Below are 71,186 nucleotides of genomic sequence, written 5' to 3' on the forward strand. Positions count from 1 at the left end.
CAGGAGCCTTTTAATAGACCCACTGTTTCACAGTTTGGATAAAACCAAACATCATACACAAATACACGTTAAGCAAACTTAAAGAGACATGCAGTCAAGCATAGCATATATTCAACTCCTGCAAGCATATTTCCATACACAGGTTAAATGTGAACTATAGCCAAAAATAACAGGTGACATTTTAAGGAAACGCTAACATAAAAAATGACTTTTCTGCAGTTGTTTAAAAGAGAGCTGTTTTAACTGAACTGATTGATGCTGATTTAATAACTGACCTCCTTAGAGAAGCTGTCATGGCTGAAAACAAGGACCTCAGCTTTACCAGGATAAAGACGGAGGAAATCTGAAGACATTTAATTGATAAAAACAGTGACGCCTTTGCTGAGGTAGGAAAGGCTGTTGAGGTTTATTCACAATGTACAAACAGCCAGAAAAGCTCACAGCCTCTCAGCTTGCCATCTTCAGCCTTTGTTAACAGGACGCAGACACAAAATTGACAGACTGTAGATTCTAATGGCTCAGTTTCAAGCAGAGTCAAGCTAGCTTCCATTAACAATCGAAAGATCATTTTGTTTTAACTGATGTCTGTATTTGATTTTCTTTTATGTTTAATGTTCATGTAGGTTATTCTGAAATGTGAAACAGTGTTTAGAGACTGTCCTACCCTCCATACAAAAACATAAAAGAAATAAAAAAGGTAAGTAGTGGGTGAATTATTCAACTCCGGTCTGTTTTACTTGAAACATTTAAAAACACACCTAATGTCACTAATGTTCACATCATTTAAATGTCCTGATTAAAAGCTGTGATGACTTTTATTCTGCTTTATTCAAGTTTTGAAAGGTTTGAACCTCAAATCTTCACCTTCTCATTTGGATGCAGGAACAACATTAGGACAAATGTTTTACAAGACTCATACACAGTCATGATTGTCTGGAAGCTTATCAAGGCTCAGAGTGCAGCCACAGATTTATTTGGAATAAGTTCTACTCTTCCCAAATGTCAACAGCATGAATCAGACGTTAGGTAAAACAAATCAAAGAGCCACTATTCAAAGAAATACAGCATAGATGTTAAAACATGCTGAAGGCTCTTAGGACCCTTTTTCCAAAAGCAAATTCTAAAGTTGATGTGTAAACATTTAAAGGAGGCGAGAATGATGAAAAACCGACTTGGACTTGAACACTAAATAACAACCCCGACACAAAGAGCTGTGTTTTGTTTTTGTCACGGCTGCACAGCAGTCGTGTGGTGAATTGAGAAAAGGATCCAAGATGCAGGCACTGACTGGGGTGCGAGTGAATGTTTATTTGCAGAGGTGATAAGGTGACAACAACAGGAGGAGCAGAGCGGGGAGTAAACCAACCTAAACAGGGGAAAACTAAAGAACTCAACTTAAACCAAACACGCACAGAAGGAGGAACAAAATACACAATGAAAGATGGCGGCAAGACGCAGACTGAACACCGGGTTACACAGAATGCTGCAGACAGACATGGAGTTAAACAGACAACACGGCAGAGAGCACAGGAAAACACAGGGCTTAAATACACGGGGAGTAATCAGGGAATGGGCCACAGGAGGGAGACACATCTGGGAGCAATTAGGCTAACGAGACAGGGGACAGGTAAAACTGAACACACTGACATGAGACAAGAACTTTCAGAATAAAACAGGAAACTAACAGACACAGAGAACCAGACAGGACACTGAACTTGACAGGCAGACTCATGAGCAGACACAATAACACCATGGACAGACAGAGGGCACACAGAGAAGTGGGAGCAGGCAGGCAAAGAACAGAAACCTAACAAATGGCAAAATCACAACAGAATACACACTCGGAATGAACAAAAGCATAAGGAAACACAAAACACTGAGTCCTCAGACTCAGGACCATGACAGTTTTCAGGGCTTATTTGCCAAAGTTAGCAAACAATGCTCAAATGAGCATGCTAACATAACTGTCAAAATAAAATAATCTTAATTCTTAGAGGAGTAAATCAACATGGAGCTCAGTATGTTTGTGACTCTGAGATGGAGGTGAAACATGTGAAGCTGGGCTGTGGTTTACTGCTCTCTTCCTGTCACAGACACTGTTTGACATCTGTTCATCTGTTGGTTTTTGTTCAGGCTGCAGGGATCATTTCTCACTGTGGGGACCAACATGTGCAGTAGTAGGTGGCTGAATGATCGAGTTTAACCTTCTCTATCTTCAATTCAAAGATGTTCTGATTCATCTCAGCAGTGAATTCATTTTTCTGAGGGTGACCATAACCTGAATTAACTCTGCCATCAGCAGTATTAATATGCAGAATAACTTTGAATGTTTCTTTTTCTTTCTTCTGGTACCAGAAAACATAGCTGTTGCTACACTGTTCAGTCCAACAGCTGAAGGAGACTTTTCCTCCAACTCTCTTGGTGAATGTTAAATCGTCCTGAATCACCTTTGCTGCCATGGTAAGCAGTGCTGTAGAGACACAGACAGATAGATTAGATTAGATTAGATTAGATTAGATTAGATTAGATTAGATTAGATTAGATTAGATAGAACTTTATTAATCCCTCGGGTGGGTTCCTCTGGGAAATTCGATTTCCAAAAAGCACAGCAACGACCGAAGTTACAGAGTTACAGAATATTACACACACATATATATAAATACAGAGACAATATAAATAAAATATACGAAGGGGATAAATAGAATAAATAGGAATAAAAAATAAAAAATAAAAAATAAAAAATAAAAATACAAGTGAAGATGAAGGTTAGTGTGACAGTGTTTGTTACAGGTTGACTTTGTTGGCTCCTGATTGGCTGGAAACACTCACCTGAACACAGACAGCACAGAGCAGCAGCTGGGAGGAAAAGCATTTTGTGCAGTGGTGTTTCCTCTGGTGAACCTGGGGAGAAGTGGCGCTCTGATGCAGCTGAGGCCAAACAAGGACGAGCTGTGAGATCAGACGAGGGCCACGTGGTTTCTAACAGGTCCTCAAAGCTCCCATCAGCCCCTGCGGCCCACAGATAAGACTGCTGCTGCTGATTGACAGCTCAGCTGAAGCTGCTGTGGTTTCATCGTCTTCATTTCAATCTGACAGCAGATCCAAAAATCTGGGTCACATGATGCACAAACACTCAGAAACATTCATGTTGCTGTGAATTTACTAACACACACTGTTATCTGTGGTTTAACAGCTGTGATGAAAACACTAAATATAATGAAACTACAAATAAATAGAAAAATCTAAAAATAAATAATATGGTTAAATATTTTAGAAGTTCATAAATTGCACTCAAAGTAGTTAAAACAAAATCATATTTAACAACATTTAGAGTGAAAATCTTATTTGAAACAAACACATGTGGTTCTGTTGTGTGTTTAAATATGTGCACACTGTGGTTCTGTTGTGTGTTTAAATATGTGCACACTGTGGTTCTGTTGTGTGTTTAAATATGTGCACACTGTGGTTCTGTTGTGTGTTTAAATATGTGCACACTGTGGTTGTGTTGTGTGTTTAAATATGTGCACACTGTGGTTCTGTTGTGTGTTTAAATATGTGCACACTGTGGTTCTGTTGTGTGTTTAAATATGTGCACACTGTGGTTCTGTTGTGTGTTTAAATATGTGCACACTGTGGTTCTGTTGTGTGTTTAAATATGTGCACACTGTGGTTCTTTCCCACATCTTCTAATGTGTTTTGTTCCAAGTTGGTTTCAGACTGAAGGATTCATTAAAGCCTTTTTAAGAATCATTCAAATGATGATCATCAATTCTAATATCTATAAACAGTAATAAAAACAGGGCTGTGTTTCACGTCAGCTTCATTTATTTGTAGCCATGGTTAGATTTCATCTGCAGCAGGCAGTCATCCACCTTTACACACACATTTACACAACAGTACAAAAGTACTTTTTGATTCCTGAAAGAGAAATAAGACAAATGTTGCCTTTGTATCATCTCTGATATGGAAGGGATCATTTGAAGATGTGAGTGAAGGACACAAATATTTGGATCTGGTGTTGTTCTACATTTTAGGACTAAAAGACAGAAGGAAGAAAGTGAAAGTGACTGTGCGAGGCGTTGAAGTCATGAAGTCAAGTGGAGGCCGCTGACTGCTGTTACTTTCTGCTGTACAGGTTCAACAGGGACTCACAGTCAGCCTGCTAGAACATTTGGATGAAGAGAAAAAGGAGGAAAAAGACTTTGAGGGACAAATCCAATAAGATCAGCATGTTTTGAATGTGGGAATACAACAGTTTCCTCCACCATGACACACACTGGAGCCTCTTTTTGCTCACAGCTTCACTGTTTGTCTCAAAGTTCAGTTTGGAGGCCAAAATTGTTGCAACACATTTGTAAGTTTGCACTAATTTCACTGTGTGACCCTTAATGGATGTAATGAAAGAATCAGTCAGTGAAATATGAAGCTGTGCTGTAAGTTTGGAGGAGAAAAGTGTCTGAGTGACTTTAATGAGGTGAACACATGAATACAGAGCACTGACTGACACGTACACACTCCTTTAATGAGTCGCACACATTTTTGTGACTTCATGAAATGTCAAAAATGACACAACACACAACAAGCTGCGAGCACATTATTGTGTGTTTGCTGTTTGTGTGCTTTGTTTGCTGTTATGATAGCAGGCATACAGCCATGTTCTCAATGTCTCAGCTATCATTGATTATTGCTGCTCTTCCTCTTCTATTAGGCACTTCAACTCAATGAATGACACACAGAAAGATTTCATGACTGTGTTCTTCACAATAAGGAGAATATGTTATCTGCATCTGAATGACTCATGTTGCCTTGTTTCTACTTTGTTTGCATATTTCTGCTTGTTGGAAAGGATTTTCTGAATCATTCAGTAGTTTTTGTAATAATAACGACATTTAGCAAGACTTCAAAATGATTCTCCAACATTTGCTGTTCAGACTTGATCTGTTCTTACGTGTGTGATATCCAGAATGAAAAACTCAGCTCAGGTAATAAAATGGGAGCTGAGCAGACTGCAGGGGCTTCATGGTCTCTCCTTTGATTCCATTAAAGTTCATTTGTCAGCTGTGAGTTGAGGATTTGAGCTGTTTCTCTCACAGGTGAAGAACACAGATCCTTCCTGGAATCATTCTTGAAGCAGAGTTCCTGCTTGTAACTGTCATTGTGTTATTAAAGTGAAAGCCACAGCTAACGGTGTGGAGGCTGCAGAGCAGAAACCCACACAGCCCGTCTGCTGCAGGAGAGCAAGTTTGGATACAGTCAGTTTGTGCTTCACTCACACGGGTTGTTGTTGATCACACAATGAAAGTAGAATCAAACTCTTCATCTTCAAATCTTTATTGTTCACACAAACACAACTACACTGTTTGACATTTGAAAATCAAACAAAAACTTGTGATAAAAATATTCCTGATGGTTTTTGTTACTACAATAAAAGTCACAATAAGCACAAAAAGAATTCTAACTCAGAGCAACAATACATGTAAAGATGTATTTATTTCAGACGATCTTCTAACTGTTGAAGAAAAAGGCAAAATAAGCTCAACACATCATAACTAACATTTGTGATCAAAGTGATGAATGAGATGAATTGATGAGATGTGATGGTGAGAAAAGGCGAGCAGGAAACAGTCAGTCAGCATGTGTGCAGTTGGTGGACGCTCCCTTGTTTGTGAGCATCATCAGCAGAGAGAGTCCACAGCAGTACACCAGACTCTTCACTATCAGCACTGTGTACAGCAGGCAGAGCAGCTTCACCCTGCACTGAGACTGGAAGGACACTGAAGGACAGACAGACACAAAGAGACAGACAGACAGTCGGGTTATTCCTCTCAGATCAAGGAGAAAAAGTCCAAATAGAAACAGTCACAGCTTCTTCTTCAAGTGGATGAATTGATGTAGTGTTTGTGTCCACTTGGGGGCAGAAGAACTCCACAAGCAGCTAACAAACTGATCTCTGACATATTATGGTCTGTCTGCTGTTTGGTGCTGAGCAGCTAGTGTACAGTGGCTTTATCAGAGCTTGTTGGATGAAGATTTGATCAATTAGTGCAACTTTAAGAGCCTAAACTTGTTCCAGCTGCCTCATTGGACATTGGAGCTGTCCATGCAGAGCAGGTGATCTTACAGTCAGCTGGCTGCAGAGCTGGCAGGTCTGCTGGCTCTCTCTCTGGAGGACAAGAGGCTGCTGGAGCTGGAAGCTCTGAAACAGAAAAGGAGTCAAATGTTTGGAGCTGCAGTGAGAAATGTCAGTCCTCTGCTGCTCTGCTCTCTTTGACAGCATCTCCACATGAAGCTGAATCACTGCTGAACACAGTCACCAAGCCTTCATTACCTTGTTGTGTTCGGGCCTCCACTGTGCCCCCCTCGTGCTTCACCCAGCAGCTGTATTTATATGTGTCAGAATGGCTCCCATCAAGCATCCTGATGGCAATGGTGCGTCCCGCCTCTCTGAGCTCCAGCTGCTCTCCCTCAGCAGGGGGCAGCTCCTCCGCTTCTCCGCCGTTCTTCTTCTGTCTTTTCCAGGAGAACTGGACCAGAGGAGGAAACATGGCTGAGGCCACACACAGCAGGGAGCTGTTCCCCTCCAGGTGGGCTCTGGATGCTGCTGGGTACACGCTCACCACGGGCTTCACTACCTGCTCATCTGAAGTTTGACAGCAGCAACAAGCAGCACAGACACACATTCACACAGTCAGCAGCAGCTTCCAGCACTGCACTGCATTCAGTCTGATCCTGGAAACTACATGGACTCTGATCACTAAACTACTCATCAGCACAAAGTTCACTACATACACTGGATTCAGCTTCATATCAAACACAGTCATCACCTCATGTCATCATGGCTCACATGAGCAACACTCAGCATGATTTTAATATTAAAATTAAATTCAGTTTAATTCGTCATGTGTTTGCTTTTTATTGTTTTATAGAAATTTAGTTCAGTCCAATTTTAAAATATTTACATTTGTCTTTATACAAGTGAAAATGTATTTTTCTTATTAGTCCTTAGACACGAGTTCTAACAGAGATCCTCTTCTGTCCAAAAATAAATTCATCTTTTTTCATATTGTTTTGTACTATTAATAAAATTAAATATCATTTCACAAAATTCAGTTCAGCAGATAAAATTTCCATTCTTCTTGTCTTTGATATATTTTACCATAAAGACCATATTTGTCTTTCAGACTAATTTATTCTTAAATATTTTTGTGTAAAAATTGAAAAAGTAACACAGTGATTATTTTAATTTATGTTTTTATTCAAATAAAAAACTGTAGCAACTATTTTAAAACACTAAAACTGAAATGTTGAATAAAACGTTTTCAATAATATGAGATATACTTCATGATATTTTTAGTCATAAAATACAAATTATTTGACAAAATATATTTAATAAAAATTTGTCTTGAAAAGTATTTTGGAAAGTTTAAGTATTATTAACTTTTCATTGTCACGTACAAATCCACACACACGACTTTATCTCAGAAATAAATATCGGAGTTTAACGATGTCAAATTCATCCTAAATTTATCTGTCATATCATTTCTGAGTTTTCTAATCAGTATCTGTTTTTATACTTCTATTTACCTTTTTGAAGCAGCTACATGAATGTTTGACTATTAAAAATATTTGTTCCTCAACATAAAGCAAATATTTCCTGAAACCATATTTGTTGTTAATCTATATTAATTTAATTTTAACATCAAATATGATCTTGTGTTAAAAACCAGCAGAATCACTGAGAGGATCAAATCCTAAATATTTGTAACATCACTAATATTTGCAGAAATAAAGAATAAGTTTAGTTGTTCAGTGAGATTTCAACATGTTTTCAGAGATTATTGAGCTTTTCTTATGTAACAATGGCTGCAGATGAATTCTCTACTAATGATGAAAAACTAACATGTAAAGCCTGAAGCAGCACAAACTGACTTTAAACACATTTTCAGCTTCTACAATAAAACAACTGAAGGAAAATAAATGTTTGTTCTTACCTGTTACAGACAGTTTAGTTCCAGAGCCAAAGATGAAGTACCACCATCCTGTTCCCCCCACAGTGAGACAGACTGCTACAAAAACCTGTCTGCTGTTGAACGTGTCAGCTGAGGTGAATGAGTCCAAATGAGGAAGCAGGATCATATTTCAGCTCCATGATGTGTTTCTCTAATGTTCATATCAACATGACTGTCTCTTCTTCTCTTTTCTTTTAGCCACACTAGCAGCACGGCTCTGATGTTAATGTCAGTCTGTTGGTCAGTCCACTACTTTAGTCCACATGAAAATAGAAAATCACTATATAAGCACCAGTCCATTTATCCCATCAATGATGCACCACTACAATGAAACATGCTGCTTATAGTATCATGGTTTGGCCCATCTGGCTCACCATCATTAATCACACAATGAGTTTTGAATTCTAGCAGCAAATTGTAAAGAAAACTATCAGAACATCTTTCTGTGAACTGAATCTCAGGAGAAAGTGGGCCATGCAGCACCACAATGACACAAAATTAAAGATCGATGGTGGGTAGGCAGCAGAGGATCAGGGGACCATAACACCATCTTACACAGTTATTAACTAATGAGCTCATTGACTAATCTGAAACATCATTTTCAGTTTTCTGACAGCTTCAATGGAATTTCAGCTCACAGTGGATCTGCAACAATTTGTTCTTGTTCAGCACCACGGACTGCCCATTAAGGGCCTAAAGAACAAAAAGCCCAGAGACAGACAGAGAGGGAGCCAAGTCAGACACTGATACTTAAAAATACACATTGAGTAAAACTTATTCATTATTAATATTATCATCACTCATGATATTTATGCTAAATGACTCACCATTTATTCAGTCACATCAGGCCTGTGTAAAGCTTCAATCTCTCATGCTTGAGTGCTCAGATATCATGACAGGATCAACAGCCTCTCAAAACAGCAACGCTATCAGGGACTAACAGTTTTAGCAGTTTATACAAAATGTCATTCAGACTGTAAGCCTCTCTGTTTTGCCAGCAAGCCACCTTAGTGCAATATTACTTTAGTTCCTGGACATAACATTATGCATTATTTGATGAACTCAGCAAAAAAGAAAAAAAAAGAACAGCAAACAGCACTCATCGAGCTGGGCTTTTATTTTGAAGGGCATCCCATTTTCCTATAAATCTTTGGATCTTGAAGTGAGGGACAGTCATGTTTGCATCTTTCAGAGTTTTATCTTCATTTTCTATCACCAACATTTTGCCCTGCCAGGTTACAGCTGACCAATTAGATTTAAAAATGTTAATGTAAAGTTAGGATTCCAGAATCATGTAATGACAATTCAAGTTGGGTAAGTAATGATCACATTAAGAACTGTATATATATTATTTCAACATTTTTTACTACTATAGAGGGTCCAAGTTAATCAACTCAGAGTTTGTTTAATCTGGTCCCAGAACAGGGCCCTGAACAGCTGTTATGTCAGCATTGTTCCCCATCTTTGTGTTTTTATCTACTGAACTAGACTGAAAGATTCACGAAGCTGCATCAAGACTGAGGTCTCCACAGTTGATGGATCTGCATATCTTTCATTTAGCACAAGTGTTTTCACTCACACGCTCTTGCTCGCCCAATCTGGAGCTTTTGATCGTTAAGTGTCGCCCTTTCTATCTCCCTCGGGAATTCACTGCGGTCATTGCCTGCACTGTTTACATTCCGCCTCACGCGGACTCGGACACTGCCTTATGTGAGCTACATGAGGCTCTCACACATCAACAAACACTTCACCGAGATGCCGCACTCATTGTTATGGGAGATTTTAACAGAGTGAATCTCAAACGGACATTTCACAACCTTCACCAGCACATCAACTGCCCCACCCGGGGCACGAGGACATTAGACCACTGCTACACCCCGTTCAAGAACTGTTACAAGGCTCAGCCCCTGCCGGCATTTGGAAAATCGGACCATTCCGCCATCTTCCTCATGCATGCTTACAAACAAAGGCTAAAGCAGCAACCACCAATCAGGAGGGAGGTCGCTCGCTGGACGGACCAATCGGTGGCCGCGCTGCAGGACGCACTGGATGACGCAGACTGGGACATTTTTCGGCGCAGCTCTGATGACATCAACATGTTTACGGAAGCGGTTGTGGGATTTATCGGGAAACTAGCGGACGACACAGCAGAAAGAACTATCATCCGAACGTTTCCCAACCAGAAGCCGTGGGTGGATAAAAACATCCGCGACGCTCTGAGATCACGCACCGCTGCCTACAATGAAGGGCTTGTCTCCGGTAATATGGACCTATACAAGGCTGCGTCCTACAACGTGCGCAGCGCGGTCTGAAAGGCAAAGCGGAGCTACGGGGAAAAACTAGAGTCACAGCTACGACAGTGCGACTCTAGGAGCCTGTGGAAAGGACTGCGGACTATAACGGACTATAAACGACCAGCTTCTTCAATGATGAATGCCGATGCTTCACTGGCTGATGAGCTGAACACGTTTTATGCTCGCTTCGACGCCGCAGCAATTAAAACAACAAACGGCTGCGCGCGCTCGGAGTGCACCAGTGAAAAAAATGCATTCGTCATCACAGAGCATGCCGTGAGGAACACCTTCAGGAGGGTGAACACCAGGAAGGCAGCAGGACCAGATGCAATCCCTGGCCGGGTCCTTAGAGCCTGCGCTGACCAGCTAGCACCGGTGTTCACGGAGATCTTCAACCTCTCCCTGGCCCAAGCTGTGGTTCCCACGTGCTTCAAACGGTCCATTATTGTCCCTGTTCCAAAGAAACAACAGCCCGCTTGCCACAATGACTACCGTCCAGTAGCACTGACTTCAATTGTGATGAAGTGTTTTGAAAGACTGATGAGAGATCACATCACTTCTTCACTTCCTGCCACCATCGACTCACTTCAGTTTGCTTCGTTCCACAGACGATGCCATATCTCACCTGCTCCACACATCCCTGAGTCACCTGGACACTGGCAGAGGGAATTATGTTAGGATGCTGTTCGTGGACTACAGTTCAGCATTCAACACAATAATTCCCTCTAAGCTTTTCACCAAGTTGACGGATCTAGGACTCAGCTCATCACTGTGTCAGTGGATCCTCAACTTCCTCACAGACAGACCCCAATCAGTGAGGGTGGGAAAACAAGTCTCCCCCTCCATCTCACTCAGCACTGGAGTGCCTCAGGGCTGTGTTTTAAGCCCCCTGCTGTACTCACTGTACACTTATGACTGTGTAGCCACATCAGACACCACCTCCATTGTCAAGTTTGCTGACGACACTGCTGTTTTGGGCCTGATCTCCGACAACATCGAGACGGCCTACCTGGAGGAGATTAGGAACCTGGAGACCTGGTGCCAGGAGAATAACCTCCTCCTAAACATCAGCAAGACTAAGGAGCTGATCGTGGACTTCACTACAAAGCAGGCGAGGAATTACAAACCCCTCATCATCAGTGGCACGCCAGTGGAGAGAGTGGACAGTTTCCGATACCTGGGTGTCCACATCACTCAGGACCTGTCATGGTCCTGTCACATCAACACCCTGGTTAAGAAAGCCCGTCAGCGTCTCTTCTTCCTCAGAAGACTTAGAGACTTCCATCTGCCACTGAAGGTGCTCACGAACTTCTACTCCTGCACCATCGAGAGCGTCCTGACGGCAAACATCTGCACCTGGTTTGGGAACAGCACCAAGCAGGACAGACGAGATCTGCAAAGGGTGGTGCGCTCGGCAGAACGCATCATTCAATCAGAGCTCCCTGACCTGCTGTCCATCTACACCAAGCGGTGCAAGTCCAAAGCTAGGAAGATTATGATGGACCTCTCCCATCCCAACAATGGACTCTTCTCACTGTTGAGGTCTGGGAAGCGCTTCCGCTCCCTTAAGGCCAAAACAGAGAGAATGAGGAGGAGCTTCTTCCCCCAGGCTATTCGGGGCCTGAACCAGGTGTAGGACTGGACTCTCACACACGTCACCACACATTTCCTATAATCCTATAATTCCTATAATTTATAATCCTTATCTTTATAATCTCTTCTGCTATTTGCACATTCTTTACTGTAAATTCCTAAGTTAATTTGTAAATTTTGTAGTAAAGTGTAAATTGTAAATATTGTAAAACTTTCTTCTGTCATTTAATGGTCGGGCATTGTACAGCTACAAGCATTTCACCCCCATGTCATACTAAGATAAGATAAGATAAGATAGAACTTTATTAATCCCTCGGGTGGGTTCCTCTGGGAAATTCGATTTCCAAAAAAGCACAGCACCGACAGAAGTTACAGAGTTATACACACACACATATATATAAATACAGAGACAATATAAATAAAATATACGAAGGGGATAAATAGAATAAATAGGAATAAAAATAAAAATACAAGTGAATTGCACATTTCAAGTATTGAGTCTATTGCACCGTTGACTATTTACAAAAGTATTGCACAAGGTATTGTACAGTGAGGTGAAGAGGCACTACAGCTTAGTTGTTCCCCCCTCCTTTGTCCTCCTGTTTCCCCTCCCTCTCCCCTCCAGAGAGGAGTTAAACAGTCTGATGGCGTGTGGGACAAAGGAGTTTTTAAGTCTGTTAGTTCTTGTCTTTGGGAGAAGCAACCTGTCACTGAACAGACTCTTCTGATTGTTTATGGCCGTGTGCAGAGGATGCCTGGCATTGTCCATAATGTCCATCAGTTTCTTTAATGTCCTTTTCTCTGCCACTGTCACCAGAGTGTCCAGCTTCATGCCGACCACAGAGCTAGCCCTCCTAATCAGTTTCTCCAGCCTGGATGAGTCCTTCTTTGCTGTGCTGCTCCCCCAGCACACCACAGCATAGAAAAGTACTCCAGCAACCACCGACTGGTAAAACATCCTCAGGAGCTTCCTGCAGATGTTAAAAGACCTCAGCCTCCTGAGGAAGTACAGTCGGCTTTGGGCTTTTTTATACAGGTGCTCTGTGTTGCATGACCAGTCCAGTTTATTGTCCACCCACAGCCCGAGGTACTTGTACTTGTTGACCACCTCCACCTCCTCCCCCTCTATCTGAACCGGCAGTGGACCTGCTCTAGACCTCCCGAAGTCCACAACCAGTTCTTTAGTCTTTGAGGTGTTGAGTTGCAGGTGGTTTGTGTGACTCCATGCGACAAAGTTCCTCACCAGACTTCTGTACTCCTCTTCCTGATCATCCCAGATACACCCCATGATGGCTGTGTCGTCTGCAAACTTCTGAATGTGGCATAATTCAGAGTTGTAGCAGAAGTCAGAGGTGTACAGGGTGAAGAGAAGAGGGGACAGCACAGTTCCCTGTGGTGCTCCTGTGCTGCTGACCACTGTGTCAGACGTGATGTCCTTCAGCCTGACGTACTGTGGTCTGTCGGTGAGGTAGTCGGAGATCCAGGCCACCAGGCAGGGGTCCACCTCCATCCTGTTCAGTTTTTCCTGAAGCATACAGGGCCGGATGGTATTAAAGGCACTGGAAAAGTCAAGAAACAGGATCCTGACCGTGCCTTTTCCCCCATCCAGGTGTGAGTGGGCTCTGTGTAGGAGGTACAGGATGGCATCCTCCACTCCGACACCCGCCTTGTATGCAAACTGTAGTGGGTCCTGGGCATGTTGTACCTGTGGTCGGAGGAGGTTGAGGAAGAGCCGCTCTAGAGTCTTCATAAGATGTGACGTCAGTGCCACCGGTCGGAAGTCATTCAGCTCATTGGGCCGGTTCTTTTTGGGGACCGGGACGATGCAGGATGTCTTCCATAGGGCGGGCACTCTCCCCAGTCGCAGACTGAGGTTGAAGACTCGTTGTAGCGGCTCCCCAAGTTCAGCAGCACACGCCTTTAGCATCCTAGGACACACCTTGTCTGGGCCTGCTGCCTTTCTGGGGCGAAGCTTCCTCAGTTGTCTCCTGACCTGATCCACTGTGACACTGGGAGATGTTTGGGAAGAGGGGAGGGGGGGAGATGTCTTGCTGCTGAGAGAGGGATTGGAGGAGGGGGGTGTCATGGTGTCAGGAAGGGGGGGAAGCGAGGGAGGTAGGAGAGTGGGGATTGGACTCTGTAGTGAAGGTGAGGGTGGGGGGGTTGTGGGCTGGTCAAACCTGTTGAAGAAGTTGTTGAGTTCGTTTGCCTTCTCCACAGTCCCCCCCACTGTGCTTTTCTTGGTGTTGTGGCCTGTGATGGTTTTCACACCATTCCAGACCTCCCTCATATTGTTCCTCTCCAACTTCTGCTCCACCTTCCTCCTGTAGGTGTCCTTTGCTTCCCTCAGGCAGCGTTTCACCTCCCGCTGTGCTGCCTTCATCTCCTCCTTCACTTTGCTCCTGAAAGCCTTCTTCTTCATGTTGAGGACAGCTTTGACTTCCTGTGTTACCCACGGTTTGTTATTAGGATAACACCGTACCGTACTGTGTATGGTTGTGTGTGTGTGACAAATAAAATTTGAATTTGAATTTGAATTTGTTTTGACACCAGCTGTTAAGGAATTATATAATATTTTTAACCAGTTAATGAATAAGGTTGTCAGGGTTCCTGGGTCGGTGACCAAGTATTTTCAGTTCTTGTTCACTGTTTATCTACTGCCTGTTCCACTTCCTGTTTTATTGTGTTAGCCTTGGTCTGTGTGCGTTATGTTCAGTCCTCTTCCCATTAGTTCATTATGTTCAGCTGTGTACTCACCGGTCTCTCATAATCATTATCACCAGTCTGTGTATTTAAGCCCTCTGTTTCTACCCATTCACTGTCGTGTCATTGATGTACATGTGATGATGTCGTTCAGTTCAGTTGTCCAGCCAGCCATTCATTCATTCAGTTGTTCAGCCAGCCATTTTCTACCTCTGTTCTGTTCATCCACTCCTTATAATAAACCTTCACCAGTCTTCACCTACCTGCGAGTCCTGCGTTTGGGTTCCTTCCTCCTCGCCTCCACACAACGCCTGACAGAATGACACGACCCGTGCCACGAAGACACGTTAGGAACCCAGCGGACTCGGACCTCTATGAGCGGCAGGAGGTAGCGCTCTCCTTGTGGGCGGAAAAACTCAAGGAGAGACAGCGGCTCTTCGCGGAGCAAGAGCACGTCTTCGAGGGCACTCGCTTGGCTCTGGGCGGGCCTCGGAGACGCCGCGTTCCCCCACCTGCTGCCTCACCTGCACCGGAGCATCTGCCGCGGAGAGTGGACGTTTCACGCCGCGCTTCGGCCGCTCCCTCTCTCGCCACTCCGCTCCACGCTCACACATCACCTGCCTCATTCACCGGACCTTCAACCTCGCCACGGCACAGCGGCTCCGTCTTCCACCTCGGCTCAACAGAGGCTCCCGTGCCAGAGGCTCGGACGTGTACCCCGCCCGCTTCCTCCTCCCGGAGAAATCGGCGCACACGCCGCCATAAAACGGACTACTTTCAGCCACTCCCGATGGTGAGCTCCAGTGACTGTTTTTCGCACTCACCATCTGATTATTCACTCAAAACGCACAATAACCCCATCTCTGATTCGTGGGATGTTTCCCTCCTGGAGGATTCTGTGGACTGGGAAGATTTGTTCTGCTCTGCTCTCCCAAAGACTGTAAATAGTGGTGGCAGGAAGACCAGAACAATCCCCAATAAACCTGCTAACATCACACACCCAGTCATTATCTCCACTCCCGTCAGTCAGTCTACCCCCACACCAGTGCCAGCTCCCAGGAGGAGGGCAGCTGCGACCCAGTCTACCGCCACACCCGCTTCGGTTTCTCGAGTGGGGGTGACTGGTGTCCAGCCACCTCCCGTGCCTGTCCCAGCGCCTAGGCTGAGGACGGCCAGGATCCAGCCTGACCCCCCTAGAGACTCAGCTGAGGCTCTCCAGCCAGTGCCCTCACGCTCTGGAGGCACGGAAGAGCTAATCAGTCCACCACTTCATCCACCTCCTGACCCAGCCTTTCACGCACTAGCTTTATCCCTGGTTAGGCTGGCTGAAGTGTCCCCTGCTCAGGCACCGGCCTTACTAGCTCAGGCTGTAGCTTTATCTCCCTCATTAGCTCAGTCTGTAGCCCAGCCATTAGCCACACCAACCTCAGCTCCGTCGTCAGCCTCACCTGCTGTTCAGCTTCCAGCCCCGTCAGTTCACTCACCTGCTCTCCAGTCTGCTCCTGCCCAGTCACCCGTAGCTCAGTCGCCTCCTGTCCAGTCAGTAGTCCAGTCGCCTCCTGTCCACCAACCTGTTCAGTACCCAGAGCCTGCTGTGAGCTACCCTGCTGCCCAGCCAGGGGTTTCCGCACCCGCTGGCCCTGTCCTGTGTGTGCCAGGGGCTCCAGTGCCCACTGGTTCTGAGACCGTTTTCGCTGGAGGGCCCGAGGAGCCCGTCCGGCAACCTTCCTCGTCAGCTGGGGGTTCAGGAGAACCGCACCAGCCTCATGCCTCGTCAGCTGGAGGGCCCGAGGAGCCCGTCCGGCAACCTTCCTCGTCAGCTGGAGGGCCCGAGGAGCCCGTCCAGCCACCACCTGCGGCTGCCTCGCTGTCACCCAGCTCTGCTTCTGCCTCGCCTGGTCCGGCCTCAGGCTCGGCCTCTGCCTCGCCTGGTCCGGCCTCAGGCTCGGCCTCTGCTTCGCCTGGTCCTACAGCTGCTCCTCAGTCTCCGCCGCCGCCTCCCGTGCCGCCTCCCGTGCCGCCTCCCGTGCCGCCTCCTGCAGCTGCTCCTCGGCCGCCCTCTCCTCGTCGCCGGCGTGGTCGACCACCGGACCGCCTTCGCCTGAGTGGCCGCCGTTGCCTTCCGCACGGCCGGCCCCCCGACCGCCTTCGCCTGAGTGGCCGCCGTTGCCTTCCGCACGGCCGGCCCCCCGAACTGTGTCCACGTCGCCGCCGTTGCCGTCCGCATGGTCGGCCCCCTGAACTGTCTCGTCTCGGCCACGTGGCCGCCCACCTGGACTGTCTCTGTGTGGACTCCGTCCCTCCGTCCTGGGCCCCCTCCGCCCGCCCTGTTCTGGTTTTTTTTTTTTTTTTTTTTTTTTCTTTTGGCCGTCGGGTGCCGGCCTTTGTCGGGGGGGGGGGGGGGGGGGGGTACTGTCAGGGTTCCTGGGTCGGTGACCCAGTATTTTCAGTTCTTGTTCACTGTTTATCTACTGCCTGTTCCACTTCCTGTTTTATTGTGTTAGCCTTGGTCTGTGTGCGTTATGTTCAGTCCTCTTCCCATTAGTTCATTATGTTCAGCTGTGTACTCACCGGTCTCTCATAATCATTATCACCAGTCTGTGTATTTAAGCCCTCTGTTTCTACCCATTCACTGTCGTGTCATTGATGTACATGTGATGATGTCGTTCAGTTCAGTTCAGTCGTCCAGCCAGCCAGCCATTTTCTACCTCTGTTCTGTTCATCCACTCCTTATAATAAACCTTCATCAGTCTTCACCTACCTGCGAGTCCTGCGTTTGGGTTCCTTCCTCCTCGCCTCCACACAACGCCTGACAAAGGTTCCAAAACCAAATTTGTGTAAAGTTGCAAATAGAAATTTCCAGTTTACTCTGTCAAACACTTTTTCTGAATCCAGAGATAATATTGTAGTTTCAATGTTTTTACTGTATGAGTAGTCTATTAAATTAAATAATCTATGTGCGTTGATGAGTGCTTACCTTTTATGAAACCCGTTTGGTCAGGATGTATTAAAAAGGGGGGTTATTTTCTCTAACCTCTTTGAGAGAGCAGATTATTTTAAGGTCTACATTTATAAGGGATATTGGACGATAGCTTGAGGGAAATACAGGGTCTTTGCCTGGTTTTATTAGGAGATTAATGTTTGCAGAATTCCTATTTGGTGGAAGTCTGCCATTCTTCCTTCTTTGATTTCCAGCAATGTTTTGTAAAAACTGGTGCTAGAATCGTCCAGAATTCTTTGCAGAATTCTGAAGGGAAGCCATCTGGACCTGGAGCCTTATTATTGAGCATACTTTTCAGGGCTTCCTGGAATTCACCTGATGTCAGTGGCGAATCCAGTGCAATTGCTTGAGTGTCTATGACACGGATTCTGAAAGGGACTCAGGCGCAGCCCAGGGTTTTCCTTTAAGCGAAAGACAGTGCCTTTATTCACAGTGAACACAACACCAGGTGACTTTGTACAATGTGCAGGGAAAAGGGGGTCCAGGTCGCCGGGGTCCGTGGGGGAACGGGGATTAGGGAAAAAGTGCTCCACACTCTCTGTACAGAAGTTCAAAAATCTCCACCTCAGTCACTCCTCTTGTAGTCGGGTTCCAGAAACCATCTATACAAAGAAAGGTCAGGTTAGTGGAATAATCACAAAATGGGTTACAGACTCAGGTTTACAGATTTACTAGTTGACTGACGCTGATAGCTCAACGATCCAGCGAAGACTAGCATAGATCCCCCATCTTAAGTACTACTGCAATCAGCTGGAATCAGCGGTGCGGTGATTAGAGCAGGTATGTGGGCCAGCAGCGGGAGCCCACAATGAGCATCGCCGTGACGAAAGAGAGAGAGCGAGAGAGCAAAACCAAAACAAACATATCGCCTAATAGAGGGTCGGCCAGCGAGGTACAGGGACCATGACAGTCTAGTAATTTTGGAAGAGTTATGTTGTCCAAAAACTGATAATTCTTTTTTTTAGATGGGTTTATTTGTGGTGGATATAAAGGTTTACAGAAATCCCTGAAAATGTGGTTTATTTTCTTTGGATCATATATTGTGTTCCCAGATACATCTTGAACGACACATATAGTTGTTTTTTTCTTTATTTCTTCTTACCTTGTTAACTAGAAATTGACCAGATTTATTACCATGTTCAAAATTTTGTTAGCGTAGTCTTTGTACTAATAATTTATTTTTTTAATAATGATTTCATTTAATTCTAGGGGTTTTTTTGCGTATTTTGTTCAATGTTTCCTGATCTTGGTGTGACACGTAGGCTTCTTCTAGGGATTTGATGGTTTTTTCTGCTTCCTCAATATTTTTGTTTTCTTCTTTCTTTTTATGTGGTGAGAAAGAAATAATTTTACCTCTCATCACAGCTTCACCAGTTTTACTTCATTATATTGCATAAATGTCAGTTACAAGCTTAAATATAAAGTTGAAAAAATGTAATCGCAATTAATTACAGACAATTTTGATATTAGTTAGTTCCATCCATTTTCTTCCAATTATCTGGGGCCGGGTCACGGGGGCAGCAGCCCTCTCCCCAGCAACCTTCTCCAGCTTGTCCAGGGAACACCAAGTTGTTCCCAGGCCAGTCGAGAGAGATAATCTCTCTAGCGTGTCCTGGGACTGCCCTGGGGCCTCTTCCCTTTCTTAAAGATGGGGACCACCATCCCTGGTCTCCCAGTCCAGGGGTACTGCCCCTGATCGCCATGCAACATTGTAGAGACGCGTCAACCAAGACAGCCCTACAACATCCAGAGCCTTCAGGAACTCTGGGCGGACCTCGTCCACCCCAGGGGCTCTGCCACCAAGGTGTTGTTTAACTGTTAGTTAATTTTGTTAACACACACACACACACACACACACACACACACACACACACACACACACACACAGTACCAAACCGGTTTCAAAAGTACCGGTTTGGTACTGGTATCGGATAAAACCTAAACGATACCCATCCCTAATCAAGACAAAGAAGCTCCTGACCATGCATGGAAGGTTTGACCCGAAGTCCAGCACCTTGGGACTGTATGTTAAGCAGAAGGAAGGAGGCCGGGGACTGGTGAGTGTCAGCACCAAAGTTCAGGATGTGGCAACGAACATCCACGAATACATCAGGAAGTGACCACAAGCTCAGTGAATACCTAAGGCAGCAGAAATCAAAGAAAGAGGAGGAGAAGGAGGAACCATCACAGGAGGACAGGCCCCTGCACGGTGTGTATCAGATAGAGGAGATATAGGAGCAGATAGAGGAGGTGGCTGACATCCAGAAATCCTACCAGTGGCTGCACTGAAAGACAGCACAGAGGCACTAATCATGGCAGCACAGGAACAAGCTCTGAGCATAGGATCCATAGAGGCTGGGGTCTATCACACCTGGCAAGACCCCAGGTGCAGGCTGTGTAAAGATGCCCCAGAGACAATCCAGCACATAACAGCAGGGTGCAAGATGCTAGTAGGCAGGGCATACATGGAACGCCATAACCAATTGGCCAGCATAGTGTACAGGATACAGTGGTAATCGGAGCACTAAGTGTGGTGACTCCCAAACTATGTGAGTGGCTTGAGCAGATCCCAACAACAAAATAGGAGATCTCTGTCCAGAAGAGCGCAGTCCTAGGAACAGGTAAGATACTGCGCAGGACCCACAAGCTCCCAGGCCTCTGGTAGAGGACCCGAGAAGGGAATTATTTATATATTTATATAAATATAGAAATGCCCATTCAACTGTAGCTGAATCCTAATTTTATATTTGATATGAAATGTAATAATTCAGCTTTAGCTTGGCAGGACAAAATTTAGGACACGGAAAGTGAAGATCAAAAATCAAGAAACAGATCAGACAGAGTTTACTGATCGACCTGTGAGATAGTAATCCATAGCAACAGACCCGGGGGTGATCCGCCCTAAAAGCTGTTTCTACACCAGTCCATGACTATTTCAATTTCTAATAATTCCAATAATACTACTAATAAATTCCAATATTTCTGCCTTTATTGGCTAAAATGCGTAAAAAGAGAACAAACCTCTGGCACAACCAGGTCAGGGCAGCCATGACCTGCTGTGTTTGGACAATCTGGGAACCCATCGATTAGTCTGCTGACTTAGATTCTGGATACAACGCACAAGTTTTCTGGGCTTCTGGTTTATCCAGCAGATATCTGGGCAAGAAATCAACTTCCTGCAATTGCTCGTTGTCTATGAAAGCACATGTCTAGATTATATTTGATGATGCAATGCATTTTCAGCAGATGAACTCTTTTGCTCTCCTGACAGACTATTGCTTGCATGCTGTTCAAATGTGATTCGTCGGGAAAAATGAACAGAAATCTTATCCTGTGATTCTGGATTCAACATACTCAGATACAAAATCATTTTGTTTAGATAGGAGAGAAAAGATGGTGACAGAAAGATGAGGCACCGTGACTGATTCATCCTCTATAAACATCCACAGGAAACTGATGGAAATGTGTCCAACAAAATCAGCGTCCTAATGAGCCGCTGCTAGAAGGACAAGATCCTGACCTGACATCAGTCCAAGTGTCTGGTTAAATGTACTGAAAGGTGTTAAACAACAAGTGCTGCTGGAAGAGTTTTCATGAAGAGAACATTAACACTGTGAATGAGGGATGGACTTTGACTCAGTTTGACACAATCTGTTTTTCTTTCACTTTGAATAAATGTTTTTGTGGGACTGAGGATACATTTGTTTACATTTGGAAGTTTGATGTCATCTGTTCCTCTTGTTTCTGTCTTAAAACAGGATGAAAAATCTGTTTAAACAGAAATAAATCGAATTGAATTTCTGACAGCAGTAAATAAAAATGGTCCCTGAGCTCAGTATGTTTGTGACTCTGAGATGGAGGTGAAACATGTGAAGCTGGGCTGTGGTTTACTGCTCTCTTCCTGTCACAGACACTGTTTGACATCTGTTCATCTGTTGGTTTTTGTTCAGGCTGCAGGGATCATTTCTCACTGTGGGGAGCAGAAACCCAACAGTAACAGTAGTAGGTGGCTGAATGATCGAGTTTAACTTTCTCTATCTTCAATTCAAAGATGTTCTGATTCATCTCAGCAGAGAAATCATTTTTCTGAGGGTGACCGTAATCTGAATAAACACTGCCATCATTAGTATAAATGCGCAGAATAACTTTGAATGTTTCTTTTTCTTTCTTCTGGTACCAGAGCAGATAGCTGCTGCTACACTGTTCAGTCCCTCCACAGCTGAAGGAGACACTTTGTCCAACTCTCCTGGTCAATGTTAAATCGTCCTGAATCAGCTGTTCTGCTGCCATGGTAACCAGTGCTGTAGAGACACAGACAGATAGATGAAGGTTAGTGTGACAGTGTTTGTTACAGGTTGACTTTGTTGGCTCCTGATTGGCTGGAAACACTCACCTGAACACAGACAGCACAGAGCAGCAGCTGGGAGGAAAAGCATTTTGTGCAGTGGTGTTTCCTCTGGTGAACCTGGGGAGAAGTGGCGCTCTGATGCAGCTGAGGCCAAACAAGGACGAGCTGTGAGATCAGACGAGGGCCACGTGGTTTCTAACAGGTCCTCAAAGCTCCCATCAGCCCCTGCGGCCCACAGATAAGACTGCTGCTGCTGATTGACAGCTCAGCTGAAGCTGCTGTGGTTTCATCGTCTTCATTTCAATCTGACAGCAGATCCAAAAATCTGGGTCACATGATGCACAAACACTCAGAAACATTCATGTTGCTGTGAATTTACTAACACACACTGTTATCTGTGGTTTAACAGCTGTGATGAAAACTCTGAACGTACAAACTAAATATAACGAAACTATAAAGAAAATTACAAACATAAAAAATAATATTCTGTAAAAATCATTTAAAAGTTCATAAATTATAAACAAAGGACTTTAAAAGAATAAAATCTCATGAAACATAATTTATAGTCAAATTCTTTTTTCTTTTTTTTGTTTTTAAGGTTTTAGCTTCTGTGAAGCACTTTGAGATTTTTATCTTGAAAGGTGCTCTATAAATAAAGTTTTACTTACTTACTTACATGTGGTTCGGTTGTGTGTTTAAAATTTGTTTATCTTTGTGAATCAAAATGAATAAATAATATTCACAGCATCTCATTTTTAATTGTTCTGTTTTATCGACGACGGTTTTAAGAATCATTCAAATGATGATCATCAATTCTAATATCTATAAACAGTAATAAAAACAGGGCTGTGTTTCACGTCAGCTTCATTTATTTGTAGCCATGGTTAGATTTCATCTGCAGCAGGCAGTCATCCACCTTTACACACACATTTACACAACAGTACAAAAGCAGGAATATTTGGAAACATCTCTGTGATCTCTATAAGACAAAAGGATGGGAGAGGCTGGTGTGGTCTCAACACTGTTCACAGTGTTTCCTTCAGTGCTGCTGACAGCGTCTCACAGCGTGCTGTGATACCTGATACCTTGTAAATGAGTCATTTACCTCAGAGCCGATTTTTAGGCTCTCGCCTTTAGTTCATGTTTGTTTTCATCACTCGTTGTCGTCACACCGAACCTCCTGTAACAAACTTCACTTAATTCTTCGCCATCGAGCGTCTGAGTTTGTCTGCGCCTGAGTCCACTCCTCCATGACAACATCTGTTTCATATTTGCTCTTTTTCACTTCATAGTAAATCACTTAACTTGTTATAGATTATTTACCCTGACATAAAACACAAATCTGTGGAATAAATCTCATCAGATTTTATATTTGCATCTAAGATTTTAAAAATATTAATTCTTTAAAAGCATCACTAAAGTTCAGCGAATTTATATTTAATATTTAAAAAAAAATACTTTTAAAAAAGCTATCACTGATTTAAATATTAATATTAATATCAACAGAACTTAATAAATATTCATCACTGGTAAAATCATCAAATTAGTAAATGATCTTTGTTTTGAGTTTGTTTCTCTGTGCTGGTCTTGATTATAATAATTATGATTCTGTTTACATTTTTTTAACTCAAATGTAATATTTCTATAAATTGTACTAGTGTGAATAATTAAGCTGATTAATCAATGACACATTTGTTTTAACCTCCTGAGACACGAACTCTTTCATGGCATACATTTTTAATTTCTCTTTGCTCTTTGGGCTGATTGGGACCTGATGAATGTTCTTGTTTCTGAGAAAAATGAGATCCACATATGAGGAAATTCGCTTTAATTTTTTTTAAGTATGATGTCCTCGTAAGTGGATATCAGGCCCTTGTCGAGCAAAATGTAGTAATTTGGTCTAGACAACCCAAAATGTGGTGTCCACATATGTGGACGCCAGGTCCTAGGAAGTTAAATGTTTTACATATTTATGATTATTAGGAAAAGTGAGAAAGATGCTCAACATCCATCTGAACTGATGGTGTTTTGTGAAATTGTTTTTACAAATCTTGTCTTAATTTATTCCCTTTTTCAGTGTTTTTAAATCATAACGGTTCAACTTGAGTTCTGTGGGATTTAATGTTCAGACTTCATCTTGTATTTGTCTTTTGTGATCGTACTAAACATCAACTGTGTAACAGCTCTGAGTTCACACTTTGTTTCTCTCACACACATGCACACAGATGCTTCCTGAACAACTTGAAGCAGAGTTCATGCTTGTAACTGTCGTTGTGTTATTAAAGTGAAAGCCACAGCTAACGGTGTGGAGGCTGCAGAGCAGAAACCCACACAGCCCGTCTGCTGCAGGAGAGCAAGTTTATGATGTGTGAATGCTGCAGTCACACAGGTTATGTATCACAGAAGAAATGAGAAATGCATTCTTAAAATCACAATCTTTATTTTTACTTCAGACAAATAACTACACTGTTATTTTGTTATGGTGGGATCTGAATGCATCAGTTTTTCTGCAGAGATGTACAAAAGAAATCTTCACATAAAGAATCTACACTTTTACAAACACATCAAACATGTTTATCTGTAAATTTATGTTACACAGTTTAAGATGATTAAATGAGAAAAGGTCAAATGCTCAGTAATGAAACATTGAACCAACCAGAAGTTAATTTACATTTCTGACTGCTGACTGGAGGAAATCTGATGGTGAGAAAAGGCGAGCAGGAAACAGTCAGTCAGCATGTGTGCAGTTGGTGGACGCTCCCTTGTTTGTGAGCATCATCAGCAGAGAGAGTCCACAGCAGTACACCAGACTCTTCACTATCAGCACTGTGTACAGCAGGCAGAGCAGCTTCACCTCGTGTATAGAAGGAAGAGAAGGAAGATACAGGACTGGTGGAAGAGCTGGAAGCTCTGAAACAGAAAAGGAGTCAAATGTTTGGAGCTGCAGTGAGAAATGTCAGTCCTCTGCTGCTCTGCTCTCTTTGACAGCATCTCCACATGAAGCTGAATCACTGCTGAACACAGTCACCAAGCCTTCATTACCTTGTTGTGTTCGGGCCTCCACTGTGCCCCCCTCGTGCTTCACCCAGCAGCTGTATTTATATGTGTCAGAATGGCTCCCATCAACCATCCTGATGGCAATGGTGCGTCCCGCCTCTCTGAGCTCCAGCTGCTCTCCCTCAGCAGGGGGCAGCTCCTCCGCTTCTCCGCCGTTCTTCTTCTGTCTTTTCCAGGAGAACTGGACCAGAGGAGGAAACATGGCTGAGGCCACACACAGCAGGGAGCTGTTCCCCTCCAGGTGGGCTCTGGATGCTGCTGGGTACACGCTCACCACGGGCTTCACTACCTGCTCATCTGAAGTTTGACAGCAGCAACAAGCAGCACAGACACACATTCACACAGTCAGCAGCAGCTTCCAGCACTGCACTGCATTCAGTCTGATCCTGGAAACTACATGGACTCTGATCACTAAACTACTCATCAGCACAAAGTTCACTACATACACTGGATTCAGCTTCATATCAAACACAGTCATCACCTCATGTCATCATGGCTCACATGAGGAACACTCAGCATGGTTTTACATCATGAAATAAAATGTATTTCTTCTCTTTTATTTTCTTGATATTATTTCAAAATATGACTCATCACACATGTAAATGTATATAGATATTTGTTTTTATACAATTTAAATTTGATTTCCCATCTAAAAAAAAAAAAATTCTAACAGAAATTAGTTTGTTTCCAAAAATAAATTATTTCTTTCACAACATAATTTCAACAATGAAGTTTACATTTTTGCATCGGAGTTTTTAAACATTTGTTATATAGATTTCACAATTCTTGTATTTTATACTCCAACAATTGCAACAGCAGCACATCTATTGTTCATTTTATTATATGCTTTAAATGTGTGAATGGATTGTTACACACATTTAAATGTAATTAATCAGACACTTGAATGAAAATTAAATACCTTTTTTAAATAATATGAACTAATGATCATACTTTACATCATATATTGTATGTGAGAAACAGTTTGGCAAAATGTTATTTACCTGTACATATTTTTTCAAAGAAGCAGTTACTGGTAACATTTTTCTTGTCTTTTGAAATTTAGTCTCACACATCAAACAAATCTGACTCGTAACAATTTCATTCTAATTTTTGTTATCACATTTTTTAATCACACCATTAACTGCTATCTATTTTCTCTTTAGCATAGCTTATATATACACATTTATTTCTACTTATTTGAACATCAAATATGATCTCGTGTTAAAAACCAGCAGAATCACTGAGAGGATCAAATCCTAAATATTTGTAACATCACTAATATTTGCAGAAATAAAGAATAACTTTAGTTGTTCGGTGAGATTTCAACATGTTTTCAGAGATTATTGAGCTTTTCTTATGTAACAATGGCTGCAGATGAATTCTCTACTAATGATGAAAAACTAACATGTAAAGCCTGAAGCAGCACAAACTGACTTTAAACACATTTTCAGCTTCTACAATAAAACAACTGAAGGAAAATTCTTTGTTCTTACCTGTTACATAGAGTTTAGTTCCAGAGCCAAAGATGTCTCCCACAGTGAGACAGACTGCTACAAAAACCTGTCTGCTGTTGAACGTGTCAGCTGAGGTGAATGAGTCCAAATGAGGAAGCAGGATCATATTTCAGCTCCATGATGTGTTTCTCTAATGTTCATATCAACATGACTGTCTCTTCTTCTCTTTTCTTTAATGCACATGGATTCTTCATTAACTGATTCTGAATTTTTGATCCAGGTCAGCATTTGAGGTCTGGACTGAAACACCTGACATGAATAATGCAACTGTAATTTACAGGCTTCTGTTTAGTCTGCTTAAAATGTAGTTATTCATGGCAGTCAGTCAGCTTTGTGTCAGTATTATATTGCTTGCTGTGTCTACACTCAATACTGGATGACATCATCCTTTTTGCTAAACCATATAGTTATGCTGGATCAGGAGACCCCGACTCCTCCCTTAGTTATGCTGCAGTAGGCTTAGGCTGCTGAGGGATTCCCATGATGCACTGGACGTTTCTCCTTCTCTCATCTCTTCTTCACTCACTATGTTTTATACAGCACTCTGCATTTTATAATAAATCCTTATTGATCTCTTGCTCTCTTCCACAGCGTTTCTTTAGCCTTGTTTACCTCCCTTCACTCCAGCCAGCTGTGACAGATGATGAATCCTCCCTGAGCCTGGTTTTGCTGGACGATTCTTCCTGCTGAAAGAGAGTTTTTCTTTCCCATTTCCCACAAAGTGTTTGCTTGTAGGGTTTTGTGTGCTTAATACGGTTTTCTCTGTATTATTGTAGGGTTTTTAACTTACGGTATAAAACTTCATTGAGCAGACTGTTGTTGGGGTTTGGCGTTATATAAATAATAGGGGTGGGACTCAATTAAAAAAAATCAACTTAATTAGAGGCTTTGTAATTAATTAATCTTGATTAATCACATTTAATCGCACATGAAAATTTGCCCCAAAGCACTTTTTTTTTATTTAAAAGGGTTTTAGTGCACAGCAAATTATAGACACATATAGACACTTTAATAGTGTTGAAATCAAATCCGACAGTGTTAATTTGGACATGCTGGATTTGCTGTGTGGGCGACAGAATGAAATAATAGTCATGCACATGAATATTATAACCCAAGCTCTTTCAATTTATGGGGAAAAAGCATTTAAACTGCATTAAAAAAAATCCCTGACCAAAGTTGGACAGACTTAAAATTCAAGTGTTTTTTGAAGTACTTTATGTGGATTTTCAAATGGTATTGTCTTTAAGTAATAATAATACAAATTTCAGCATAAAGTGCAGTTTTCTGTATAAAAGCAAAAAGGCAGAAGCATAAACGGTTACTTGACCAGCTTCACCTTTAAACTCTGAGTAACCTTTGCCAACATTATTTTGTACATTAGGCTAAAACAGTGTGATCATTGAGCATTTTAGTGCAAAAACTAACAAACACATTGGACTCACAAGACCTCCATGCTTATTTACTCTCTCTCTACTAACATGTTCACATTTTCAGAGCAGCTCTGTTTTGATCCTATGTGACCTGTAAGTGAGAACAGGCTCCTACATGGGGCAGAAGTGGCAGGACAAATCAAATACTTGTGGGCCAGGACACACAGCTGTGGGTGGGTCGCTGCTCGACGGGTCAAACTGCGGTGTGCAGTCTGTCTCGCTGATGGTGGATTCTGCTCTGTACAAACTTACACAGGGCTTCCTCATCTGAATCTGTAGCACATTTTCTAACCCCCCGACCTCCTACCACTGATAGTGGTGTACAGTCCAGAGCAATACATTTTGTGAGAGAATTTGTAAGTTTGTCCGATGCTGACTTACTAATTTTGGTCCTGAAGCCAGTCATTTCATCAAGTTTGGGCTGCCGACATCTTTTTGTTGGTACTCTGACTGGGACTGCTACCACTAACAGCTCCCACAGTTTCTGTGCTCGCTGCAACGTGTTTTGCATTTAGATGGTACCGTATGGTTGAGGTGCTTTGGTGGCATCCAAAGTCCAGTTTGCACAAAACTGCACTTTTAACAAATTTCTTTTGAAATGAAACTTGCATCTTCCATTTTTGTAGTTTGTGCATCAGTGTAATTGGTTTACAGTACCAGAAAAGTGTGCATTGACAAAAGTTCCCCTTTGCTTGGAAAGTGCGATTAAATGCGTGTTTTTTTTTAAACGTGTTATTTTTTCAAATTAATGAATGTCAATTAACGCATTAAAGTCCCATCTCTAATAAAGAACAATAATTGAACCTCTGTGTGCAAACAACAGGAGGGTCCAAAGTTTGTTTGTTTTTTGGATGTTTAATAGCCTGGTCTGTGTTTCCCTAACGAGCGTCAGTAATAAATAATAAATAACATAGATTTATACATCCAACTTTGTTTCTTGATTTTCTATTTTTTTCTGTTGGCAGCAAATAATTTTACCCCAAATTTATTTTCTACAAGCATTAATATCTGATTCTTAAACATGATACTTAAGATAAGAGATAAGATAAGATAAGATAAGATAAGATAAGATAAGACTTTATTGATCCCACAACGGGGAAATTTTTGCGTCACCTCAGCTCAGGTACAGATATATGAAGGAAATACAAAAATACAATTAAGTACAATCAATGAAAAAAAGTAAGATAATACACTATATACAATGGTAGCATACACAGTATGTGATTATGGATATAATTGGAAATATGGAAGACATAAACTATATAGCTTGGAAGGTCATGGAGGGTCCATTATGCATGAAGTGGTGACCGTGGATGTTCACAGTGTCCAGTGACTTATGACATCGTGATTGAGGAGTTATAGAGTCTAACTGCTGTTGGGATGAATGATCTGTGAAAGCGCTCCTTCCTGCATCGAGGGTGTTTCAGTCTCTGACAAAAGGAGCTGCTCAGCCCACTCACAGACTCATGCAGTGGGTGATGTGGGTTGTTCATGATGGATGTCAGCTTTACTAACATCCTCCCCTCACCAACCAACCTCCGCACCAGTTTGTCAATCCTGCTCCTGTCCCTGTCCGTGCATCCACTCCCCCAGCAGGCCACTGCATAGAAAATGGCAGATGCTACCACAGTGTCATAGAATGTCCTTAACAGAGTCCTGCAGACTCCGAAGGACCTCAGTCTCCTCAGCAGGTGGAGTGGACCCTGGCCCTTCTTATACAGGACGTCTGTATTTGTAGTCCAGTCCAGTTTCTTGTTCAATGACAGTGTCATCCACCCCAATTCCAGAATGGTAGGCGAACTGCAGGGGGTCCAACACTGAGCCCACCAGTGGCCGAAAGTGGTGCAGGATGAGCCTTTCCATGGTCTTCATCAGATGAGAAGTCAACAGGCCTGAAGTGGTTGGGCTCCCTGGGGTGTGCGATTTTTGGCACCGGAACCACACAGGAAGACTTCCACAGTTCAGGAACCCTCTCCAGGCTCAGGCTCAGGTTGAAGATGTACAGGGCCACCTGACAGAGCTGGTCTGCACAGTCCCTGAGCAGTCTGGAGCAGATTCCATCCGGACCTGCTGCCTTCCTTGCCTTTGTCCTCTTGAGCTGATTTCTCACCTGATCAGCTGTGAAGTAGATGTGAGGCTGGGCTGGAGTGGGGGGTGGGGCTCGCTTTGTTGTGGATAGATGTGTGGATAGGGGTGAAGCAGGGTTGTGGTGATGCTGCACTGTACTTGCTGACCTCTTGATATGACGTTTGTATGTAGACTGAGACTGAACAAAGTTTTTAAATCTAATTTTTGCTCTCAAGCTCTTTAACAGCACTGAGCCTGCATCTGAAAGAAGAAACAGTGAAAGTTGAGGGGCAGGTTATGTTTCATGATTAAGTTTAAAAGCAGGTGGAGGTGCTAGCATTGATTCTTTTATTTTATGTAAATGGGCAGAAGGGGGAAGTTTTAGTTTCAAGGACATGATGCCAGACTCTTTTACGTAAATATAGAAATGTGTGGTATCCACAAAAACTTCTGAATAAATCTTACAACTCATAGAAACTATTTTTAACCACCAAAAAGCTAAAATTAAAAAGTAAGAACTTTCAGCACTACTTCTTAGCCAACAGGCTTCAGTTTATCTCAGGATGGCTAAAACACACCCTCTTAGATGAACCTTGGCTAGATGTAGAACAAGCACTCTGTAATAATCTAGAGATCTCAGACCTACCATTTATCAGCTCAAACATCCAACGACATGAATGCTTTAAAAGCATCAACATCAGCTCTTCTCTGACAGCATGGTGGGAGTTTCTAAAATTGACGGCGTCTTCATTAATCCCATGCAAACGTACACCTATCTGGAACAACCCTGACATATTACAAAACAATAATATGATAAACTTTTCAGATTGGAGTGATAAAGGAATCAAATATTTAGAACATATACTAGAAGGAACAGAATTTATTTCATTTGACGGACTAGTTACACAATATGGGATCAACAAGAAAAGATTTTTAGAATATCAACAAATTAAATCCATAGTAAAAAAGAAATTTAAACCGGGTCAAGTTGAACTACAAACACCACCAAGTGTGGTTCAATTTCTTACTCTTAAACCCCCCAAATTACTATCCAAAATATACAGAATGCTTTCTAAAACAGATGAATCAATATCACTTCCTATTGCAAAATGGGAAGCGGATTTATCAGTTAACTTAGACCAAAACTTCTGGTCTCAGATTTGCTTAAAAACCTTTCATCTAATTAGAAATCCCAGTCTTCAATTAATTCAATACAAAATATTACATAGAGTGCACTATACAGGTCATCGGATGTTCAAGATGGGCTTTACGTCTACCAACAACTGCTCACACTGCCAAACCAATTCACCGGACAATTATATCCACGCTCTTTGGTTCTGTCCACCAGTTCAGAAGTTTTGGCGCGAGATATGTGAAGACTTATCAAAGTGTCTGAAATGTAACATTCCAACTTCCCCCTTAGTGTGTTTGTTGGGCAGCTTAGATAATGTCACTTCAGAAAAGAATATAGCCCATATGGTTTTCACTGCCCTATGCATAGCCAAGAAAACAGTCCTCATGAACTGGAAAAATAAAAATAATCTTAATTCTAACCAATATAGAAATTATCTATTAGATTACATTAGTCTTGATACAGCCTCTGCCACCACATCAGATCAATTGCTCTGGGCTCCTTTGATCAGCTCCATCACCTAGTGGGGGTGGGGGGTCATAGTTTGGTCCCGCCTTCACTGTTGTGATTGGTGTGGGGGTAGGGACAGGCTTAGGGCGTCGGGGGGTTCCCCGGAGGCATCTTCCTTGGGGGGCTGAACCCGGGGTAGCGGTCATGTCCGGTTAGGGGCTCTGTTGGCTCTCAGGTGACTGTTTCCTCGCGGCTGCGTGCAGCGGGGCTAGGGGAGGGTCTGTGCTGACGGACGTGGGTTACTGACCTGGTAGCCTGGCTGCCCCTGGGTGGGTCCGGGATGGGCGTGAGGTTCTGGGGGCGCTCCGTCTCTGGGCTGGGACCCGGACCGGGCCTCGGGGGCTTGGGTCCTGGTTGGTGTGTTGCCGGGGTTGTGGGCGGGTGGGTGCATGGGGGCCCAGCCCTGGAGCAGGGTGCCGCCGGTGCGTCGAGCCACCTGGGGGGCTCTTCAACTGGTGGGGGAGATTATCACATCTTGCAGGAGCTTTCCTCTCCTCAGGAGCTGCCTCTGCAGGAGGGGGAGATACAGGAGAGGTGGAGGAAGATCTCGGCCTGGGCGTTTATTGTCTTATGTAGTCTGGAAGATGAGTGGATGGTGGGGTGGGTGCAGTTTTCTCTGTGGTGGGGTTGGGTGGACTGTCCCGGGCTCTGTGGGGCCGGGCGGCGCTGCTGCACTGGGCCCCGGTCTGGATGGGCCTGGGCCCCCTTTCCCTGGCGGGTCGCGGAGTGTGGGGGTGCCTACTGGGGTCAGCGGGGGAGCTGGCCCCAGGGAGGGGTCACTTGCCCCTCCCTTCCTTCCCTCCCCATCTCCAGCTGCCTCCCTCTTCCCGCTCCACCACAACCACCCACACATGCAGGGCCTTGGAGTAGGGGTATGTCACCAGGGTGCAGAGGAGGCCACCCCCCCCCCCCCCCCCCTCTGTCCCCTTCTGGCTGCCTCTGCCTCAATTTTATCCCACAACTTAGACATTCACATTACTCACACTCTCATTACACATACATATAGGATCTTGGGGGTGGGCACGATACACGGAGTCCAAAGTACCATCAGGGTGTACACCCCACCCCTGGCATCGTTGCCCACCTCTCAATTTTAAATACACATAGACATTGAGGGCTAGCAGGAGGGACCATGCGCTTACACTGTAAAAAATCAAACTTGCAGTTGTTGAGCTTACAGTCATTTCTTTCACAATTCAACAATAAAAGTTCAGTTGGCCCATAAACTCAAATACATTAAGGGTTTCAACTAATCATTTAACGTTTTGGAGCAAAAGTTGGTCTCAGATGAAATTTATTGCTGGCAAAATGAATGAATTCAAGTTTTACATGAGTTGAAGCTGTTGGCGCCTTTCTGTGCCTGAGTACGCATGCGCATCTCATATTTTTGGATGCTACGGGGTCTACTTTGCGCTTTTGCAAGGACTGAAAGCCACCTGCCCGTCTGCCTTAATGAGAACGTGAGGCTAGGAGCTGGATAGATCGTTCATCTCAAGTTTCTAAAGGCAAGTAATGTTTCTTTTATTATATCAGACAGTATATGTTTGAACAGTCTCAATTTGTCTGTTAGAAATATCACAACTGAAGTTCTTCGTATTTTTCCGAAACTTAGCATAGCATTACTTTCTTGGCTAAGAAGCCTTGTGGCTTATGGGTATGTGTTTACTATATCATTTAAGATTCCATGTCACAAACTACGTGCCATGTCACAAAACAATGAAAATCCGACAAACTTCGCTACTAAAGAGTCGCGCTCATATCTGACAAGCCTCCGCGACACCCCCTATGCGTATTTCATGAAGTGCAGTCTGTGGCCGCCATACCACCGAACGAAACAAAATAGGCTGGCTCACTCATGACCAACGGCAGCAACCCCCCACCGCTATTTAAATAAAATAAAATAAAGTTCGGGGGCGCCTGCTGCCATGTCGTTTAATTTGTTCGAATCACATCTAGCCAATAAAATGTGTGCTTTAGTTTCTGTGTGAACGGGGTGGTGGAGTCCTCATGGCCAGCGAGCTCCACTAAATGAAATATGAGATGTGACAATATAGTTTATATCGATATAGTCTACATTATCATTATACTCGTGGAGCCGCAAGTTTGCCTCTCTTTCGTCCACTTTTGTCTCTACGCTGTGTTACTCCGCCTCTCTCCTTCACTGAACACAACTCCCCCTCCCCCATCGCTTCACCTGCAGGCAACGACAAGATGGACACGGCAGCTATCAAAGAGGAGCTGGTCGGTAAAAAGAAAACATTTGAAGATTACTATTTTAGTACTGTCAGCGTAAAGTTAATGCCATAACTGCATTAACGGGGCAAATCTCCGTTAACTAGTTACCGCGGATCACCCCGTGCGTGGGGCTGGGTGGCGTTAGTGAGCTAACCGGGCTAACGCGTTGACGCACGGCCTAAAATCCTTTCATCTCAAAAATCGACAGTCTGCCTTATGTATGAATTCTGGTTGTGCTTACTGACCTCGAACCAATTTTATGTGGTACACAGCTTAAAAAAATATGTCAAAAAATGTTTTGGTACGACTTTGGTAAGCTATGAAGCTGCACTGCTTGATGGATTGTTGGAGCATTACGGCTACCGAGGAGCCTCGCAGAGTGATACGTACTCTGCTTCAACGTAATATTACCATATTATGCGTGTAAGGACCATAAATGGCGCCTGTAAGAGACACGGTTACAAAGAGGATTTCAAACTCCAGGCTGTCAGTTGCGCAGTAGAACTTGGAAACAGAGCAGCTGCAAAATCTGTCTTTGTTATTATGCTCAGCATCTTTTATTTTACATTTTGACTGCACAATTGTGAGCTTTTTGTTATGCACAAAACAACATTGTTTTGGTTTATTTATGGAGCACCATTAATAAATGCACTGATAATTTAAACAGATGCTTCAGGAGTTTTATCCCACTCATACTCTCAATCCAATGTTTGTCATTCTAAGTTGTAAAACCAATCACACAAAATTATCCTTGGCTTACATAATACATCCCAGTATACTGTTGGTGCATTCCATGTAGAATACAATTTGTTAATAATAAATTAAATAAATTAAACATTTGATGTAATGTATGTTTTGTAAATTATTTGTTTTACTGTGTTTCACATGGCATTTTACAAGGCAGAATCAGCTCACTTTAGTGAGCCAAAAAAATTAGGACAGGAGAAAAAAATTCTTAAGTAATGTCAGGAAGCTGGTATTTTATTTTAAAACTAATTGCTATTTTTATTTATTTAGAGAATTAAAAGCCAACTCCAGACCACTGCTTGTCCTGATTTATGAGGGACTGATGAGGAGTTGGTAAGGAGAGGAATCAGAACAGGAGTGCCTGCCCCCCGCCCCAAACACATTATCAGGTAATGTAACTTTGGTAATTTGAGATTAATTCAGGTTTCTTTTGAATTGTTGACACTGTCCTCTCCTCTCTTCTCATTATAGCTTTTGTATGCAGTGCCAGTTCTGCTCTTTTGTCTGTTCAAGCCAAGAAGTACTCTTAAGACATCACCAGCTACGACATAGAAGAGGATTTCATTTGCCCTGTGTTTACAGTGACTGCGTCTGTTCGTTCAGGACACGAGGGGCATTGAAGTCTCACCTTAGCAGATCACACAACAGGGCTAAGAAAAGGCAGGAGATCTCAACATTTTTTTGTGATTTTTGTGAATTTAAGGAAAACTGCTCACAGCATACATTTATTTCACATATTTTAAGGCACTTAAAAAAAAATCAGACTGTATCCTGTCCTTTCCAAAAATGTGACTATGCTACCAACAATTTAACAACCTTTACGTCACACACAAGCAGAAAGCACAAAAACTCAAAAGATATAAAAAACTGTATTAGACTGATTTCTCATGCAAATGCATGTCCTAGTGAAAGTAGCTCCCCTGATAAATCCTTAAATACCTCTCAGGAGCCAGAGACATTACCAAGTGGTTCAGGTGTAGCATCAAGTGATAAAGAGGACAATGAGTTTGTAGATTACCAATGTCTTGAACATAAAATAGCTAGACTTTTTCTATGCATGCAAACATTGTTACATGTTTCTAAAAGTGCTTTGCAGAGAATTATTGAGGAAATTAGTGACATTTTAAAATTTTCTCAGGTTCATTCATTTCAAAGAATCAAACAGGTGCTTGCTGAACAGAACATTGAGGCAGATGATGATGTAATTAAAAATATAAATGATGCACTTTTCAAAACCAACCCATTAATTATCTCAACAGAACCAAAAGGTGCATTATCTACTGATTACAAGAGAAATATTTATTTCAAGAATAATTTTCATGTAATTGAGCCTACAGAGTACATCTACAAAGCGAGAACTAGAAATACATTTGTTTATGTCTCAGTAAACCAGGTCTTGGAGAACTTATTGAAAGAGAAAAGTTTCTTTGAAAAGTTAGCATTTGATAAAGAAATTAGTGAAGGTTACAGATCATTTAGAGATGGGCAGTATTTCAAAAACAACAAGCTTTTAGGATTGCAAGATACTTGCATTAGTTTAGCTTTGTATATTGACGACTTTGAAATATGCAACCCTTTAGGAACATCTCGAAAAATTCATAAAATAACTGCTGTCTATTGGGTTGTACTCAACTTATCTGCAAGGTTTCGTTCTACATTACACTCAATACAGCTTGCTCTTCTTGGTAAAAGTGTAGACGTTAAACAGTTTGGGTATGATGCTTTTCTTTATCCACTCATTGAGGATTTAAAATGTCTTGAAAGCACAGGGGTGTATGTTGAATCTTTAAATAGTTTTTTAAAGGGAACTGTATTTTGTGTCTGTGCAGATAACCTTGGGGCTCACAGCCTTGCAGGCTTTTTGGAGTCCTTTAATGTCGACAAATTTTGTCGATTTTGTAGTATTGATAAACATCAGATTGCAGCTCTTGATCCTACAGAATTTCCATTAAGAACTGTGGAACAGCATAACATTTTTCTAGAAGAGCTTGAGGATGGTCAAAGACAAAGTGTGTGTGGTGTCAAAGGTTCCTGTGCCTTAAGTGCGTTGTCCTATTTTCATCCAGTCACTGGATTTCCTCCAGATATATTACATGATTTCTTTGAAGGTGTTGTCCCTGTGGAATTGTGTTTGTGTCTTCAAGATTTAATCAGAAAGGGTTTTATTACATTTGAAGGATTAAACAAACGTATAAAATCATTTCCATATAAATTCTCTGATAATCTCAACAAGCCACAACAAATTACAAAAGCCAGTTTTGGAACAGGAAGAGTGAGTGGCAATGGACATGAAAACTGGACACTTTTGCGTTTGCTGCCTTTTATCATTGGGACCCGTATACCAGAACATGAGCCATCATGGGAAGTATTGATGGACCTTAAGGAGCTTGTTGAAATTGTTGTCTCGACAACTCTATCAGAAGAAATATTGTCATACTTGGACACCAAAATATTGGATCATCGACGATTACTGATAGAGACTTTTCCTGATTTTAATTTGAAGCCAAAACACCACTATATTGAACATTATAGTCATCTTGTGCGTTGTTTTGGTCCCTTAGTTGATTTGTGGACTATTCGATTTGAATCTAAGCACAACTTTTTCAAGAAAACTGTGCATGATGTCCAATGTTTTAAGAATATACTACTAACACTTTCTTCAAAGCATCAACAAATGATGGCATACTTGTTAGATGGTCACAGTCTTTTTAAACCAAGTCTGCATGTTGATAATATTGACACAGTTGACATCTGTTTCTTGAATGAAAATCTTCAGAAGTGCTTGAAACTGAAATATCCACAGGTAAAAGCTGTGTCATTTGCTAAATGTGTTTATCTGTATGGGACCCAGTATGTTAAAGGCATGATCATTTCATCAGGACAACTGAGTGGACTACCTGAATTCTACAAGATACTGAACATTTTGGTAGACTCTGGGAAAGTGTCATTTGTTGCTACAAAGCTCTCCTCTTGGTTTATGGAACACTACAGATCATATCGGCTTGACAGCAGCTACAAAGATCTGGAAATACTTGACCCAGAAGATTTGAATGATTACCACCCTTTAGCTGAATACTGCGTAGATGGACAACTGATGGTGACACCTGTTACGTGCCTCCTGCATTGAAAGTGATGGTATGTATTATTCATAAATAGTTTTCAGTTGATTACTTTGAATTTGTCAATTATTTAGAATTGCGCCCTTTTTTTTTGGTTTGTCTTCACAGGCCCTGTTACTGCGAGTCCACGTCAGTCCAAAACTTATCAGAAAAATCCAACTGTCCACTGTTCCAGAATCTGTGAAGCAGCTTCAAGATGAACTACAAGCAAAGCTTGGACTTGAAGGTGACTTTGCAATACAATATGAAGACCCAGATTTTGGGAACGCACTTTGCAACCTGATGGATATTAAGGAGCTACCTGCTGGACGGGCAGTGTTGCACCTCATTTGGGAGGAAAATGCATCAGCCTCGCCACCACAGACTCCATCTGATCATAGCGCTATCTCATCTATTGATACAGCCAGTGTGAGTTCAGCATCTTCTTTCAGCCCATCCTCATCCACAAAGACCTACATGCGTAGCACTTCACAGTGGCCAAATCCATTTCCTATCCCAACCTTTTCCTATGATGTAGCGTTAAAACTTCGCAAGGGCAATGAGGTATATGAGAAAGCAGGGGCAAATTTAAGTGTAACAAGAGACATCAAGATGGAAATTCTAGACAAGTTGGCACAAGAAATGTTTGCAATCAAAGCGTACCCTGACAAGAATGAAATAACATCTGTTGCACAGGAGCTAGTTTCCAAACATCCCTGCCTCAAAGAGCCTGGCAATGGCACAGGATATGATGGTTGGGCAACAAGCATTAAGTTCAAGCTTGGCAACTACCGTTCCAAGCTAAGTAAAGCTGGATGTAGTGAAGTTGCAGTCAATCGAAAAAGAAGAGGGGAAGAAGATGACAGTGGCTCAAATAGATTTTCCTTAAAGAAACCAAAGCGAGGTGAAGTCAACTTTATCCCTGATGGCCCAGAAAACTACAATGATGAGTCTCTTGAAAATGAAAGATGCATTTTGGAAGATGAAATGAAGAAGAGGGATAAGAACATGGCACTCATCACCCAAAAGATGGACATCACATTCTCTCTCAGGAGGAAAGAAGTTGTGGAGATGCAGCCCTTGGTCAAGGAAATGCAGCTCAGATGGCCAGCTCTCTTCTTGAAAGAACAGGTAAGATAATCTCTTAAATATTTAAAGGAAAACTTCCGTTTTTTTTTTTTCTTCTTCCCTTTTTCCCCAGTGTGGTCTTATTTCTAAAATGGAAAACGTTCATTTATTCACCCAGAAAAATTTCAAGGCATTTGGAGTTGTTAGAAAGAAATTTTAATCCCAATGTTACGAGTCAGTCGTTTTGCAAGAGAGAGCTGAGCCACGGTTATGGGGAAAGGATTCACTGAGACAACTAAGAAATGCCTGAATTAAGCCAAAAACCACTCTGGAGGGTTTTTAATCTAAGGAAATAACATTAAAATGTGTTTAAAAGCTCCAAAAAGTTGATTTTACATGATATAGGACCTTTAAAAGCATCTGTTTGTATCACTCCAATATCTTGTAGAAAAGGTTGAAGGCTCGCGATGAGCTAACAATGCTAGTGGTAAAATATAAAAAAAATACTTGGCTCTAAAAATATGAAGCTAATTTTGGTATTACCAACAACTATTGAAGTGAAATCTATTTACTTGTCAACTTGCTGTGTATAATAACGGATTGCTTTTATTTCGCTCTTCTCTGGGCACCCAAAGCGCTTTACAATTCCACTACTCACTCACTCTCACATTCACACATCGGTGCAGGGAAACCACAGTTGTAGCCACAGCTGCCCTGGGGTAGACTGACAGAAGTGACGCTGCCATATCGCGCCTCTGGCCAACACCAGTAAGCGGTAGGGTAAAGGGTCTTGCCCAAGGACACAACGACCAGGACAGAGAGAGCTGGGGATAGAACCAGCATCCTTCCGGTTACAGATGAGCTTCCCAACCCCCTGAACCACGGTCGCCGCAATGACGTGTCTTCACTGGGCATCTAGAATCTTTTGGTGCTGACCCTTAGCAGGCAACAGCCATGAAACTCACAGAACAGGATTGAGAAAGTCACTTACGTGTTATGAAAGTATACAAATTTGACCACAGGATGTTATTCTTACTTCATTCCTACATAACTATAAAATTAATGGAATTTTTTCAATGAATTTAAAATACAATTTATTGATTTATTTCTTTTCTGCAATGAATCCTGTAACAATTGAAACCATTATTTTGTCTTATCAACATTTGATTAGGTATTCTATAGACTTACTGTAAGATCTGCCGATCAGATTTTTCTTGGGTTTTTTTTTTTTGTTTTTTTTAATACGTCAGTTATAATTTGTACCACCACTACCACTAAAGGAAAAAAAAAAAATCCAATCAAGGCCTGACCAATAGATCAACCGAGACTAAATGTTTTGAAATTAAGCTCTTTTAACCAAATTTGAAAACAATGTGATTTTTATATAATGTACCTTTAAAAGTTTTCTTCTATATTTTTTTTGTTGCTTTGTAGATTTGTGCGGAATTCTCACGCATTACCACCAAGGATCTCATGGGGACCTTCTTGACTGCCCTCGACACTTACTCACTTCGGCTGATTAAGCTGTATCGAATTAGAAAAGCTGCTTTCCGCAATGACATGGATTCCCTGTTGCAGAAGTTTGATGAACAGGTAATATATAAAAATGTATTTGTGTCTGGTTTATGAGGAACCTGAAGTTCCCACTGTAACGAAAGATACTTTATTAAATATTTACTAAATTGATGTAAAAATTGTTAGTTTTCAAAAAGTGTGTCCTGAATGGGATTATAAGCTAACAAGCAGCGCTGTGTTTGGCAGATTGCAGGTCATGACAGACAGTTCAACTCTCATCCCACTCATGGCACTTTTTGTTATAAATGTTGTAATAAGTGTGCTACATTTGTTGCACATCAAAATTACTTAAAAAATAAATAAATAAAAAAAATCTGACAAAAACATGACCAATTATCTGTAATAACTCATTTCAACATCTTATTTCTTAAGGCTGTATTTTGAGCAACAACACTTAATGTGTTTTAAAAACAAAATGGTAGGTTTATAAATGAGACTGAGTCTTATTTGATTTCCTTGTTTTAGGTCTCAAACATAGTCCAGCATCGACGAACCATCAGTTTGGAAGGGTTACCGATATTTGTTCGCGACGACGAGACCAAACTCTTCTTAACATGTCTGGTGAGTATGCAAATCTACTCAATCTTCAGTTTTGGTTTTCAGAGACTTATATGTACTGTTGTTTTTTATTTTGCATAGGATACAGATCCAGTTGAGAGGGCAACCCGAGGTGTTACGGTGGGCATCCTCACTGTTCTGGAGGACTACGTGGGACCCAACTCGCAGTCCACAGTGGTCAACACTGCCATTGTTTTGGAAGAGGACATTATTCTTGATGATCTGCCAGACCTTCCCACTGCCTTTGCCTACTTGTTTGGCCTACTTTATGGGCTCAACATGGAGTTTCCCAAAGAACTCAAGTACACATTTGAAGCTGTGCAACACATTTTTATGGAGTTGACATCTACCTGTTCCCAGAGGATAAGAAGCTTCAAAACCAAGCTCTTAACCAAAGTCTAACCTATTTGACAACATGTTCAACTCAAATACAACTTGTGTAAAACAGAATGCAGCAATTTGTTTTGATTTACAGTTTTTGGGTTTTGTGGCAAGTTGCTCTGAAAAAAGTTCATTTCTGTCTTTAAGAAAACTAAGGTGCAGAAAGTTCTGAATCAATGTCTTCTGTTCTAACTTTACTTAATGTGGCTTGCATGACTGATTGCAGATTTCATGTATAACATGTTATTATAAAATGTTGAAAGGTTTTATTCTAACTTGAGCTGTTTTAAAAAAATTTTATAATCTGGTTTTAGGTACATTTGTATTAGTTTTATAACAAATGTGGCGCGATACTGAACTTCACAGGAAATTGGAGTGTTGATTACTATTAAAAGACAAGTGGTGGAAAAATTTGTTTGAAAGTTGTTTGCTGTATGGAAACCAGATAGAAGTTGTTCACATCCTGCCATCTGATGTTTTGAATCCGTTTGTTAGTGACTATCTATCAAGATAGGTTTGATATTCTGTCTGACAACACCACCTTTAAAATTGGATGAGTAACATTTGTTACAAAAATTTGACTTTTTTTGTGTTTTTGGAAGGACTTTATTTGTGGCTGAATGTTGTCAGTATGTTAAAAATGGCTGATCTCAAAAGTCAACATTGTCAGTGGTGCAGTTGTGTTTGAACACAAAGTTATTTGAAAATCAACTGTGTAAACATTCATTGGTACAACAGGGAGCACCTCATGAAAACTATGAAAGATACTTTTTCTAAACTTTAGGAAATTGATTGGCAAAACAAAAAAAAATATGTTGTGTAAACTTTAGGAAATACGTTGCCGAAACTAAAACTAATACCTTTTGTAAACTTTAGGAAATACGTTGCCGAAACTAAAACTAATACCTTTTGTAAACTTTAGGAAATACGTTGCCGAAACTAAAACTAATACCTTTTGTAAACTTTACGAAATACGTTGCCGAAACTAAAACTAATACCTTGTGTAAACTTTAGGAAATACGTTGCCGAAACTAAAACTAATACCTTGTGTAAACTTTAGGAAATACGTTGCAAAAACAATAAAATATGAGTTGAGAAAAAGGACAATTATTAATTTTGTCAACACAAAAACATTAGCTAAAGCAACTTATCTCCTAAACTTGAAATTATAAGTTATCCATCAGAACCTAAAAACGTAAATGCAGTCGGTTGCCTTGAGTTTTTAAGTTTTAGCAACGTTTTTTTTTTTACAGTGTACCTGCTGCTCTCTGGCAGGTAGCTCCAAACCCTCCTGGGTTTTAAATGCACCTTAGAACACACATGCATCAACATTACAATGAACGGGTGGAGGGAGGTTTGGAGTCTTCTCTCACCCCCATTCTCTGCGACCTGCTGGAGCGGGGGGGCTAGGACTAGGAGGAGGAGTTGGCCGTCCGACTGCGGTCTGGAGTGTGGAGCCTTCCTGCTGCTGCGGAGTCGGGGCGGTCTGCCTCCCCCCACCGCAGGGAAAAGGGAAACACCACCTGGGTCTGGGTGCAGTTCCCCCCTCCAGGGGCGGGGGCACCTAGACCCGGTTTGTAGAGTACGCTTGGGGAGTGTGATCGTGTGTACAACGTCTCTTTATGTCTGTCTCCACGTTGGTTGAGTGTGGAGTAAGTGCATATGAGAGCATGAGGGTGGGAATGGATGTTTGTATCTGTGTGTGCCTGTATGTCTGTGTCTATATGTCAGGTTGGGTGTCAGGCGCCACCTCTCTGGGGACATCTCAGGCCCTCCAAGGTTTGGAGGCCTATCTCCCCCTACCACCACTTCCCCTGCCAGTGGCGGACCCCCTCAGACATCGGTGCGTTGGTGGTTCTTTGTGTCCGGGGATGGGCGTCCAGGTACACACCGGCTCACTCCTTGGTGGCCGCTTATCGGGGCCTGGAGCCTGGGGCTCGCTCGGGCCACTTCGGAGGTGGGGTGCCCCCGGCCTCTCGGCCTGGGGCTCGGTCACTCAGGCGCAGCTGGCTGCCGGCGGAGCTCACGGGCGCGTCACTGCAACTCCCCCTGGCTTCTGCTCCGCGGCTGCTGAGTGAGCCCTCATCTGGGACTCTCCTCAGCTCTTTCTGGGACAGTGGCGCAGCTGCCCCTCTGTTGGTCTTCCTTGGTCTCTTGTGTTCTGGGGGCCTCTGGATGTCTGGAGTTTTGATCTCCTCCATACCTGCTTCATGCCCTGGAGGACGGGGCTGTGGCCCCCCCACACCCTCTAGCAGATCATTACATGAAGGAACCTTTTAAAAAACAAAAAACAAGCGCGTCCATGCTCACAGGTGTACACACGGGTGATCACACCCACAAACTACACCCTTTTTGGCTCCTACCTCAAAGCACACTGTGTTCTGTTGATCTTATGTGCTGCACAATAATGTTTAACATTTAGTATTTACTGTCATATTCCCATATATCATTGTGATGTTGTTTATTCTATTACTCTTGTTCTCTTCTGCTTGCTTTCTTTTTTCTTTCTCAGCAGGTGATCCAGGTGATTGATATATGCATTTTTTGTCCTCTGCCCGTTCTGTTGGTTTTTGTCTTTTGCCCTTCTCCCCCGTCCCTCTTCTCAGCTGTTTCTCTTTCCCTCTTTCTTTCTCCCCTTCTTTCCCCCAGTCAAGTCTGTCCCGTATTCAGTAAGTGAAAATAAAATAAACAATAAAAGGTGAATCAAATGGACCATTACGGCAAGGCTGGGATGGTCAGTTTGGTAAAGTAAATCCGTTGGGCATCTTTCTTTGCCTTTAGACAACAATTCTGATGCAAAAGAGCCAAACGGGACAGGCCAAAAAAAAAAAAAAAAAAAAAAAAAAAGTAAGAACAACAAATTAAAAGAGCAGGTCAGTAAATCCCACAAACGATGTAAACACAAAGCACAGAATCCCCTGTTCACCCGACGGCATGTAAACAGACAAACAAGGCCTTTGTTGAAGGCTGACATCTCACAGATTCCAACACTGAGAGCTTCTTCATCCTCTGACAGAAATTCACTGAACCCGCAGAAAAATAAGACCTAAATTATGCTTCATGTCTGAAAACCTCAGCATGAATTCTCTCTCATGTTTGCTCAGGTGAGACTCTTGGTTCCAACTTTTAGGCGACTCACCTCCCAATCATAATGTCATGCATGCAGTGCCTTGTAATTATTATTAATGGAATATGCTGATTGTGAATGCAATCAACCCTTTTCATGTTTGCACATCTCAGCTGAATTAGACAAACATTACAATTCCATGAGTGGAGAATAGATTTGTAGTGGCAGGCATCCTGTTCAGCCGTGGTTGGAGTGATTCCTGATATCATTCATATCAATATTCTCTGTTCACAATGTTCACTGGCATTTTTAGAAATGTGCTACTGGAAAGCAATTCATCAATAAAAACATGAAAAACTTTATAAAAATTATTATCACATCTGACCCACGTTAAACTCATGGACTGAACATACACACCCCCACAATGGACAACTGTACCCTCAAACACAATAATAACATGGACTGAACCACCACTCACAACCACTAGCACTTTATATAGCCTCTGTAGAAACTATCTACACCCTCACTTATCTTAACTGCACTACTGTATAGCTCTGTGTAAATAATCATTCTGTACATTCAATAATCTTTAATCCTACAACTGTTTACAACTTGCATAGTTCCCATTTCTGTATAACTGTATATCTCAGATTTCTGTAAAGTTATTTATTTCATATTCTGTATAGTTTTTCATATTTATATCCTGTTCATATCCTGTACATAGCTTGTACTCACTACAGCCTGTACATACTTAGTTATAGAATATTCACAACATACTTCATACCGTGTACATTATAACATACCATAATAGACCCATTTCTGTAATATACTCACATATCTATACTATTGCTAATATATATTGTAATATATCTATATCACTAAAGCACTTCTGGATGGATGCAAACTGCATTTCGTTGCCCTGTACCTGTGCATGTGCAATGACAATAAAGTTGAATTCTATTCTATTCTATTCTATTCCTGTTTTTGTACAACCTCTCTGTCCTCTCTTTCTCCATCCTCCTCACTCAACTACAAACTAGAAAATAACAAATATATAATCTCATCGTAATTATTAGAGCAGCAGGTCGGGGATCCACAACTGATAACAGTACAAAACACTCTTTAGTTATGTGAACTCTTCATAAACTTTATCCTTTTTGGTGAATTTAACCACATGTCCTCTCTTACTTTTTCTTTTTGCTCTCTTTGCTGTCTTCATCCTGCTCTCGCCCTCTCTGTCCTCCTCTCTAAGTCTTTGTGGCAACAAAGTTAAACTTTGCACTGAATAAAGACATAAATCGGAATACAGGCTGCTACTGACAGACAGGTAACTTCACTTTGACTTGCTGTCACTTGTATGCAGCTGTGCTGTAAACAAACACTAAAGCTCAAATTGACCAGAACAGAAGAGAAATCTTTAACAAACTATAATAAAGTACATCAGTTCCTTCACTGGTAACCAGCAGCAGATGTGTGGATCAGAAGGTTAAAACTAGCCACTACTACAATATTTACAGAACAAATAAAAGTAAGCAGACACTTTATAAGTCACAGCAAAGTCCCCACATCATCACAACAGTTTGACCACTTCAGTTAAACTGTGTTTTAAATCAAAATGACTGATTAGTGTCACGAAATTACTGATCTGATTATTCAGTTATTCAGGAAACAGCATCTCCTGAATAACTCCATCTCCCACAATGCATCAGAGCATAAGGCTTTGGAGTTGACGTCATGCCGCAATGCATTGTGGGAGCGCAGCGCCATTTTCGGGGGTCTACGAATCAAAACAAACACACTGTGTTGGAACAACGACTCCAAGAAAGATGCTTAAAAGCAGCTCAAAAGAGAATGGACTGTATAGAGACCGATTGCGTCCAGAGGCGAAGCAGCGGTACTTGCAGAAAATAGCGAGCATTGGAAATGTGGACCCGTATGAAATACGGCCGTTGAGTAGAAACCCTGAAGACCGTAGCCTGACATATTTTCGTGCCTTGTCTGTGGAGTCAGCGCGTACAAGTCGTCATTCAAACAAAGGTAAGTCAGCTCGAGTACTGCGAGTGAAATGCGTTTGATTTCCCTGCAAACATTCAGATTAGTGCAGCATAAATTCATTCATGAGGGGAAATTACAGTGAGAACATGTGGAGGCTGTTAGGTGGATAACATAGTGAGTTCAGTGCATTGATGAGACACCGTCCTAAAGGATTGTTATTCTTTATGGTTAAAGAAATTGCAATGATTTATTCATATTTATTATAAATAATCCTAATTATGCATCTTGCTTCCATGTTTGTATCCTGTGTCACTAAACGGACTATTTTCTTCCCAGTTACACAGACTTGATTGGATGATGGCGAGTGTGATATTGAATTCATTGAATTAAAAACTGACTTGACTGAAATCTGACATAAGACAACATTAAGACAAATGTTTTACAAGACTCATATACAGTCATGATTCTTTGGAGAAATATATTAATAGTAATATAATAAATATAATATTAAAATGTGCTGAGGGCTCTTTTGAATTCTAAAGTTGAACTGTAAACACTTTAAGGAAGCAAGAAAGATTAAATGGGACTTGGACTTGAACACTAAAAAACAAAACTGTCACATGAAGCTGTGTTTTGTTTTCAAGCTTATTGGCCAAAGTTAACAAACAATACTCATTTAAGCATGCTAACATAATTGCTAAAATTAAATAATCTTAATTATTAGAGCAGTAAACCAACATGGAGCTCAGTATGTTTGTGACTCTGAGATGGAGGTGAAACATGTGAAGCTGGGCTGTGGTTTACTGCTCTCTTCCTGTCACAGACACTGTTTGACATCTGTTCATCTGTTGGTTTTTGTTCAGGCTGCAGGGATCATTTCTCACTGTGGGGATCTTCCTTCCAACAAGCACAGTAGTAGGAGGCTGAATGATTTAAATTAATATCCTTAATCGCTAACTCCCAGCCTTTCCCTTTATTTACAACTGCGAAAGTACTGTTCTCAAAAACAGGTGGAACTTCACCACTATCTTTATGAAAAGCAAAAATTAATTTGAATGTTTCGTTTTCTTTCTTCTGGTACCAGAACACATAGGGTGCACGGCTATCACACTGTTCAGTCCCTCCACAGCTGAAGGAGACATTTTCTCCAACTCTCCTGGTCAATGTTAAATCGTCCTGAATCAGCTGTTCTGCTGCCATGGTAACCAGTGCTGTAGAGACACAGACAGATAGATGAAGGTTAGTGTGACAGTGTTTGTTACAGGTTGACTTTGTTGGCTCCTGATTGGCTGGAAACACTCACCTGAACACAGACAGCACAGAGCAGCAGCTGGGAGGAAAAGCATTTTGTGCAGTGGTGTTTCCTCTGGTGAACCTGGGGAGAAGTGGCGCTCTGATGCAGCTGAGGCCAAACAAGGACGAGCTGTGAGATCAGACGAGGGCCACGTGGTTTCTAACAGGTCCTCAAAGCTCCCATCAGCCCCTGCGGCCCACAGATAAGACTGCTGCTGCTGATTGACAGCTCAGCTGAAGCTGCTGTGGTTTCATCGTCTTCATTTCAATCTGACAGCAGATCCAAAAATCTGGGTCACATGATGCACAAACACTCAGAAACATTCATGTTGCTGTGAATTTAGTAACACACACTGTTATCTGTTGTTTAACAGCTGTGATGAAAACACTAAATATAATGAAACTATTAATAAATAGAAAAATCTAAAAAAAAATAATATGGTTAAATATTTTAAAAGTTCATAAATTGCACACAAAGTAGTTAAAAAAACAAAATCATATGTAACAAAATTTAGAGTAAAAATCTTATTTGAAACAAACACATGTGGTTCTGTTGTGTGTTTAAATATGTGCACACTGTGGTTCTGTTGTGTGTTTAAATATGTGCACACATGTGGTTCTGTTGTGTGTTTAAATATGTGCACACTGTGGTTCTGTTGTGTGTTTAAATATGTGCACACTGTGGTTCTGTTGTGTGTTTAAATATGTGCACACTGTGGTTCTGTTGTGTGTTTAAATATGTGCACACTGTGGTTCTTTCCCACATCTTCTAATGTGTTTTGTTCCAAGTTGGTTTCAGACTGAAGGATTCATTAAAGCCTTTTTAAGAATCATTCAAATGATGATCATCAATTCTAATATCTATAAACAGTAATAAAAACAGGGCTGTGTTTCACGTCAGCTTCATTTATTTGTAGCCATGGTTAGATTTCATCTGCAGCAGGCAGTCATCCACCTTTACACACACATTTACACAACAGTACAAAAGTACTTTTTGATTCCTGAAAGAGAAATAAGACAAATGTTGCCTTTGTATCATCTCTGATATGGAAGGGATCATTTGAAGATGTGAGTGAAGGACACAAATATTTGGATCTGGTGTTGTTCTACATTTTAGGACTAAAAGACAGAAGGAAGAAAGTGAAAGTGACTGTGCGAGGCGTTGAAGTCATGAAGTCAAGTGGAGGCCGCTGACTGCTGTTACTTTCTGCTGTACAGGTTCAACAGGGACTCACAGTCAGCCTGCTAGAACATTTGGATGAAGAGAAAAAGGAGGAAAAAGACTTTGAGGGACAAATCCAATAAGATCAGCATGTTTTGAATGTGGGAATACAACAGTTTCCTCCACCATGACACACACTGGAGCCTCTTTTTGCTCACAGCTTCACTGTTTGTCTCAAAGTTCAGTTTGGAGGCCAAAATTGTTGCAACACATTTGTAAGTTTGCACTAATTTCACTGTGTGACCCTTAATGGATGTAATGAAAGAATCAGTCAGTGAAATATGAAGCTGTGCTGTAAGTTTGGAGGAGAAAAGTGTCTGAGTGACTTTAATGAGGTGAACACATGAATACAGAGCACTGACTGACACGTACACACTCCTTTAATGAGTCGCACACATTTTTGTGACTTCATGAAATGTCAAAAATGACACAACACACAACAAGCTGCGAGCACATTATTGTGTGTTTGCTGTTTGTGTGCTTTGTTTGCTGTTATGATAGCAGGCATACAGCCATGTTCTCAATGTCTCAGCTATCATTGATTATTGCTGCTCTTCCTCTTCTATTAGGCACTTCAACTCAATGAATGACACACAGAAAGATTTCATGACTGTGTTCTTCACAATAAGGAGAATATGTTATCTGCATCTGAATGACTCATGTTGCCTTGTTTCTACTTTGTTTGCATATTTCTGCTTGTTGGAAAGGATTTTCTGAATCATTCAGTAGTTTTTGTAATAATAACGACATTTAGCAAGACTTCAAAATGATTCTCCAACATTTGCTGTTCAGACTTGATCTGTTCTTACGTGTGTGATATCCAGAATGAAAAACTCAGCTCAGGTAATAAAATGGGAGCTGAGCAGACTGCAGGGGCTTCATGGTCTCTCCTTTGATTCCATTAAAGTTCATTTGTCAGCTGTGAGTTGAGGATTTGAGCTGTTTCTCTCACAGGTGAAGAACACAGATCCTTCCTGGAATCATTCTTGAAGCAGAGTTCCTGCTTGTAACTGTCATTGTGTTATTAAAGTGAAAGCCACAGCTAACGGTGTGGAGGCTGCAGAGCAGAAACCCACACAGCCCGTCTGCTGCAGGAGAGCAAGTTTGGATACAGTCAGTTTGTGCTTCACTCACACGGGTTGTTGTTGATCACACAATGAAAGTAGAATCAAACTCTTCATCTTCAAATCTTTATTGTTCACACAAACACAACTACACTGTTTGACATTTGAAAATCAAACAAAAACTTGTGATAAAAATATTCCTGATGGTTTTTGTTACTACAATAAAAGTCACAATAAGCACAAAAAGAATTCTAACTCAGAGCAACAATACATGTAAAGATGTATTTATTTCAGACGATCTTCTAACTGTTGAAGAAAAAGGCAAAATAAGCTCAACACATCATAACTAACATTTGTGATCAAAGTGATGAATGAGATGAATTGATGAGATGTGATGGTGAGAAAAGGCGAGCAGGAAACAGTCAGTCAGCATGTGTGCAGTTGGTGGACGCTCCCTTGTTTGTGAGCATCATCAGCAGAGAGAGTCCACAGCAGTACACCAGACTCTTCACTATCAGCACTGTGTACAGCAGGCAGAGCAGCTTCACCCTGCACTGAGACTGGAAGGACACTGAAGGACAGACAGACACAAAGAGACAGACAGACAGTCGGGTTATTCCTCTCAGATCAAGGAGAAAAAGTCCAAATAGAAACAGTCACAGCTTCTTCTTCAAGTGGATGAATTGATGTAGTGTTTGTGTCCACTTGGGGGCAGAAGAACTCCACAAGCAGCTAACAAACTGATCTCTGACATATTATGGTCTGTCTGCTGTTTGGTGCTGAGCAGCTAGTGTACAGTGGCTTTATCAGAGCTTGTTGGATGAAGATTTGATCAATTAGTGCAACTTTAAGAGCCTAAACTTGTTCCAGCTGCCTCATTGGACATTGGAGCTGTCCATGCAGAGCAGGTGATCTTACAGTCAGCTGGCTGCAGAGCTGGCAGGTCTGCTGGCTCTCTCTCTGGAGGACAAGAGGCTGCTGGAGCTGGAAGCTCTGAAACAGAAAAGGAGTCAAATGTTTGGAGCTGCAGTGAGAAATGTCAGTCCTCTGCTGCTCTGCTCTCTTTGACAGCATCTCCACATGAAGCTGAATCACTGCTGAACACAGTCACCAAGCCTTCATTACCTTGTTGTGTTCGGGCCTCCACTGTGCCCCCCTCGTGCTTCACCCAGCAGCTGTATTTATATGTGTCAGAATGGCTCCCATCAAGCATCCTGATGGCAATGGTGCGTCCCGCCTCTCTGAGCTCCAGCTGCTCTCCCTCAGCAGGGGGCAGCTCCTCCGCTTCTCCGCCGTTCTTCTTCTGTCTTTTCCAGGAGAACTGGACCAGAGGAGGAAACATGGCTGAGGCCACACACAGCAGGGAGCTGTTCCCCTCCAGGTGGGCTCTGGATGCTGCTGGGTACACGCTCACCACGGGCTTCACTACCTGCTCATCTGAAGTTTGACAGCAGCAACAAGCAGCACAGACACACATTCACACAGTCAGCAGCAGCTTCCAGCACTGCACTGCATTCAGTCTGATCCTGGAAACTACATGGACTCTGATCACTAAACTACTCATCAGCACAAAGTTCACTACATACACTGGATTCAGCTTCATATCAAACACAGTCATCACCTCATGTCATCATGGCTCACATGAGCAACACTCAGCATGATTTTAATATTAAAATTAAATTCAGTTTAATTCGTCATGTGTTTGCTTTTTATTGTTTTATAGAAATTTAGTTCAGTCCAATTTTAAAATATTTACATTTGTCTTTATACAAGTGAAAATGTATTTTTCTTATTAGTCCTTAGACACGAGTTCTAACAGAGATCCTCTTCTGTCCAAAAATAAATTCATCTTTTTTCATATTGTTTTGTACTATTAATAAAATTAAATATCATTTCACAAAATTCAGTTCAGCAGATAAAATTTCCATTCTTCTTGTCTTTGATATATTTTACCATAAAGACCATATTTGTCTTTCAGACTAATTTATTCTTAAATATTTTTGTGTAAAAATTGGAACAGTAACACAGTGATTATTTTAATTTATGTTTTTATTCAAATAAAAAACTGTAGCAACTATTTTAAAACACTAAAACTGAAATGTTGAATAAAACGTTTTCAATAATATGAGATATACTTCATGATATTTTTAGTCATAAAATACAAATTATTTGACAAAATATATTTAATAAAAATTTGTCTTGAAAAGTATTTTGGAAAGTTTAAGTATTATTAACTTTTCATTGTCACGTACAAATCCACACACACGACTTTATCTCAGAAATAAATATCGGAGTTTAACGATGTCAAATTCATCCTAAATTTATCTGTCATATCATTTCTGAGTTTTCTAATCAGTATCTGTTTTTATACTTCTATTTACCTTTTTGAAGCAGCTACATGAATGTTTGACTATTAAAAATATTTGTTCCTCAACATAAAGCAAATATTTCCTGAAACCATATTTGTTGTTAATCTATATTAATTTAATTTTAACATCAAATATGATCTTGTGTTAAAAACCAGCAGAATCACTGAGAGGATCAAATCCTAAATATTTGTAACATCACTAATATTTGCAGAAATAAAGAATAAGTTTAGTTGTTCAGTGAGATTTCAACATGTTTTCAGAGATTATTGAGCTTTTCTTATGTAACAATGGCTGCAGATGAATTCTCTACTAATGATGAAAAACTAACATGTAAAGCCTGAAGCAGCACAAACTGACTTTAAACACATTTTCAGCTTCTACAATAAAACAACTGAAGGAAAATAAATGTTTGTTCTTACCTGTTACAGACAGTTTAGTTCCAGAGCCAAAGATGAAGTACCACCATCCTGTTCCCCCCACAGTGAGACAGACTGCTACAAAAACCTGTCTGCTGTTGAACGTGTCAGCTGAGGTGAATGAGTCCAAATGAGGAAGCAGGATCATATTTCAGCTCCATGATGTGTTTCTCTAATGTTCATATCAACATGACTGTCTCTTCTTCTCTTTTCTTTTAGCCACACTAGCAGCACGGCTCTGATGTTAATGTCAGTCTGTTGGTCAGTCCACTACTTTAGTCCACATGAAAATAGAAAATCACTATATAAGCACCAGTCCATTTATCCCATCAATGATGCACCACTACAATGAAACATGCTGCTTATAGTATCATGGTTTGGCCCATCTGGCTCACCATCATTAATCACACAATGAGTTTTGAATTCTAGCAGCAAATTGTAAAGAAAACTATCAGAACATCTTTCTGTGAACTGAATCTCAGGAGAAAGTGGGCCATGCAGCACCACAATGACACAAAATTAAAGATCGATGGTGGGTAGGCAGCAGAGGATCAGGGGACCATAACACCATCTTACACAGTTATTAACTAATGAGCTCATTGACTGATCTGAAACATCATTTTCAGTTTTCTGACAGCTTCAATGGAATTTCAGCTCACAGTGGATCTGCAACAATTTGTTCTTGTTCAGCACCACGGACAGCCCATTAAGGGCCTAAAGAACAAAAAGCCCAGAGACAGACAGAGAGGGAGCCAAGTCAGACACTGATACTTAAAAATACACATTGAGTAAAACTTATTCATTATTAATATTATCATCACTCATGATATTTATGCTAAATGACTCACCATTTATTCAGTCACATCAGGCCTGTGTAAAGCTTCAATCTCTCATGCTTGAGTGCTCAGAGATCATGACAGGATCAACAGCCTCTCAAAACAGCAACGCTATCAGGGACTAACAGTTTTAGCAGTTTATACAAAATGTCATTCAGACTGTAAGCTTCTCTGTTTTGCCAGCAAGCCACCTTAGTGCAATATTACTTTAGTTCCTGGACATAACATTATGCATTATTTGATGAACTCAGCAAAAAAGAAAAAAAAAGAACAGCAAACAGCACTCATTGAGCTGGGCTTTTATTTTGAAGGGCATCCCATTTTCCTATAAATCTTTGGATCTTGAAGTGAGGGACAGTCATGTTTGCATCTTTCAGATTTTTATCTTCATTTTCTATCACCAACATTTTGCCCTGCCAGGTTACAGCTGACCAATTAGATTTAAAAATGTTAATGTAAAGTTAGGATTCCAGAATCATGTAATGACAATTCAAGTTGGGTAAGTAATGATCACATTAAGAACTGTATATATATTATTTCAACATTTTTTACTACTATAGAGGGTCCAAGTTAATCAACTCAGAGTTTGTTTAATCTGGTCCCAGAACAGGGCCCTGAACAGCTGTTATGTCAGCATTGTTCCCCATCTTTGTGTTTTTATCTACTGAACTAGACTGAAAGATTCACGAAGCTGCATCAAGACTGAGGTCTCCACAGTTGATGGATCTGCATATCTTTCATTTAGCACAAGTGTTTTCACTCACACGCTCTTGCTCGCCCAATCTGGAGCTTTTGATCGTTAAGTGTCGCCCTTTCTATCTCCCTCGGGAATTCACTGCGGTCATTGCCTGCACTGTTTACATTCCGCCTCACGCGGACTCGGACACTGCCTTATGTGAGCTACATGAGGCTCTCACACATCAACAAACACTTCACCAAGATGCCGCACTCATTGTTATGGGAGATTTTAACAGAGTGAATCTCAAACGGACATTTCACAACCTTCACCAGCACATCAACTGCCCCACCCGGGGCACGAGGACATTAGACCACTGCTACACCCCGTTCAAGAACTGTTACAAGGCTCAGCCCCTGCCGGCATTTGGAAAATCGGACCATTCCGCCATCTTCCTCATGCCTGCTTACAAACAAAGGCTAAAGCAGCAACCACCAATCAGGAGGGAGGTCGCTCGCTGGACGGACCAATCGGTGGCCGCGCTGCAGGACGCACTGGATGACGCAGACTGGGACATGTTTCGGCGCAGCTCTGATGACATCAACATGTTTACGGAAGCGGTTGTGGGATTTATCGGGAAACTAGCGGACGACACAGCAGAAAGAACTATCATCCGAACGTTTCCCAACCAGAAGCCGTGGGTGGATAAAAACATCCGCGACGCTCTGAGATCACGCACCGCTGCCTACAATGAAGGGCTTGTCTCCGGTAATATGGACCTATACAAGGCTGCGTCCTACAACGTGCGCAGCGCGGTCCGAAAGGCAAAGCGGAGCTACGGGGAAAAACTAGAGTCACAGCTACGACAGTGCGACTCTAGGAGCCTGTGGAAAGGACTGCGGACTATAACGGACTATAAACGACCAGCTTCTTCAATGATGAATGCCGATGCTTCACTGGCTGATGAGCTGAACACGTTTTATGCTCGCTTCGACGCCGCAGCAATTAAAACAACAAACGGCTGCGCGCGCTCGGAGTGCACCAGTGAAGAAAATGCATTCGTCATCACAGAGCATGCCGTGAGGAACACCTTCAGGAGGGTGAACACCAGGAAGGCAGCAGGACCAGATGCAATCCCTGGCTGGGTCCTTAGAGCCTGCGCTGACCAGCTAGCACCGGTGTTCACTGAGATCTTCAACCTCTCCCTGGCCCAAGCTGTGGTTCCCACGTGCTTCAAACAGTCCATTATTGTCCCTGTTCCAAAGAAACAACAGCCCGCTTGCCACAATGACTACCGTCCAGTAGCACTGACTTCAATTGTGATGAAGTGTTTTGAAAGACTGATGAGAGATCACATCACTTCTTCACTTCCTCCCACCATCGACTCACTTCAGTTTGCTTACCGGACTAATCGTTCCACAGACGATGCCATATCTCACCTGCTCCACACATCCCTGAGTCACCTGGACACTGGCAGAGGGAATTATGTTAGGATGCTGTTCGTGGACTACAGTTCAGCATTCAACACAATAATTCCCTCTAAGCTTTTCACCAAGTTGACGGATCTAGGACTCAGCTCATCACTGTGTCAGTGGATCCTCAACTTCCTCACAGACAGACCCCAATCAGTGAGGGTGGGAAAACAAGTCTCCCCCTCCATCTCACTCAGCACTGAAGTGCCTCAGGGCTGTGTTTTAAGCCCCCTGCTGTACTCACTGTACACTTATGACTGTGTAGCCACATCAGACACCACCTCCATTGTCAAGTTTGCTGACGACACTGCTGTTGTGGGCCTGATCTCCGACAACATCGAGACGGCCTACCTGGAGGAGATTAGGAACCTGGAGACCTGGTGCCAGGAGAATAACCTCCTCCTAAACATCAGCAAGACTAAGGAGCTGATCGTGGACTTCACTACAAAGCAGGCGAGGAATTACAAACCCCTCATCGTCAGTGGCACGCCAGTGGAGAGAGTGGACAGTTTCCGATACCTGGGTGTCCACATCACTCAGGACCTGTCATGGTCCTGTCACATCAACACCCTGGTTAAGAAAGCCCGTCAGCGTCTCTTCTTCCTCAGAAGACTTAGAGACTTCCATCTGCCACTGAAGGTGCTCAAGAACTTCTACTCCTGCACCATCGAGAGCGTCCTGACGTCAAACATCTGCACCTGGTTTGGGAACAGCACCAAGCAGGACAGACGAGATCTGCAAAGGGTGGTGCGCTCGGCAGAACGCATCATTCAATCAGAGCTCCCTGACCTGCTGTCCATCTACACCAAGCGGTGCAAGTCCAAAGCTAGGAAGATTATGATGGACCTCTCCCATCCCAACAATGGACTCTTCTCACTGTTGAGGTCTGGGAAGCGCTTCCGCTCCCTTAAGGCCAAAACAGAGAGAATGAGGAGGAGCTTCTTCCCCCAGGCTATTCGGGGCCTGAACCAGGTGTAGGACTGGACTCTCCCACACGTCACCACACATTTCCTATAATCCTATAATTCCTATAATTTATAATCCTTATCTTTATAATCTCTTCTGCTATTTTCACATTCTTTACTGTAAATTCCTAAGTTAATTTGTAAATTTTGTAGTAAAGTGTAAATTGTAAATATTGTAAAACTTTCTTCTGTCATTTAATGGTCGGGCATTGTACAGCTACAAGCATTTCACCCCCATGTCATACTGTGTATGGTTGTGTGTGTGTGACAAATAAAATTTGAATTTGAATTTGAATTTGTTTTGACACCAGCTGTTAAGGAATTATATAATATTTTTAACCAGTTAATGAATAAGGTTGTCAGGGTTCCTGGGTTGGTGACCCAGTATTTTCAGTTCTTGTTCACTGTTTATCTACTGCCTGTTCCACTTCCTGTTTTATTGTGTTAGCCTTGGTCTGTGTGCGTTATGTTCAGTCCTCTTCCCATTAGTTCATTATGTTCAGCTGTGTACTCACCGGTCTCTCATAATCATTATCACTAGTCTGTGTATTTAAGCCCTCTGTTTCTACCCATTCACTGTCGTGTCATTGATGTACATGTGATGATGTCGTTCAGTTCATTCAGTCGTCCAGCCAGCCAGCCAGCCAGCCAGCCATTTTCTACCTCTGTTCTGTTCATCCACTCCTTATAATAAACCTTCACCAGTCTTCACCTACCTGCGAGTCCTGCGTTTGGGTTCCTTCCTCCTCGCCTCCACACAACGCCTGACAGAATGACACGACCCGTGCCACGAAGACACGTTAGGAACCCAGCGGACTCGGACCTCTATGAGCGGCAGGAGGTAGCGCTCTCCTTGTGGGCGGAAAAACTCAAGGAGAGACAGCGGCTCTTCGCGGAGCGAGAGCACGTCTTCGAGGGCACTCGCTTGGCTCTTGGCGGGCCTCGGAGACGCCGCGTTCCCCCACCTGCTGCCTCACCTGCACCGGAGCATCTGCCGCGGAGAGTGGACGTTTCACGCCGCGCTTCGGCCGCTCCCTCTCTCGCCACTCCGCTCCACGCTCACACATCACCTGCCTCATTCACCGGACCTTCAACCTCGCCACGGCACAGCGGCTCCGTCTTCCACCTCGGCTCAACAGAGGCTCCCGTGCCAGAGGCTCGGACGTGTACCCCGCCCGCTTCCTCCTCCCGGAGAAATCGGCGCACACGCCGCCATAAAACGGACTACTTTCAGCCACTCCCGATGGTGAGCTCCACTGACTGTTTTTCGCACTCACCATCTGATTATTCACTCAAAACGCACAATAACCCCATCTCTGATTCGTGGGATGTTTCCCTCCTGGAGGATTCTGTGGACTGGGAAGATTTGTTCTGCTCTGCTCTCCCAAAGACTGTAAATAGTGGTGGCAGGAAGACCAGAACAATCCCCAATAAACCTGCTAACATCACACACCCAGTCATTATCTCCACTCCCGTCAGTCAGTCTACCCCCACACCAGTGCCAGCTCCCAGGAGGAGGGCAGCTGCGACCCAGTCTACCGCCACACCCGCTTCGGTTTCTCGAGTGGGGGTGACTGGTGTCCAGCCACCTCCCGTGCCTATCCCAGCGCCTAGGCTGAGGACGGCCAGGATCCAGCCTGACCCCCCTAGAGACTCAGCTGAGGCTCTCCAGCCAGTGCCCTCACGCTCTGGAGGCACGGAAGAGCTAATCAGTCCACCACTTCATCCACCTCCTGACCCAGCCTTTCACGCACTAGCTTTATCCCTGGTTAGGCTGGCTGAAGTGTCCCCTGCTCAGGCACCGGCCTTACTAGCTCAGGCTGTAGCTTTATCTCCCTCATTAGCTCAGTCTGTAGCCCAGCCATTAGCCACACCAACCTCAGCTCCGTCGTCAGCCTCACCTGCTGTTCAGCTTCCACTCCTGTCAGTTCCCTCACCTGCTGTTCAGCTTCCACTCCTGTCAGTTCCCTCGCCTGCTGTTCAGCTTCCACTCCTGTCAGTTCCCTCGCCTGCTGTTCAGCTTCCACTCCTGTCAGTTCCCTCGCCTGCTGTTCAGCTTCCACTCCTGTCAGTTCCCTCGCCTGCTGTTCAGCTTCCACTCCTGTCAGTTCCCTCGCCTGCTGTTCAGCTTCCACTCCTGTCAGTTCCCTCGCCTGCTGTTCAGCTTCCACTCCTGTCAGTTCCCTCGCCTGCTGTTCAGCTTCCACTCCTGTCAGTTCCCTCGCCTGCTGTTCAGCTTCCACTCCTGTCAGTTCCCTCGCCTGCTGTTCAGCTTCCACTCCTGTCAGTTCCCTCGCCTGCTGTTCAGCTTCCACTCCTGTCAGTTCCCTCGCCTGCTGTTCAGCTTCCACTCCTGTCAGTTCCCTCGCCTGCTGTTCAGCTTCCACTCCTGTCAGTTCCCTCGCCTGCTGTTCAGCTTCCACTCCTGTCAGTTCCCTCGCCTGCTCTCCAGCTTCCACTCCTGTCAGTTCCCTCGCCTGCTCTCCAGCTTCCACTCCTGTCAGTTCCCTCGCCTGCTCTCCAGCTTCCACTCCTGTCAGTTCCCTCGCCTGCTCTCCAGCTTCCACTCCTGTCAGTTCCCTCGCCTGCTCTCCAGCTTCCACTCCCGTCAGTTCCCTCGCCTGCTCTCCAGCTTCCACTCCCGTCAGTTCCCTCGCCTGCTCTCCAGCTTCCACTCCCGTCAGTTCCCTCGCCTGCTCTCCAGCTTCCACTCCCGTCAGTTCCCTCGCCTGCTCTCCAGCTTCCACTCCCGTCAGTTCCCTCGCCTGCTCTCCAGCTTCCACTCCCGTCAGTTCCCTCGCCTGCTCTCCAGCTTCCAGCCCCGTCAGTTCCCTCGCCTGCTCTCCAGCTTCCAGCCCCGTCAGTTCCCTCGCCTGCTCTCCAGCTTCCAGCCCCGTCAGTTCACTCGCCTGCTCTCCAGCTTCCAGCCCCGTCAGTTCACTCGCCTGCTCTCCAGCTTCCAGCCCCGTCAGTTCACTCGCCTGCTCTCCAGCTTCCAGCCCCGTCAGTTCACTCGCCTGCTCTCCAGCTTCCAGCCCCGTCAGTTCACTCGCCTGCTCTCCAGCTTCCAGCCCCGTCAGTTCACTCGCCTGCTCTCCAGCTTCCAGCCCCGTCAGTTCACTCGCCTGCTCTCCAGCTTCCAGCCCCGTCAGTTCACTCGCCTGCTCTCCAGCTTCCAGCCCCGTCAGTTCACTCGCCTGCTCTCCAGCTTCCAGCCCCGTCAGTTCACTCGCCTGCTCTCCAGCTTCCAGCCCCGTCAGTTCACTCGCCTGCTCTCCAGCTTCCAGCCCCGTCAGTTCACTCGCCTGCTCTCCAGCTTCCAGCCCCGTCAGTTCACTCGCCTGCTCTCCAGCTTCCAGCCCCGTCAGTTCACTCGCCTGCTCTCCAGCTTCCAGCCCCGTCAGTTCACTCGCCTGCTCTCCAGTCAGTAGTCCAGTCGCCTCCTGTCCACCAACCTGCTGCCCAGCCAGGGGTTTCCGCACCCGCTGGCCCGGCCGCTCCTCAGCCAGGGGTTTCCGCACCCGCTGGCCCTGTCCTGTGTGTGCCAGGGGCTCCAGTGCCCACTGGTTCTGAGACCGTTTTCGCTGGAGGGCCCGAGGAGCCCGTCCGGCAACCTTCCTCGTCAGCTGGGGGTTCAGGAGAACCGCACCAGCCTCATGCCTCGTCAGCTGGAGGGCCCGTGGAGCCCGTCCGGCAACCTTCCTCGTCAGCTGGGGGTTCAGGAGAACCGCACCAGCCTCATGCCTCGTCAGCTGGAGGGCCCGTGGAGCCCGTCCGGCAACCTTCCTCGTCAGCTGGGGGTTCAGGAGAACCGCACCAGCCTCATGCCTCGTCAGCTGGAGGGCCCGTGGAGCCCGTCCGGCAACCTTCCTCGTCAGCTGGAGGGCCCGAGGAGCCCGTCCGGCAACCTTCCTCGTCAGCTGGAGGGCCCGAGGAGCCCGTCCAGCCACCACCTGCGGCTGCCTCGCTGTCACCCAGCTCTGCTTCTGCTTCGCCTGGTCCGGCCTCAGGCTCGGCCTCTGCTTCGCCTGGTCCGGCCTCAGGCTCGGCCTCTGCTTCGCCTGGTCCGGCCTCAGGCTCGGCCTCTGCTTCGCCTGGTCCTACAGCTGCTCCTCAGTCTCCGCCTCTGCTTCGCCTGGTCCTACAGCTGCTCCTCAGTCTCCGCCGCCTCCCGTGCCGCCTCCTGCAGCTGCTCCTCAGCCGCCCTCTCCTCGTCGCCGGCGTGGTCGACCGCCTTCGCCTGAGTGGCCGCCGTTGCCTTCCGCACGGCCGGCCCCCCGACCGCCTTCGCCTGAGTGGCCGCCGTTGCCTTCCGCACGGCCGGCCCCCCGAACTGTGTCCACGTCGCCGCCGTTGCCGTCCGCACGGCCGGCCCCCCGAACTGTGTCCACGTCGCCGCCGTTGCCGTCCGCACGGTCGGCCCCCTGAACTGTCTCGTCTCGGCCACGTGGCCGCCCACCTGGACTGTCTGTGTGGACTCCGTCCCTCTGTCCTGGGCCCCCTCCGCCCGCCCTGTTCTGGGTTTTTTTTTTTTTTTTTTTTTTCTTTTGGCCGTCGGGTGCCGGCCTTTGTCGGGGGGGGGGGGGTACTGTCAGGGTTCCTGGGTCGGTGACCCAGTATTTTCAGTTCTTGTTCACTGTTTATCTACTGCCTGTTCCACTTCCTGTTTTATTGTGTTAGCCTTGGTCTGTGTGCGTTATGTTCAGTCCTCTTCCCATTAGTTCATTATGTTCAGCTGTGTACTCACCGGTCTCTCATAATCATTATCACCAGTCTGTGTATTTAAGCCCTCTGTTTCTACCCATTCACTGTCGTGTCATTGATGTACATGTGATGATGTCGTTCAGTTCAGTTCAGTCGTCCAGCCAGCCATTCATTCATTCAGTCGTTCAGCCAGCCAGCCATTTTCTACCTCTGTTCTGTTCATCCACTCCTTATAATAAACCTTCATCAGTCTTCACCTACCTGCGAGTCCTGCGTTTGGGTTCCTTCCTCCTCGCCTCCACACAACGCCTGACAAAGGTTCCAAAACCAAATTTGTGTAAAGTTGCAAATAGAAATTTCCAGTTTACTCTGTCAAACACTTTTTCTGAATCCAGAGATAATATTGTAGTTTCAATGTTTTTACTGTATGAGTAGTCTATTAAATTAAATAATCTATGTGCGTTGATGAGTGCTTACCTTTTATGAAACCCGTTTGGTCAGGATGTATTAAAAAGGGGGGTTATTTTCTCTAACCTCTTTGAGAGAGCAGATTATTTTAAGGTCTACATTTATAAGGGATATTGGACGATAGCTTGAGGGAAATACAGGGTCTTTGCCTGGTTTTATTAGGAGATTAATGTTTGCAGAATTCCTATTTGGTGGAAGTCTGCCATTCTTCCTCCTTTGATTTCCAGCAATGTTTTGTAAAAACTGGTGCTAGAATCGTCCAGAATTCTTTGCAGAATTCTGAAGGGAAGCCATCTGGACCTGGAGCCTTATTATTGAGCATACTTTTCAGGGCTTCCTGGAATTCACCTGATGTCAGTGGCGAATCCAGTGCAATTGCTAGAGCTTCTATGACACGGATTCTGAAAGGGACTCAGGCGCAGCCCAGGGTTTTCCTTTAAGCGAAAGACAGTGCCTTTATTCACAGTGAACACAACACCAGGTGACTTTGTACAATGTTCAGGGAAAAGGGGGTCCAGGTCGCCGGGGTCCGTGGGGGAACGGGGATTAGGGAAAAAGTGCTCCACACTCTCTGTACAGAAGTTCGAAAATCTCCACCTCAGTCACTCCTCTTGTAGTCGGGTTCCAGAAACCATCTATACAAAGAAAGGTCAGGTTAGTGGAATAATCACAAAATGGGTTACAGACTCAGGTTTACAGATTTACTAGTTGACTGACGCTGATAGCTCAACGATCCAGCGAAGACTAGCATAGATCCCCCATCTTAAGTACTACTGCAATCAGCTGGAATCAGCGGTGCGGTGATTAGAGCAGGTATGTGGGCCAGCAGCGGGAGCCCACAATGAGCATCGCCGTGACGAAAGAGAGAGAGCGAGAGAGCAAAACCAAAACAAACATATCGCCTAATAGAGGGTCGGCCAGCGAGGTACAGGGACCATGACAGTCTAGTAATTTTGGAAGAGTTATGTTGTCCAAAAACTGATAATTCTTTTTTTTTAGATGGGTTTATTTGTGGTGGATATAAAGGTTTACAGAAATCCCTGAAAATGTGGTTTATTTTCTTTGGATCATATATTGTGTTCCCAGATACATCTTGAACGACACATATAGTTGTTTTTTTCTTTATTTCTTCTTACCTTGTTAACTAGAAATTGACCAGATTTATTACCATGTTCAAAATTTTGTTAGCGTAGTCTTTGTACTAATAATTTATTTTTTAAATAATGATTTCATTTAATTCTAGGGGTTTTTTTGCGTATTTTGTTCAATGTTTCCTGATCTTGGTGTGACACGTAGGCTTCTTCTAGGGATTTGATGGTTTTTTCTGCTTCCTCAATATTTTTGTTTTCTTCTTTCTTTTTATGTGGTGAGAAAGAAATAATTTTACCTCTCATCACAGCTTCACCAGTTTTACTTCATTATATTGCATAAATGTCAGTTAAATATAAAGTTGAAAAAATGTAATCGCAATTAATTACAGACAATTTTGATATTAGTTAGTTCCATCCATTTTCTTCCAATTATCTGGGGCCGGGTCACGGGGGCAGCAGCCCTCTCCCCAGCAACCTTCTCCAGCTTGTCCAGGGAACACCAAGTTGTTCCCAGGCCAGTCGAGAGAGATAATCTCTCTAGCGTGTCCTGGGTCTGCCCTGGGGCCTCTTCCCTTTCTTAAAGATGGGGACCACCATCCCTGGTCTCCCAGTCCAGGGGTACTGCCCCTGATCGCCATGCAACATTGTAGAGACGCGTCAACCAAGACAGCCCTACAACATCCAGAGCCTTCAGGAACTCTGGGCGGACCTCGTCCACCCCAGGGGCTCTGCCACCAAGGTGTTGTTTAACTGTTAGTTAATTTTGTTAACATACACACACACACACACACACACACACACACACACACACACACACAGTACCAAACCGGTTTCAAAAGTACCGGTTTGGTACTGGTATCGGATAAAACCTAAACGATACCCATCCCTAATCAAGACAAAGAAGCTCCTGACCATGCATGGAAGGTTTGACCCGAAGTCCAGCACCTTGGGACTGTATGTTAAGCAGAAGGAAGGAGGCCGGGGACTGGTGAGTGTCAGCACCAAAGTTCAGGATGTGGCAACGAACATCCACGAATACATCAGGAAGTGACCACAAGCTCAGTGAATACCTAAGGCAGCAGAAATCAAAGAAAGAGGAGGAGAAGGAGGAACCATTACAGGAGGACAGGCCCCTGCACGGTGTGTATCAGATAGAGGAGATATAGGAGCAGATAGAGGAGGTGGCTGACATCCAGAAACCCTACCAGTGGCTGCACTGAAAGACAGCACAGAGGCACTAATCATGGCAGCACAGGAACAAGCTCTGAGCATAGGATCCATAGAGGCTGGGGTCTATCACACCTGGCAAGACCCCAGGTGCAGGCTGTGTAAAGATGCCCCAGAGAAAATCCAGCACATAACAGCAGGATGGAAGATGCTAGCAGGCAGGGCATACATGGAACGCCATAACCAATTGGCCAGCATAGTGTACAGGATACAGTGGTAATCGGAGCACTAAGTGTGGTGACTCCCAAACTATGTGAGTGGCTTGAGCAGATCCCAGCAACAAAATAGGAGATCTCTGTCCAGAAGAGCGCAGTCCTAGGAACAGGTAAGATACTGCGCAGGACCCACAAGCTCCCAGGCCTCTGGTAGAGGACCCGAGAAGGGAATTATTTATATATTTATATAAATATAGAAATGCCCATTCAACTGTAGCTGAATCCTAATTTTATATTTGATATGAAATGTAATAATTCAGCTTTAGCTTGGCAGGACAAAATTTAGGACACGGAAAGTGAAGATCAAAAATCAAGAAACAGATCAGACAGAGTTTACTGATCGACCTGTGAGATAGTAATCCATAGCAACAGACCCGGGGGTGATCCACCCTAAAAGCTGTTTCTACACCAGTCCATGACTATTTCAATTTCTAATAATTCCAATAATACTACTAATAAATTCCAATATTTCTGCCTTTATTGGCTAAAATGCGTAAAAAGAGAACAAACCACTGGCACAACCAGGTCAGGGCAGCCATGACCTGCTGTGTTTGGACAATCTGGGAACCCATCGATTAGTCTGCTGACTTAGATTCTGGATACAACGCACAAGTTTTCTGGGCTTCTGGTTTATCCAGCAGATATCTGGGCAAGAAATCAATTTCCTGCAATTGCTCGTTGTCTATGAAAGCACATGTCTAGATTATATTTGATGATGCAATGCATTTTCAGCAGATGAACTCTTTTGCTCTCCTGACAGACTATTGCTTGCATGCTGTTCAAATGTGATTCGTCGGGAAAAATGAACAGAAATCTTATCCTGTGATTCTGGATTCAACATACTCAGATACAAAATCATTTTGTTTAGATAGGAGAGAAAAGACGGTGACAGAAAGATGAGGCACCATGACTGATTCATCCTCTATAAACATCCACAGGAAACTGATGGAAACCTGTCCAACAAAATCAGCGTCCTAATGAGCCGCTGCTAGAAGGACAAGATCCTGACCTGACATCAGTCCAAGTGTCTGGTTAAATGTACTGAAAGGTGTTAAACAACAAGTGCTGCTGGAAGAGTTTTCATGAAGAGAACATTAACACTGTGAATGAGGGATGGACTTTGACTCAGTTTGACACAATCTGTTTTTCTTTCACTTTGAATAAATGTTTTTGTGGGACTGAGGATACATTTGTTTACATTTGGAAGTTTGATGTCATCTGTTCCTCTTGTTTCTGTCTTAAAACAGGATGAAAAATCTGTTTAAACAGAAATAAATAGAATTGAATTTCTGACAGCAGTAAATAAAAATGGTCCCTGAGCTCAGTATGTTTGTGACTCTGAGATGGAGGTGAAACATGTGAAGCTGGGCTGTGGTTTACTGCTCTCTTCCTGTCACAGACACTGTTTGACATCTGTTCATCTGTTGGTTTTTGTTCAGGCTGCAGGGATCATTTCTCACTGTGGGGAGATTTCTTCAAACAGGAGCAGTAGTAGGTGGCTGAATGATCAGGTTTAACTTTCTCTATCTTCAACTCACAGCTGTTCTGTTTATTCTCAGCTGAAAAATCATCTTTCTGAGGATGACCATATCTTTTATCTATGTCACCATTTGTTTTATCAATATCAAGTATCACTTTGAAAGTTTCAGTTTCTTTCTTCTGGTACCAGTATATCCAGTCACCATCACACTTATTAATCCCTCCACAGCTGAAGGAGACACTTTGTCCAACTCTCCTGGTCAATGTTAAATCGTCCTGAATCAGCTGTTCTGCTGCCATGGTAACCAGTGCTGTAGAGACACAGACAGATAGATGAAGGTTAGTGTGACAGTGTTTGTTACAGGTTGACTTTGTTGGCTCCTGATTGGCTGGAAACACTCACCTGAACACAGACAGCACAGAGCAGCAGCTGGGAGGAAAAGCATTTTGTGCAGTGGTGTTTCCTCTGGTGAACCTGGGGAGAAGTGGCGCTCTGATGCAGCTGAGGCCAAACAAGGACGAGCTGTGAGATCAGACGAGGGCCACGTGGTTTCTAACAGGTCCTCAAAGCTCCCATCAGCCCCTGCGGCCCACAGATAAGACTGCTGCTGCTGATTGACAGCTCAGCTGAAGCTGCTGTGGTTTCATCGTCTTCATTTCAATCTGACAGCAGATCCAAAAATCTGGGTCACATGATGCACAAACATTCAGAAACATTCATGTTGCTGTGAATTTAGTAACACACACTGTTATCTGTGGTTTAACAGCTGTGATGAAAACACTAAATATAACGAAACTATTAATAAATAGAAAAATCTAAAAAAATAATATGGTTAAATATTTTAAAAGTTCATAAATTGCACTCAAAGTAGTTAAAAAAACAAAATCATATTTAACAACATTTAGAGTAAAAATCTTATTTGAAACAAACACATGTGGTTCTGTTGTGTGTTTAAATATGTGCACACTATGGTTCTGTTGTGTGTTTAAATATGTGCACACTGTGGTTCTGTTGTGTGTTTAAATATGTGCACACTGTGGTTCTGTTGTGTGTTTAAATATGTGCACACTGTGGTTCTGTTGTGTGTTTAAATATGTGCACACTGTGGTTCTGTTGTGTGTTTAAATATGTGCACACTGTGGTTCTGTTGTGTGTTTAAATATGTGCACACTGTGGTTCTTTCCCACATCTTCTAATGTGTTTTGTTCCAAGTTGGTTTCAGACTGAAGGATTCATTAAAGCCTTTTTAAGAATCATTAAAATGATGATCATCAATTCTAATATCTATAAACAGTAATAAAAACAGGGCTGTGTTTCACGTCAGCTTCATTTATTTGTAGCCATGGTTAGATTTCATCTGCAGCAGGCAGTCATCCACCTTTACACACACATTTACACAACAGTACAAAAGTACTTTTTGATTCCTGAAAGAGAAATAAGACAAATGTTGCCTTTGTATCATCTCTGATATGGAAGGGATCATTTGAAGATGTGAGTGAAGGACACAAATATTTGGATCTGGTGTTGTTCTACATTTTAGGACTAAAAGACAGAAGGAAGAAAGTGAAAGTGACTGTGCGAGGCGTTGAAGTCATGAAGTCAAGTGGAGGCCGCTGACTGCTGTTACTTTCTGCTGTACAGGTTCAACAGGGACTCACAGTCAGCCTGCTAGAACATTTGGATGAAGAGAAAAAGGAGGAAAAAGACTTTGAGGGACAAATCCAATAAGATCAGCATGTTTTGAATGTGGGAATACAACAGTTTCCTCCACCATGACACACACTGGAGCCTCTTTTTGCTCACAGCTTCACTGTTTGTCTCAAAGTTCAGTTTGGAGGCCAAAATTGTTGCAACACATTTGTAAGTTTGCACTAATTTCACTGTGTGACCCTTAATGGATCACACAGTGACATACCTGTCTTTTTCACTTCATAGTAAATCACTTAACTTGTTAGAGATTATTTACCCTGACATAAAACACAAATCTGTGGAATAAATCTCATCAGATTTTATATTTGCATCTAAGATTTTAAAATCACAGATTCTTTAAAAGTGTCACTAAAGTTCAGCGAATTTCTAATTTGTCCTCCTGCACTTGTGTCAAATATGGACACGCCTTTGTCCTCATGAAGGTTTGCCTTCACTCAGACCCATGCCCTGCTGTTCCTACCATGCCAACATACAGACACATGTCAGGCAATGAGTTGGAATAAAGTTGAATCAAACCTTGAAACACAGAGATGGATGATATTTTATACCTTTCATTTATAAACAGTCAAAGCAGACGGGGTCATTTTTGAGCCCAAAGGAAAACCTGATTATTTGCTGCCAGTAAAAAACTTGAAGTCGTTTAAAAACAGCTTCCTACATTAACTTTGACATAAAGCCGTCTGTGATCATCTGTTAAAGCGACCGACTCTGGTTGTGAAACAATGATCACAATAACTGATCATTTCATGTATTTTTTACACTGAATTGATCGACAATTTATACTTTAAAAACACTGAAATGAAGTGGGGACATTTGTGACCCTGAGGACCACAGGTGTGTGGAAATCGGGACATTATGAGGGTTAAATCTTAATATTCATATCAACAGAATTTACAGCACAGCGTGGGTGAACTTAATAAATATTCAGCACTGGTTCAATCATCAAATTGATGAATGTTCTTTGTTTGAGTTTGTCTCTCTGTGCTGCTCTTAATTATAATAATTATGATTTATTTCAGTTTTTAACTCAATTATATTATTTGTATAAATTGTACTAGTCTGAATAATTAAGCTGATTAATCAATGACACATTTTGATTAAACATTTTACATATTTATGATTATTAGAAAAAGATGGAAAGATGCTCAACATCCATCTGAACTGATGGTGTTTTGTGAAATTGTTTTTACAAATCTTGTCTTAATTTATTCCCTTTTTCAGTGTTTTTAAATCATAACGGTTCAACTTGAGTTCTGTGGGATTTAATGTTCAGACTTCATCTTGTATTTGTCTTTTGTGATCGTACTAAACATCAACTGTGTAACAGCTCTGAGTTCACACTTTGTTTCTCTCACACACATGAACACAGATGCTTCCTGAACAACTTGAAGCAGAGTTCATGCTTGTAACTGTCGTTGTGTTATTAAAGTGAAAGCCACAGCTAACGGTGTGGAGGCTGCAGAGCAGAAACCCACACAGCCCGTCTGCTGCAGGAGAGCAAGTTTATGATCTGTGAATGCTGCAGTCACACAGGTTATGTATCACAGAAGAGATGAGAAATGCATTCTTAAAATCACAATCTTTATTTTTACTTCAGACAAATAACTACACTGTTATTTTGTTATGGTGGGATCTAAATGCATCAGCTGAGTTTTTCTGCAGAGATGTACAAAAGAAATCTTCACATAAAGAATCTACACTTTTACAAACACATCAAACATGTTTCTTTGTAAATTTATGTTACACAGTTTAAGATGATTAAATGAGAAAAGGTCAAATGCTCAGTAATGAAACATTGAACCAACCAGAAGTTAATTTACATTTCTGACTGCTGACTGGAGGAAATCTGATGGTGAGAAAAGGCGAGCAGGAAACAGTCAGTCAGCATGTGTGCAGTTGGTGGACGCTCCCTTGTTTGTGAGCATCATCAGCAGAGAGAGTCCACAGCAGTACACCAGACTCTTCACTATCAGCACTGTGTACAGCAGGCAGAGCAGCTTCACCCTGCACTGAGACTGGAAGGACACTGAAGGACAGACAGACACAAAGAGACAGACAGACAGTCGGGTTATTCCTCTCAGATCAAGGAGAAAAAGTCCAAATAGAAACAGTCACAGCTTCTTCTTCAAGTGGATGAATTGATGTAGTGTTTGTGTCCACTTGGGGGCAGAAGAACTCCACAAGCAGCTAACAAACTGATCTCTGACATATTATGGTCTGTCTGCTGTTTGGTGCTGAGCAGCTAGTGTACAGTGGCTTTATCAGAGCTTGTTGGATGAAGATTTGATCAATTAGTGCAACTTTAAGAGCCTAAACTTGTTCCAGCTGCCTCATTGGACATTGGAGCTGTCCATGCAGAGAGGCAGCAGGTGATCTTACAGTCAGCTGGCTGCAGAGCTGGCAGGTCTGCTGGCTCTCTCTCTGGAGGACAGGAGGCTGCTGGAGCTGGAAGCTCTGAAACAGAAAAGGAGTCAAATGTTTGGAGCTGCAGTGAGAAATGTCAGTCCTCTGCTGCTCTGCTCTCTTTGACAGCATCTCCACATGAAGCTGAATCACTGCTGAACACAGTCAGCAAGCCTTCATTACCTTGTTGTGTTCGGGCCTCCACTGTGCCCCCCTCGTGCTTCACCCAGCAGCTGTATTTATATGTGTCAGAATGGCTCCCATCAAGCATCCTGATGGCAATGGTGCGTCCCGCCTCTCTGAGCTCCAGCTGCTCTCCCTCAGCAGGGGGCAGCTCCTCCGCTTCTCCGCCGTTCTTCTTCTGTCTTTTCCAGGAGAACTGGACCAGAGGAGGAAACATGGCTGAGGCCACACACAGCAGGGAGCTGTTCCCCTCCAGGTGGGCTCTGGATGCTGCTGGGTACACGCTCACCACGGGCTTCACTACCTGCTCATCTGAAGTTTGACAGCAGCAACAAGCAGCACAGACACACATTCACACAGTCAGCAGCAGCTTCCAGCACTGCACTGCATTCAGTCTGATCCTGGAAACTACATGGACTCTGATCACTAAACTACTCATCAGCACAAAGTTCACTACAGTCATAGTTCATTTGTTATCTGCATCATGGAAATGCAAATGTAATCAGTAGATTTTACAAAATCATTTTTAGTGTTTATCTTGATACAGATTCTATTTAAGAACATAAATATCCTGTAATCACTAATAAAAGAGACGATTTTCAGCGATTCAATGATTTTGTTTGGATGAAAGTTTTAATTTTAATTCATTTTTTTCTCTTTTTCCTCAGAGCACTTTAGGGATAAACAAACTATAGATACTGTTTGGTGTTTTGTGGACATACTTCTAGCTGAAAAACAGCTGGAATTAAGGTGTTTTGAATTGAAATAGAAATATGAGCTCAGGGGAAAAATGATAGACACTAGAATATGATGTTGACCTGCACTGTATGACACATTATTGCCCTTTATATAAAACATCTTGTGGATATTTCAAGTCATCAACATTATGAGTCGAACATTGTTTGTGATATTTTGTGTGGGACAACAAAGTGATATTTTTCATGCCCACATGTTTGGCTTTGTGTGGGTTTTTAATAGGTTATGACATTCAGACAGTAGCACGAGATAAT

At 43.1% G+C, this 71,186-nt stretch overlaps 4 protein-coding genes across 5 annotated transcripts; 1 reads left to right on the forward strand and 3 right to left on the reverse strand.

Moving 5' to 3' along the window:
- Window positions 1–5,315: 5,315 nt before the first annotated feature.
- LOC146552868 (uncharacterized) lies at window positions 5,316–8,335 on the reverse strand. Its single transcript, XM_085254404.1, has 4 exons — window positions 7,992–8,335; window positions 6,329–6,640; window positions 6,122–6,196; window positions 5,316–5,774 (listed from the first exon to the last, which is right to left on the reverse strand). The coding sequence occupies exons 1-4, from the start codon at window positions 8,134–8,136 to the stop codon at window positions 5,626–5,628; spliced, it is 681 nt and encodes a 226-aa protein (XP_085110530.1). The 5' UTR covers window positions 8,137–8,335; the 3' UTR covers window positions 5,316–5,625.
- A 16,070-nt stretch (window positions 8,336–24,405) lies between these two features.
- Window positions 24,406–26,848, reverse strand: LOC146552869 (immunoglobulin lambda-like polypeptide 1). Its single transcript, XM_085254421.1, has 3 exons — window positions 26,499–26,848; window positions 24,991–25,302; window positions 24,406–24,858 (listed from the first exon to the last, which is right to left on the reverse strand). Exons 1-3 carry the CDS (start codon window positions 26,623–26,625, stop codon window positions 24,677–24,679), a joined length of 621 nt encoding a protein of 206 aa, XP_085110547.1. The 5' UTR covers window positions 26,626–26,848; the 3' UTR covers window positions 24,406–24,676.
- A 6,568-nt stretch (window positions 26,849–33,416) lies between these two features.
- Window positions 33,417–42,561, forward strand: LOC146552870 (uncharacterized). Of its 2 annotated transcripts, XM_085254265.1 has the most exons (8): window positions 33,417–33,899; window positions 34,911–35,029; window positions 35,112–35,300; window positions 37,632–37,775; window positions 37,868–38,869; window positions 40,241–40,399; window positions 40,847–40,942; window positions 41,021–42,561. In XM_085254265.1, the coding sequence occupies exons 4-8, from the start codon at window positions 37,773–37,775 to the stop codon at window positions 41,339–41,341; spliced, it is 1,581 nt and encodes a 526-aa protein (XP_085110391.1). In that variant the 5' UTR covers window positions 33,417–33,899; window positions 34,911–35,029; window positions 35,112–35,300; window positions 37,632–37,772; the 3' UTR covers window positions 41,342–42,561. The 2 variants fall into 2 exon arrangements, with proteins under 2 accessions (XP_085110391.1, XP_085110390.1); XM_085254264.1 differs by having other exon boundaries at window positions 35,112–37,775.
- Window positions 42,562–50,073: 7,512 nt separating this feature from the next.
- Window positions 50,074–53,093, reverse strand: LOC146552871 (uncharacterized). The gene is made up of 4 exons (XM_085254405.1): window positions 52,750–53,093; window positions 51,087–51,398; window positions 50,880–50,954; window positions 50,074–50,532 (listed from the first exon to the last, which is right to left on the reverse strand). Exons 1-4 carry the CDS (start codon window positions 52,892–52,894, stop codon window positions 50,384–50,386), a joined length of 681 nt encoding a protein of 226 aa, XP_085110531.1. The 5' UTR covers window positions 52,895–53,093; the 3' UTR covers window positions 50,074–50,383.
- Window positions 53,094–71,186: the final 18,093 nt, after the last annotated feature.

This window comes from Mchenga conophoros, linkage group LG18, assembly GCF_057382185.1.
Source record: "Mchenga conophoros isolate Kocher_MC1m ecotype Shallow Benthic linkage group LG18, M_conophoros_male_GT1.1, whole genome shotgun sequence".
NCBI classification, from domain to species: Eukaryota; Metazoa; Chordata; class Actinopteri; order Cichliformes; family Cichlidae; genus Mchenga; species Mchenga conophoros.

What these genes read in the sequence shown, in the direction of transcription:
- LOC146552868 (XM_085254404.1), bottom strand. Translation starts at nt 8,136, where the DNA reads ATGATCCTGCTTCCTCATTTGGACTCATTCACCTCAGCTGACACGTTC. An exon ending in GGAGGCCCGAACACAACAAG is followed by an intron (nt 6,197 to 6,328) that starts GTAATGAAGGCT and finishes TTTCTGTTTCAG; the next exon opens with AGCTTCCAGCTCCAGCAGCC. An exon ending in AGCTCTGCAGCCAGCTGACT is followed by an intron (nt 5,775 to 6,121) that starts GTAAGATCACCT and finishes TCTGTCCTTCAG; the next exon opens with TGTCCTTCCAGTCTCAGTGC.
- LOC146552869 (XM_085254421.1), bottom strand. Translation starts at nt 26,625, where the DNA reads ATGATCCTGCTTCCTCATTTGGACTCATTCACCTCAGCTGACACGTTC. An exon ending in AACTAAACTCTATGTAACAG is followed by an intron (nt 25,303 to 26,498) that starts GTAAGAACAAAG and finishes GTCAAACTTCAG; the next exon opens with ATGAGCAGGTAGTGAAGCCC. An exon ending in GGAGGCCCGAACACAACAAG is followed by an intron (nt 24,859 to 24,990) that starts GTAATGAAGGCT and finishes TTTCTGTTTCAG; the next exon opens with AGCTTCCAGCTCTTCCACCA.
- LOC146552870 (XM_085254264.1), top strand. An exon ending in CTCTCTTCTTGAAAGAACAG is followed by an intron (nt 38,870 to 40,240) that starts GTAAGATAATCT and finishes GTTGCTTTGTAG; the next exon opens with ATTTGTGCGGAATTCTCACG. An exon ending in TGCAGAAGTTTGATGAACAG is followed by an intron (nt 40,400 to 40,846) that starts GTAATATATAAA and finishes TCCTTGTTTTAG; the next exon opens with GTCTCAAACATAGTCCAGCA.
- LOC146552871 (XM_085254405.1), bottom strand. Translation starts at nt 52,894, where the DNA reads ATGATCCTGCTTCCTCATTTGGACTCATTCACCTCAGCTGACACGTTC. An exon ending in GGAGGCCCGAACACAACAAG is followed by an intron (nt 50,955 to 51,086) that starts GTAATGAAGGCT and finishes TTTCTGTTTCAG; the next exon opens with AGCTTCCAGCTCCAGCAGCC. An exon ending in AGCTCTGCAGCCAGCTGACT is followed by an intron (nt 50,533 to 50,879) that starts GTAAGATCACCT and finishes TCTGTCCTTCAG; the next exon opens with TGTCCTTCCAGTCTCAGTGC.